At 33.5% G+C, this 72089-nt stretch overlaps 2 protein-coding genes across 2 annotated transcripts; both read right to left on the minus strand.

Annotated features, from left to right (window-relative positions):
• Positions 1–26751: 26751 nt before the first annotated feature.
• On the minus strand, positions 26752–30030 carry LOC139858424 (transmembrane 9 superfamily member 11-like). Its single transcript, XM_071847274.1, has 2 exons — positions 28863–30030; positions 26752–27545 (listed from the first exon to the last, which is right to left on the minus strand). Exons 1-2 carry the CDS (start codon positions 30028–30030, stop codon positions 26752–26754), a joined length of 1962 nt encoding a protein of 653 aa, XP_071703375.1.
• A 1179-nt stretch (positions 30031–31209) lies between these two features.
• LOC139858791 (uncharacterized) lies at positions 31210–34320 on the minus strand. The gene is made up of 2 exons (XM_071847630.1): positions 34011–34320; positions 31210–31675 (listed from the first exon to the last, which is right to left on the minus strand). Exons 1-2 carry the CDS (start codon positions 34157–34159, stop codon positions 31468–31470), a joined length of 357 nt encoding a protein of 118 aa, XP_071703731.1. The 5' UTR covers positions 34160–34320; the 3' UTR covers positions 31210–31467.
• Positions 34321–72089: the final 37769 nt, after the last annotated feature.

Consider the following 72089-nt stretch of genomic DNA (forward strand, 5'->3'; position numbering starts at 1 on the left):
TTTGTACCATAATTGGGGTTTGGATAAAAGAACGACACTTGTGGAAACTAGGCTATGGGCTATTAATGGGCTTTATATTTGTTTAACTAAATGAAAGTTTGTTAATGTTAATATAAAGATTTACAATTGGGCGTCCCTATAAATTACCATATACACTCGATCGGACACGATGGGCGGGGTATTTATATGTACGAATAATCGTTCATTTAACCGGACACGGGAATGGATTAATAGCCACTAGAATAATTAAAACAGGGGTGAAATTACATTCAAGGGTAATTGGTGTAATTGTTAACAAAGTAGTAAAACCTTGGTTTACACGCAGTCGATAACCTGGTGTATTCATTAAACAAAGTATTAAAACCTTGTTACAATTCGAATCCCCAATTAGTTGGAATATTTATCTTCGGGTATAATAATAATTTGACAAGGACACTTGCAATTTATATTTATGACTGATGGACTGTTATGGACAAAAACCAGACGGACATATTGAATAATCCAGGACAAAGGACAATTAACCCATGGGCATAAAACTAAAATCAACACGTCAAACATCATGATTACGGAAGTTTAAATAAGCATAATTCTTTTATTTCATATTTAATTTCCTTTATTTTATATTTAATTGCACTTCTAATTATCGCACTTTTATTTATTTTATTTTATCGCACTTTTAATTATCGTATTTTTTAATTATCGCAATTTAATTTTATCGCATTTTTATTATTCGCAATTTCATTATCGTTATTTACTTTACGCTTTAATTTAAAGTCTTGTATTTATTTTATATTTTACATTAGGTTTTAACTGCGACTAAAGTTTTAAAATCGACAAACCGGTCATTAAACGGTAAAAACCCCCCTTTATAATAATAATATTACCTATATATATATTTGTATTTTTATAAAAGTTAACTAATATAGCGTTGAGCTTTGTTTAAAGATTTCCCTGTGGAACGAACCGGACTTACTAAAAACTACACTACTATACGATTAGGTACACTGCCTATAAGTGTTGTAGCAAGGTTTAAGTATATCCATTCTATAAATAAATAAATATCTTGTGTAAAATTGTATCGTATTTAATAGTATTTTCCTGTAAAAATTAATAGTATTTTATACCCCTCTGCTTTAACATCAATTTTACCTAAAGTGTATTCGAGACCCAAGAGGCTTTGTTAATATTCCTTACTGTGTTGGTTTATTTGGCTAAGATGGTAGAAGGAATACAGGAAGGGGGAATAATAGGAGGAGGTATTTTTGTTACTCTCATTGGAGAGTATTTGGGTGTAGATAGGGACCAAGGGGGTCCACTTTTGGAATGTAGGGAACAGGTTGAGCCTTTAGGATTGATGGTCTATCAGGGTGCTAAGGTATTGAAGAGTAGATGCAATCAGGCAATACCATATGTTGGTAATCATCCTCAGGTAGAGAGAGGTTCAGATGAGGAAATGGAGGAAGCGGATGACATTAGGAATGTCATTAGGGAGGCTATGAATGACGTCTACCAGCGTGTAGATGAGGTAGATATGACAAACGGGAAGAGATTTAGTCGGATGGAGCAGTGGCAAGCCCGGAATGATTACGAGCATTCCAGGCAACAACAGCATGATAGATGTGACTATCATCAGCGTCAGATCATGAACCAGCTGTCACCTCAGGATCACTACGTACCGACCCTACCCGCTTACTATCCTCCACATCAGTCCGAGATGAGACCACCATATACTCTTTACGACCCTAACCAGGCCTACCAGTACACCTATCACCAACCATGGAACCCGGACGACGACATGAACTGGAACCCCTATCCAGATTGATATAGTTCCTGTTGGTGATTTTTATGATTTTTATCTTTTTATTATTTCTATTTATTTATGTTTAAACACATTATATTTTGATACTTTTATTGTAATGTTTAATATTTTTATTTGTTGTACTAATATTTCATATTTGATTTGAAAGTGGGATTTTAAGTCCCATTTCAAATTACCATACATGTTTATATTTGTATTGTATGTATTTTATTTCATGTACACAATAGGATAAAACAGCGCATTTTCAAAGACTGACATTAAGTTCAGCAAAAGCTACTGATTTTGAAGACAAAATGAAAAACGAATGTGATGTAACAACAAGAAGGAATGAACAAATGATGTGCACCATTTATCATTCAACAAACAAACGCCAATATGTTTGGAAACTTTGGTAAAATTTAATCATTTTTCTACGCTAATCACCCTCAATAATTTAAAATGTTACTGATTTCTTGCAAATGAGGGCATTGCAAGATCTTAAGTGTGGGAAGGGGTTAAATTCTTTCGGATCTTTTAAATTTTTTTTTAATTTAAACACTTGGTTACCATTAAAACTACTAGTAACATAGTAGTTGTATTAGAATCTAGTGCTCTCTGATAATAAAGAACAGCCCTAGTCTTATATACTGACTACCCAATTCTAGTAAACTTTTTAAAAAATTTCAATTAAATGAACTCAAAATCATGTTTATACATATTTATGAACGATAAAACTAGGTATTAACACCGAAATTATTGTTACCTCAGAAAGGACATAAATTGAGAAACAAACCAAAATGTTAGAATTCATTTAAAATGAAATAGAGGACAATAAAAAAGAAAATAAAAGCCAAGTGTGAGAAAAATTTACCAAGTTATTTAAAAACATATATCACATATTTTTGTACAAATAATTGAAGATACTTTTGTTTTGGACAAAATTAACCGTTTTACCCGGTAAATTGTAAGATATTTGAAAGAAAGATGGATCTACACGATGAATCAATTCCATCATTAAAAGGAAGTAAAGTCTTCTGAAAAAGACACGCACTTCTTGATTTAGGTCAGGAAGTTGTCGTCCAGACTAGTTGTAGAGTCTACGAAAAACCATGAAAAGTTTTCTCGAAAATCAGCTGGAAATCTACGGACCTCAGCATCAAACAGGGTCGCCAAGTGGTCAGACTTATCCTAACCATGAGAGGATCTGTCTCGTAAAATGGGGAGAGCGCCGTGCAAATTAGCTTGATAAGAATAATGAATCAGACCCCCAGAAAGGATAATCTCCTTAAAGATCAAAAATCAGCTTTTAAGCCTGATATTACTCAATCCTTGAGATTGACTTTTAAAGATTGAGAATTACAAACTCATAGAATTCGATGATATCTAAACTCGAGCTTGAACGAGAAAATATTTTGATCAAAATTACAAACCGATTTGTTTTCTGAAAAACCCATTTTTAATGCGTTCATTACCATTGAACGTAAAATCCTAGGAATTCACCTGGAATTCATTAGGTCACCTGAACCAAATTGGGTGTCAACCGTAAGAACGGTGGTTGCATAGCATGGTCAAAGACAGGACCTTGTGCCAGACCGAAAAATTATTGGGTGAGCTTTACTATTGCTCCTACAAAGGATAGTAATTGCATCCGACACGATATAGACCATAATTAAAAGCATGTCAGGGGACATTGCCTTAATAGTTGCTTGTTCAACGCTTTCCTAATACAAGGTTAGCAAGTAGGTGACACAAAACCATAAGTTTTGAGCTAAAATTTTCAAATCTGAAACCTACCAAACTCACAAAAAAAAACATTTTGCAAACACCGGTGAAGGGTTATTCCGGAAAACTTATCTAGGGTAAAAGCTAGATTGTATTTTCAAAAGATCAAATGTTTTCATAAAGATCCAATTTCCTTAAGGATCTAAATTTTCATAGTCATGTGGGACTGTAAACCACATCGTTACTACCATTGTTCATACCGCCGTATAGAAATCACTGATGTACAAAGTGTGAAGAATAAAGAAGTGATTCTAGTATTTTTATTTCAAGACTATATTGCTTGAGGACAAGCAATGCTCAAGTGTGGGAATATTTGATAATGCTAAAAACGAACATATATTTCATAGCATTATCCCTCAAGAAAGACAAGCTTTTAGTTGCAATTGTTCTATTTACAAGTGATATTCGTTTAAATAATAAAAGGTGAAGACAAAAGACAGATTCGACGAATTGAAGATGCAAACGACCAAAAAGCTAAAAAGTACAAAGTACAATCAAAGTGGTTCAAATTATTGATGAGAAACGTCTTGAAATTACAAGAGTACAAGACGCAAAATGCAAAGTACAAGATATTAAATTGTACGCAAGGACGTTCGAAAATCCGGAACCGGGACCAGAGTCAACTCTCAACGCTCGACGCAACGGACTAAAAATTATGAGTCAACTATGCACATAAATATAATATAATATTTAAATAATTCTTAAAATTATTTATATATTATATATATATTTATAAACCGTCGGCAAGATGCAAACAAACTCTTGTGAGCTGGAAAAGCAGGCCATGCGATCGCATGGCCTGGAAGCTAAAATTCCATGCGATCGCATGGCAGCAGAAGTCAGGCCACATCTATAAATTTCGCGTGTTTTGGCTCAAATTAACATATCTTTTTCTCTATCTCTCACTCAACGTGTGTATATATATATATATATATATATATATATATATATATATATATATATATATATATTAATTTTAATTTTAAATTCTAATAATAAGGGTATGTTAGCGAATATTGTAAGGGTGTAAGTCGAAATTCTGTCCGTGTAACGCTACGCTATTTTTAATCATTGTAAGTTATGTTCAACCTTTTTAAATTAATGTCTCGTAGCTAAGTTATTATTATGCTTATTTAATGCCGAAGTAATCATGATGTTGGGCTAAATATTAAAATTGGGTAATTGGGCTTTGGACCATAATTGAGGTTTGGATAAAAGAACGACACTTGTGGAAATTAGCCTATGGGCTATTAATGGGCTTTATATTAACTAAATGATACCTCGTTAATTTAATATATTGACTTATAATTTGACGTATTTATATATAACCATATACGCTTGACTAGGTACGGTGGGCGGGATATCTATAAATACCAATAATTGTTCATTTTACCGGACATGGAACTGGATTAATAGTTAATGGACTAGTTGAAACAGGGGTGGATTACATTCAAGGGTAATTGGTGTAATTGTTAACAAAGTAATAAAACCTTGGATTACACGCAGTCGATAACCTGGCGTATTCATTAAACAAAGTATTAAGACCTTGTTACAATTCGAATCCCCAATTAGTTGGAATATTTGACTTCGGGAATAAGAATAATTTTACGAAGACTTCCGCATTTTATATTTATGACTGATGGACTATTATGGACAAATCCGTATGGACATATCGAATAATCCAGGACAAAGAACAATTAACCCATGGTAATAAACTAAAATCAACACGTCAAACATCATGATTACGGAAGTTTAAATAAGCATAATTCCTTTATTTCATATTTAATTTCACTTTTAATTATCGCACTTTTATTTACTGTCATTTTATTTAATTGCACTTTTAATTATCGTACTTTTTAATTATCGCAATTTTATTTTTGTTATTTACTTTACGCTTTAAATTAAGTCTTTTATATATTTAATATTTTACATTAGGTTTTAACTGCGACTAAAGTTTTAAAATCGACAAACCGGTCTTTAAACTGTAAAAACCTCCTTTTATAATAATAATATTACTTATATATATATTTGTATTTTTACAATTATAAGTTAAAACTAATATAGCGTTGAACTAGTTTATTAGATCCCTGTGAAACGAACCGGACTTACTAAAAACTACACTACTGTACGATTAGGTACACTGCCTATAAGTGTTGTAGCAAGGTTTTGGTATATCCACTCTATAAATAAATAAATAACTTGTGTAAAATTGTATCGTATTTAATAGTATTTTCCTTGTAAAAATATAACTATTTTGTATACACCTCTACGCACATCAACTATATTCACAATCGACACCACCTAGTATCACAAAAATAACTATCTTGCTATTCGACTTATGTTTCTGTGAATCGAAGACTTATAACAAACTCATCACCACTGTTATTCTAAACAATCATCACCAAGGTACACCATTTCCCTCTCTCTTCTAGTTGTAACCAAGAAATACTACCATCAATACCCAACACCCTATAACACCTTCACCACTAGACGATCACTCTTGTACCACCTCATGAACTAGCCACCACCACTGCTACTATGAATTTTCTGTTTCTTGGTCAGACACCATCTTTAAACCTTGACAACCATCATCATTTTTCCTTCTACTAGTCTTTTTAATACTACTAGAATCCTTGTATTTACTTCTGCTTCTAAATCGTTGTGTGGCAGGAAATCAAAACCAAAACCACAACCCATCTAATCGTGTACTGTTTTCAAAATTATTATTTTTTTTCTCGATCACCATAACCAAACTGTGACCATAAACTCCAACTAAAAATCACTACTCGAACGCCTTTTGTTTTCTACTATAAATCAACTGTTACAACAGTCTCGTTGCTTCTGTTGTAACAGCAACCGCTGCTGCAGCTTTTATTCGTTATTTATGATCGAATAAACTCACCAAACCAACCTACAACTGTTACGTTTCCATTCCTGTCTGAACTCCAGTTGTTTGCCGTTCAAAAACCACCTTTTCTTCTTTTTCTTTTCGTTCCTGACAACAACAAACAACCATTACAAACCCATAATTTTCAATCACTCTTCTGCTACTACTACTTATTGTTTATAGCTTTCAGATACAACTGCAACTGCATCGATTTATATGTATGTTTCTGTCTCAATCGTTGGCCAAACAAATCCACTTGCAAGTTCGGTTTGTTCAATTTAATACAATGAAACCTATTTTTACATAGATAATAATAATAATGGTGGATTGAACCACTTTGGTGTGACCTTTTTCTTTAAGACAGACAGTTATCTATGATGGGGTATCCCACTTGCCAACATTCGCTAGTGGGAGAAAGTATTAATACATATAATAAGTCATGGGAATAACTAAAGAAAAAGGCTAAAGTAACGGGCTCCATATACACGATTCTTATATCCCTATATTTTTTTTATATAACGGTGAAGGAGCAAAGAAGACGATAAAAAAAATGGTGATTTAGATTTATGATGATAATTAGATTTAAGTGATGATACTTGAAGAATGATGATGACGATTAAATAAAATCATGATGGTGATAATTCAAAATAGAAATTGAAACATGATTAACGTTGCTGCACACTTCCTGTGTGATATAGCAATCGTATGAAAAAAAAAAAAAAACCAAATGATAATGGTTGATAATGTTTCAAGGCTATTAGTTTTTAAGGAGAAGTCAACAGATACTAGTTAAAAAGAATTTAATAAGCTAGCTTAACCAGGAAAAATAGAATAGTTCATTGGTTTGGATGTGGGTTGCTAGACAAGAGGTCAAGGGTTCGAAACCAGGAGTTTGCAAATGTTTACTTTTTATTTCCAATAAAAGCTGTCTTAGTGTGGGTCTGTTGGGCCGAGAGGTTATAAGTTACCATTGGGCCGAGAGTTTATAAGTTTCCATTTGGGGCCGTAATCTATTGAATTAAAAGGAATTAGATACCAGTTATTTCAGAAAAGAGGTGACAGAGGAATGGTTAAAGGTGTTATCGGGTTAGCGGGAGGTCGCGGGTTCGAGTCCTGTCTGGAGCATTTCTTTTTACACCAAACTTTTAAGGGTATACTCTTTTAATTTTTATTTATTTATTATTATTATTATTATTATTATTATTATTATTATTATTATTATTATTATTATTATTATTATTATTATTATTATTATTATTATTATTATTGTTATTGATTATTAATGTTATTATTAGTATTATTATTAAGTATTAGTGTTATTATTGGTATTATTATTATTATCAAGTATTATGAATGTCAGTTATTATTAGAAATATCAATTAGTATTATAATTATTATAATTATGATTTATCACTTATTATTATTTTTTATGATTATGTAAGTCTATCTATTGTTAATATTATTATTGTTAATATTATCATTAGTATTATTATAAGTATTACTAAAAACATAATTTTTACCATTTTAGTATTATTATCAATAGTATGATTATAATTATTATTATTATTATTATCATTTTATAAATATTAGAACTATTATTATTGACAAAAGTATTATTATTAATAGTATCACTTTCATTAAAATGATTATCATTAACGAGTATTATTATTATTAAAAATTAATATAATCATTACTAAAAAGTATTATTACTTTGATTATGTATTTTTTTTATATAAAAACTACTATTAATACTAACAATATTATTATTATTAAAATTATTATTTTTATCATTATACTTATTCTAGTATTATTATAACTATATTATGTAAACAAAAGATTTCTTAGATACAAAGATATATAATATAAAACTTAACTATATTAAATTTATTGTTTATTTAAATATATAAAAATATATAATTTATTAATATAAAAATTGCATCATTAATAATAATATATAAATTTGTTCGATTACGATTATATGTATTAATATACATATGAATGATATAGGTTCGTGAATCCGAGGCCAACCCTACACTTGTTTAATGTCATCATATGTATTTTTACTACAAAATACAGTATGGTGAGTTTCATTTGCTCCCCTTTTAAATGCTTTTGCAATATATATTTTTGGGACTGAGAATACATGCGCTATTTTTATAACTGTTTTACAAAATAAATACAAGTAATTGAAACTACATTATATGGTTGAATGGATCGAAGCCGAATATGCCCCTTTTAGCTTGGTAGCCTAAGAATTAGGGAACAGACCCCCTAATTGACGCGAATCCTAAAGATAGATCTATTGGGCCCAACAAGCCCCATTCTGGAATTTGGAATGCTTTAGTACTTCGAAATTATCATGTCCGATGGGTGTCCCGGAATGATGGGGATATTCTATATGCATCTTGTTAATGTCGGTTACCAGGTGTTCAATCCATATGAATGATTTTTGTCTCTATGCACGGGACGTATGTTTATGAGAAATGGAAATATGAAATCTTGTGGTATATTAAAATGATGAAAATGATTATTTATGATAAACTAATGAACTCACCAACCTTTTGGTTGACACTTGAAAGCATGTTTATTCTCAGGTATGAAAAAAATCTTTCGCTGTGCATTTGCTCATTTTAAAGATATTACTTGGAGTCATTCATGGCATATTTCAAAAGACGTTGCATTCAAGTCATCGAGTTCATCAAGATTATTATTAAGTCAATTATAGTTGAAAGTATTATTAAATGGTATGCATGCCATCAACTTTCGATGAAAAGAAAGTTTGTCTTTTAGAAACTAATGCAATGTTTGTAAAATGTATCATATAGAGGTCAAATACCTGGCGATGTAATCATATGTTATTGTATTCGTCCTTATGGATTTGGACGGGTCGTCTCAAGCATTCCATTAGCCAACCATTTCAAGTTAAGCATGAGTTCTTATCCCTTATCTAAGGAAGAGATCGGGGAGATGTCTTTAGTACCATATTCTTCAGCAGTTGGAAGTTTGATGTATGCGATGGTGTGTACAAGGCCCGATATTGCTCATGCAGTGGGAACGGTGAGTCGTTTTCTCTCCAACCCCGGGAAAGAGCAGTAGAATGCAGTAAAATAGATTCTCAGATATCTTAAAGGTACAATGAATCTATGTCTTTGTTACGGGGGAGCTGATCCAATCTTGAAAGGCTATATAGATGCGGATATGGCCGGAGATCCTGATAGTAGGAAATCTACTTCAGGATTCATTTACACTTTTACAGGAGGAGCAGTTTCATGGCAGTCAAGACTGCAAAAGTGTGTAGCATTATCCACAACTGAAGCAAAGTATATTGCTGCCGCAGAAGCTGGAAAAGAAATGTTGTGGTTAAAGCGTTATCTTCAAGAATTTGGAATCAAGCAAAAGGAGTACAAGGTATATTGTGACAGTCAGAGTGCTCTAGATTTGAGCAAGAACTCCATGTACCATTCCCATACAAAACATATTGATATTCGCTATCATTGGATACGCGAGGTAATTGATCGACAACTGTTGAGACTAGTGAAGATCTATACAAAGGAGAATCCTGCGTAGGGGTGGTCAGTATTTAGTTTGAAACCGTGGAACCCGAAAACCAAACCGAAATCAAACCGGAAAAAAACCAAACCGAATTTGATAAACGGTTTTCGGATCGCGTCAAACCGAAACCGAATTTGAATTCGGTTGTCGGTTCGGTTTTCGGTTTTGAAAATTCTGAATTCGGTTTAACCGAAAACCGATTTCAAAACCGAATTCAAAATTTTTATATATTTAATTTGTATATTTATGTTTTAGTGTCATTGTAATTTGGGATTCAATCAATAAAATATATTCTTACCCAAATGAAGATTTGGTAGCTCACATTATAATTATGTTACTTAAATTATTATGTTCTTCTTCTTAATAACAGAAGCAGTAATGTCATAATTAAGCTATAAATATTAATAAATCATCGAATTCTTGATAATTTAATAATACGTCATTGTTTTAGGATATAAATAACTAAGACATCAGTAACGCCACAATTAAAACTACCAACGTTCTCAGTTTTTTCATAATATTCGGTTTTAACCGAAAACCGAACCGAATCCGAATTTGAATTTGGTTTTCGGTTTGGTTCGGTTTTAACTTTGAATTCGGTTTTCGGTTCGGTTTTCGGTTTTGCCTAAAAAATTTCAAAACCGAACCGAACAAACCGAAAACTGAACCGATGAACACCCCTAATCCTGCGGATATGTTAATGAAGGTGGTGACTCGAGAAAAGCTAGTATTATGCAGAGACATAGCCGGGATGTTTTCTCGAATACGGCTGGAGGGGGAGAATTGATGAGTTTCCAGCCGTCATCTAGATGCCTCTGTTCCAGCTGCCATCTAGATGTTCAATGTTGCCAGCTTTGAACAACTCATACGGAAGTAGAAAAGTTGAATACGATGACGGCCGCCCACCTTCTCCGTTCACACGACCCCTTCCTCGTTCACACCATTCCACCGCCACCAAAGTTTTAGGGTAAATAGAGGTTCAAACTTCAATTGTAAATCATCCCAAAATCACTCAGAGAAGTGTAATCACAACCTAGATAGTGCGTGTGAGTTTGAGAGTTTTTTTTAGTTTTGTAATACTCGTGTAATGTAGTGACCCGAACTTTTCATGATTATATATTATATGAGATTAATATTTACATGAATAAATGTTTCCAACATGTTAAGCAATCAAACTTGTTAAGAATTGATTATTTGAAATGAGTTTCATGTAGATAATTGACCACCGAAGTTGACCGACGATTCACAGACGTTAAAACTTGTAAAAATGACATGACGATATATATATATATATATATATATATATATATATATATATATATATATATATATATATATATATATATATATATATATATATATATATATATATTTAACATGATATTATGATAAGTAAGTATCTTACAAAGTATATTAACAAAGGGTTATATGCATAAAATGAAACTACTGAATTAAAGAAACTCAAAACGATATATATTACGATTATCGTTATAACAACGTTTTAATTAAAATAAATACATATGAATTGTATTAAGATATGAATACATTATGTTTAACATGATAAAATGATAATTAATTATATCATTAAGTGTATTAATAATGAACTACACAAGTAAGATGAGACTACTGACTTAAGGATTTCGAAACAATATATATATGTAACGATTATCGTTGTAATAGTATTTTAACATATATATATGATATTAAGATATATTCATACATTATGTTATCATGATAACATAACAATCTAACATCTCATTTAAGTATAATAACAATGGATAAATTACATTTAATAAGATCGTTAACTTATAGGTTACAAAACAACACTTACATGTAACGACTAACGATGACTTAACGACTCAATTAAAATGTATATACTTGTAATGTATTACAATGTATTGTTACACTTTTGAAAGACTTCATGACACATATCAAAGTACTTCTACTTAACAAAAATGCTTACAATTACATTCTCATTCATTTTCATCAACAATTCCACTCGTATGCACCCGTATTCGTACTCGTACAATACACAGCTCCTAGATGTACATACTATTGGTATATACACTTCAATTATCAGCTCTTAGCAGCCCTTAATGAGTCATAAAATATGTGGGAACCATTCTTTGTAATCTAGTATGAATTATTTAGCAAGATTATAAAAATATTAGTAATCATTCATGACTTATTTATAATAAAACAAACTTACACATCCTTTATATCTAATCCATATATCACGACCTAAAACACATACAAACACCTTCATTCTTCAATTTTCTTCATCTAATTGATCTCTCTCAAGTTCTATCTTCAAGTTCTAAGTGTTCTTCATAAATTCTATAAGTTCTAGTTTCATAAAATCAAGAATACTTTCAAGTTTACAAGATTACTTCCAAGCTTTCTAATCCAATCCAAGTAATCATCCAAGATCAAGAAATCTTTGTTATTTATAGTAGGTTATCTTTCTTATTTAAGGTAATATTCATATTCAAACTTTGATTCAATTTCTATAACTATAAACTATCTTAATTCAAGTAAAAATCTTACTTGAACTTGTTTTCGTGTCATGATTCTACTTCAAGAACTTTCAAGCCATCCAAGATCCTTTGAAGCTTGATCATTTCTTGTCACTTCTAGTAGGTTTATCTACTAAACTTGAGGTAGTAATGATGTTCATAACATCATTCAATTCATATATATATAACTATCTTATTCGAAGATTTAAACTTGTAATCACTAGAACATAGTTTAGTTAATTCTAAACTTGTTCGCAAACAAAGTTAATCCTTCTAAATTGACTTTTCAAATCAACTAAACACATGTTCTATATCTATATGATATGCTAACTTAATAATTTAAAACCTGGAAACACGAAGAACACCATAAAACTGGACATACGCCGTCATAGTGAAACCGGGGGCTGTTTTGGGTTAGATAATTAAAAACTATGATAAACTTTGAATTAAAAGTTTTTCTTGTGGGAAAATGATTTTTCTTATGAACATGAAACTATATCCAAAAATCATGGTTAAACTCAAAGTGAAAGTATGTTTTTCAAAATGGTCATCAAGACGTCGTTTTTCGACTGAAATGACTACCTCTTACAAAATTGACTTGTAACCTGTATTTTCGACTATAAACTTATAATTTTTCTATTTAGTTTCATAAATTTTAGTTCATTGTAAAACCATAGCAACTTGAATCACTCAAAACGGATTTAAAACGAAGAAGTGATGGGTAAAACAAGATTGGATAATTTTGCTTGTTATAGCTACGTGAAATTTGTAACAAATCTATACAAATCATAACTTAACTAACTTATATTGTATTATACATGTATTATAACATATATTATGTAATCTTGGGATACCATAGACACGTATACAATGTTTTGACATATCATATCGATCCATCTATATATATTATTTGGGAACAACCATAGACACTCTATATGCAGTAATGATCGAGTTAGCTATACAGGGTTGAGGTTGATTCCAAAGTAATATATATACTTTGAGTTGTGATCGAGTCTGAGACTTGTATGCACTGGGTCGTGGATTGATTCGAGATAATATATATTAATTTATTTCCGTACTACTAACTGTGGACAATTATTGTGGACTACAAACGTTGGACTATCAACTTAACAAACTTAAATCATTAAAACATAATAAAATATGAAATAATTATATTTCGATCATACTTTGATATATATATACATATTTGTTATAGGTTCGTGAATCGACCAGTGGCCAAGTGTTATTTTCCGACGAAGTGATAATCTGTGAAAGTGAGTTATAGTCCCATTTTTACTATCTAATATTTTGGGATGAGAATACATGCAGTTTTGTAAATGTTTTACAAAATAGACACAAGTACTTGAAATTACATTCTATGTTGGATTATGAATACCGAATATCACCCTTTTAGCTCGGTAACCTAAGAATTAGGGAACAGCCACCCTAATTGACGCGAATCCTAAAGGTAGATCTACGGGCACTAACTCCCCCCATACTGGAAAATGGTATGCTTTAGTACCTCGAGTTATTAATACAGATGAATTTCTATTTTGGGGATATTCTATATGCATTTTGTTAATGTCGGTTACCAGATGTTCAACATATGAATGGTTTTTATGCAGTTCGCATGTTATTGAAAAATGGAAATGGAAATCTTGTGGTCTATTATTACGATTTGATAAATATATAGGTTAAACCTATAACTCACCAACATTTTTGTTGACTTTTAAGCATGTTTATTCTCAGGTGATTATTAAGAGCTTCCGCTGTTACATACTAAATTAAGGACAAGAATTGGAGTCAGCATGCTTGTAAAATATTGTTTAAAAACTGCATTCAGAGATTTAAATTGATGTGTGATATTGTTGTAAACCAATATGTAATATTCGTGTGTAAAACGTTATCTTTTAGATTATCATTACTTGATAATCTACGTTATGGTTTTTGAACCTTTATTGATAAAATAAAGGTTATGGTTTGTTTTAAATAAAATGAATGCAGTCTTTGAAAAACGTCTCATATAGAGGTCAAACCTCGCAACGAAATCAATTAATATGAAACGTTTATAATCGATATGAACGGGACATTTCAGTTGGTATCCGAGCGTTGGTCTTAGAGAACCAGAAAATTGCATTAGTGTATCTAACCGAGTTTGTCAGGATGCATTAGTGAGTCTGCACTTCGACCGTGTTTACTTGAAAAACGATTGCTTAACACTTTTGTTGGAAACTACATATTTTTACATGTAAATATTATGTGATATATTAATCTCTTAACGTGTTTGATATTGTGTGATAGATGTCTACCTCTAGTACAAATCCCATCGACTCACCTAATAATAATGAAGAGAAGAATGTATTTTGGGAAGATTCACAAATTTCTGAAGAGGAACCGGAAGAAGAGGAACGAAGAAGAGGAACCCGAAGAGGAGGAACCGGAAGAAGAAGAGGTTTCGGAGGAAGAAATATTAATAACTACAGAAAAATGGTTAAATAAAAGAAAATCCTCAACTAATGGACCAAAGTTAAAAATGGTCAATGGTGATTCCACCGAGGAAGAAAAATATTGGGAAAATTACCAATTTTTCGATGAATCGGATCCCGACAAGGATTCCGATGATGTTATAGAAATTACCCCAGCTCAATTTAATAAGGCAAAAGAAAATAATAAAGGAAAATCTATCAAAATAGAAAAACTCGAGTCCAAAACAGATGAACTCTATGTTAACATGAAATATCCCGATGGGATATATCGTAAACACCCGTATTTTTAAACTTTCACTATAATCCGGGAACATCTAAGCCACCAGGTTTTTCTAGACCATTTGTGAAAAGGACGGCTCGTATTAGAGGAGCACCATCTATCCCTAGAAAATTAGCAAAACGAAATGAGTCTGAAGAAGAAGAAACAAGTGAGTCGGAATGAAGAGTAATAACCTTGATGTGTAATATATGTATTGAAGTGTGCTTGTACTTTTATGTTATATGTAAAAATTGCTTGTATTGTGTGTTAATTATCTTTTATGAATCTAATCCCCGTCTATTTTACAGTATAAAAACACACAATGGACGTTAAGGATAGACAACCAAATATTTTAGAAGACTTACCAGGGGATATGATTGATGAAATCTGGTCTAAAGTCGGTCAGAATTCATCGGCACAATTATTTATGGCGAAATTAGTTTGTAGGACATTTGAAAGATGTTCCAGGTATGCCTTGGTTTATAAAAGGCTTTCCTTTAATAAATGGTGTATATCACATTGGGGATAACCTAAGTTACGACGTGTTTTCTTTAAGGCATTAAATACGGGAAACCCTACTGCAACTTTTCGCTATGGGTTGAGAGCCTATTTTGACTCCACATATCCCAACATAGGACTTCATTCTTTAGAAAGAGCTTCAAATATGCAACATAAAGAAGCATGTTATGTTTACGGGTTAGTGATGTTCGCTTCTCACCAAATTGAGAAAAAGAACATCGGGTTGCAACTTCTAAATAAAACATTCCCACAAGTGACGGATTCAGTAGTTGAAGTGAGAAATAAGGTTTTTAGATTGTTACGGGGCTGTTGGACATTACGTAACCCTCGTCCTTTTGATGACGTTACAACATGCTACCTAGCCAACGGCCATAACAGTTATTTTCCACAAGACCAAGGATGGGAAATAGTGTTAGTAAAACCCGAATGCATGACTTGCTTCTGTACCTATGAATTACGTATCTTTATTGCCTTCGCGAAACGACTTGCGTTAAACTAGAATTGTCTTCGCAATTGCCTTGTATCAAAGTTATTGTGTGCTATATTTCATGCTATATGTAAAATAGCGGTATTGTACGTTTGTAAATTATTGTATAAAAGTTTGAACGTGAAATTTATTGTAATCAGTTTTTCATATAGAATTGTAGTAGTTGAATTATATATTAGCTACTAAGTATGAACTTAACGGGTAGGTACTACCCGAATTAAAACGTATAAAACTCTAATATGAAGAAAAAGCTTTTATAAATAAGTTCATATTATGCTACGAAATACTATTGACTACTCTTAATATTCTATATGATTAACTCAATTCTTTTATCTATTTTTGAAGGAAATGGCACCGGCGACTCGTCAGAACTTAAACATGAGCGAGGAAGACTTCCGTGCTTTTCTTGCTGCTAACATAGCCGCAGTGCAGGCCGCAATGCAAAATAACAACAATAACTCCGGATCTAGCAGTGGAATTAATTCCACAAGGAATCGTGTAGGATGCTCCTACAAAGAATTCACTGCCTATAAACCTCTAGAATTCGATGGAACCGAAGGACCAATCGGATTGAAGCGGTGGACCGAGAAGGTCGAATCGGTGTTTTCCATAAGTAAGTGCACTGAAGAAGACAAAGTAAAGTACGCTACGCATACCTTCACAGGTACTGCGTTAACATGGTGGAACACTTATCTCGAGCAGGTGGGACAAGATGCTGCTTATGCACTACCGTGGTCAGCGTTCAAGCACTTGATGAACGAGCAGTATTGTCCCAGAAATGAGGTCAATAAGCTCAAAGTAGAGCATAGAGGATTACGAACGCAAGGTTTCGACATCACCACGTACGAACGACGAATCACAGAATTGTGCCTATTGTGTCCTAGAGCGTTCGAAGATGAAGAAGAGAAGATCGACGCATTTGTAAAAGGGTTACCAGAAAGAATTCAAGAAGATGTGAGTTCGCACGAACCCGTCTCCATACAAAAGGCAAGTCGAATGGCTCACAAACTCATAAATCAGATTGAAGGAAGGATTAAAGAACATGCGGCCGAAGATACCAACACGAAACAAGTCAAGAGAAAGTGGGAAGAAACCAGTGACAAGGGTCACCAATACAACAACGACAACAATCACAATCACAATCGCAACAACTATCCCAACAACCGTAACATCAACCACAACAACAAAAATTGCAACCCCAACAACAACTATAACAACCGATTCAACAACAACAACAACCACAACAACAAACATCCCAACAATAATAACAAAAGGCAGAAGCCATGCCAGAGGTGTGAAGGATACCATCCGACTGAGTTCTGCCAGACAATGTGTACTAAGTGTAAAAGAAGTGGTCATGGCGCGACGAAGTGTGAAGTCTACGGACCGGTGATTAACAAAAATAATGCAACAAATAATGTCGGGACAAATAATGCCGCCTTTATTTGTTATGGATGTGGGAAACCGGGCCACGTCAAGAGTAAATGCCCAAACCAAGGGAATCCAAATGGGCAAAGTCGTGGAAGAGTCTTCAACATTAATGCGGCAGAAGCGCAGGAAGACCTGGAGCTTGTTACGGGTACGTTTCTTATTGATGAAAAACCTGCTTATGTTTTATTTGATTCGGGTGCAGATAGAAGCTATATGAGTAGAGATTTTTGTGCTAAATTAAGTTGTCCCCTGATGCCTTTGGATAATAAATTTTTACTCGAATTAGCAAACGGTAAATTAATTACAGCAGATAATATATGTCGGAATCGAGAAATTAAACTGGTTAGCGAAACGTTTAAGATTGATTTGATACCAGTAGAGTTAGGGAGTTTTGATGTGATAATTGGCATGGACTGTTTGAAAGAGGTGAAAGCAGAGATCGTTTGTTACAAAAATGCGATTCGTATTGTACGTGAAAAAGGAAAACCTTTAATGGTGTACGGAGAAAAGAGCAACGCGAAGTTAAATCTTGTTAGTTGTTTGAAGGCGCAAAAACTAATAAGAAAATGTTTCTATGTCATTCTAGCACATATCGAGGAAGTCAAACCCGAAGAAAAGAACATCAGTGATGTTCCCGTCGCAAAAGAATTTCCCAATGTATTTCTGAAAGAATTACCGGGACTACCTCCACACCAATCCATTGAATTTCAAATAGATCTTGTACCAGGAGCTGCACCAATAGCTCGTGCTCCTTACAGACTCACACCCAGCGAAATGAAGGAACTCCAGAGTCAATTACAAGAACTTTTAGAGCATGGTTTCATACGACCAAACACATCACCATGGGGAGCTCCTGTTTTGTTTGTCAAAAAGAAGGATGGTACATTCAGGTTGTGTATTGACTACCGAGAGTTGAAAAAACTTACTATCAAGAACCGTTACCCACTACCGAGAATCAACGACTTATTTGATCAACTACAAGGCTCGTCGGTTTATTCGAAGATCGATTTACGTTCCGGGTATCATCAAATGCGGGTGAAGAGGATGATATTCCAAAGACTGCTTTTAGGACACGTTACGGTCATTATGAGTTTATGGTTATGCCGTTTAGTTTGACTAACGCACCAGCTGTGTTCATGGACCTCATGAACCGAGTGTGTCGGCCATATCTTGACAAGTTTGTCATTGTTTTCATCGATGACATCCTTATCTACTCGAAGAATGAGCAAGAGCACGAAGAACATTTAAGAAAAGTGCTAGAATTGTTGCGGAATGAGAAACTGTACGCTAAATTTTCAAAGTGTGCATTTTGGTTGAAAGAAGTTCAATAATGAGCAAAGAAGGTATTCAAGTTGATCCGGCAAAGATTCAAACCATTGAGAAATGGGAAACCCCGAAAACTCCGACGCAGATACGCCAATTTTTAGGATTGGCTGGTTACTATAGAAGGTTCATCCAAGATTTTTTCAAAATAGCAAAACCCTTGACTGCATTAACGCATAAAGGGAAGAAATTTGAATGGAAGGATGATCAGGAGAAAGCGTTTCAATTGTTGAAGAAAAAGTTAACTACGGCACCTATATTGTCATTGCCCGAAGGAAATGATGATTTTGTGATTTATTGTGACGCTTCAAAGCAAGGTCTCGGTTGTGTATTAATGCAATGAACGAAAGTAATTGCCTATACGTCCAGACAATTGAAGATTCACGAGCAAAATTATACGACTCACGATTTGGAATTGGGCGCTGTTGTTTTTGCATTAAAAACTTGGAGGCACTACTTATATGGGTTCAAAAGTATCATATATACCGACCAAAAAAGTCTCCAACAAATATATGATCAGAAACAACTGAACATGAGGCAGCGTAGGTGGATTGAATTGTTGAATGATTACGACTTTGAAATTCGTTACCACCCGGGGAAAGCAAATATGGTGGCCGACGCCTTGAGCAGAAAGGACAGGGAACCTATACAAGTAAAAGCTATGAATATAATTATTCATACTAACCTTACTACTCAAATAAAGGAAGCACAACAGGGAGTTTTGAAAGAGTGAAATTTGAAGAATGAAATACCCAAAGGATCGGAGAAACATCTTAATATTCGGGAAGACGGAACCCGGTATAGAGATGAAAGAATTTGGGTACCAAAGTTTAGAGATATGAGAGAAATGGTACTTAGAGAAGCACATAAAACCAGATACTTAATACATCCCAGAGCGGGAAAGATGTACAAGGATCTCAAGAAGCATTTTTGGTGGCCGGGTATGAAAGCCGATATTGCTAGGTACGTAGGAGAATGTTTGACGTGTGCTAAGGTAAAAGCTGAACATCTAAAACCATTAGGTCTACTTCAATAACCTTAAATCCCGAAATGGAAATGGGAAAACATTACCATGGATTTCATTACTAAATTTCCAAGGACTGCAAATGGTTATAATACTATTTGGGTAATAGTCGATCGTCTCACCAAATCAGCTCACTTTCTGCCAATGAGAGAAGATGATAAAATGAAGAAGTTGGCACGACTATACTTGAAAGAAGTAGTCTCCAGACATGGAGTACCAGTCTCTATTATCTATGATAGGGATGACAGATTTGTTTCAAGATTTTGGCAGACGTTACAACAAGCATTGGGAACTCGTATAGACATGAGTACTGCCTATCACCCACAAACTGATAGGCAGAGTAAAAGGACGATACAAACGCTTGAAGACATGCTACGAGCATGTGTTATTGATTTTGGAAACAGTTGGGAGCGACATCTACCGTTAGCAGAGTTTTCCTACAACAACAGTTACCACTCGAGTATTGAGATGGCACCGTTTGAGGCACTTTATGGTAGAAAATGCAGGTCTCCAATTTTTTGGAGTGAAGTTGGGGATAAACAAATTACGGGTCCAGAGATAATCCAAGAAACTACCAAGAAAATCATTCAAATTCAACAACGATTGAAAGCCGCCTAAAGTCGACAAAAGAGTTACGCGGACCTTCAAAGAAAAGATATAGAATTTGAAATTGGAGAGATGGTCATGCTTAAGGTTTCACCTTGGAAAGGCGTTGTTCGATTTGGTAAACGGGGGAAACTAAATCCAAGGTACATTGGGCCATTCAAGATTATTGATCGTGTCGGACCAGTAGCTTACCGACTTGAATTACCTCAACAATTCGTCGGCGTACATGATACTTTTCACGTATCGAATCTGAAGAAATGCTTAGCCAAAGAAGATCTCACTATTCCTTTAGACAAAATTCAAATCAATGAAAAATTTCAATTCATTGAAGAACCTGTCGAGATATTGGATCGCGAGGTTAAAGGACTTGAGCAAAACAAAATACCAATCGTTAAGGTTCGATGAAATGCTCGTAGAGGACCCGAGTTCACCTGGGAACGTGAAGATCAGATGAAGAAGAAATACACGCACTTATTTCTAGAAGATGCGTCAACACCTCTAACTGCTTAAAATTTCGGGACGGAATTTATTTAACGGGTAGGTGCTGTAGTGACCCGATTTTTTCCATGATTATATATTATATGAGATTAATATTTACATGAATAAATGTTTCCAACATGTTAAGCAATCAAACTTGTTAAGAATTGATTATTTGAAATGAGTTTCATGTAGACAATTGACCACCCAAGTTGACCGACGATTCACGAACGTTAAAACTTGTAAAAACGACATGAAGATATATATATGAATATATATATATATGAATATATATATATATATATATATATATATATATATATATATATATATATATATATATATATATATATAACATGATATTATGATAAGTAAGTATCTTACAAAGTATATTAACAATGTGTTATATGCATAAAATGAAACTACTGAATTAAAGAAACTCAAAACGATATATATTACGATTATCGTTATAACAACGTTTTAATTAAAATAAATACATATGAATTGTATTAAGATATGAATACATTATGTTTAACATGATAAAATGATAATTAATTATATCATTAAGTGTATTAACAATGAACTACACAAGTAAGATGAGACTACTGACTTAAGGATTTCGAAACAATATATATATGTAACGATTATCGTTGTAATAGTATATATATATATATATATATATATATATATATATATTAAGATATATTCATACATTATGTTATCATGATAACATAACAATTTAACATCTCATTTAAGTATAATAACAATGGATAAATTACATTTAATAAGATCGTTAACTTATAGGTTACAAAACACCACTTACATGTAACGACTAACGATGACTTAACGACTCAGTTAAAATGTATATACTTGTAATGTATTAAGATGTATTGTTACACTTTTGAAAGACTTCATGACACATATCAAAGTACTTCTACTTAACAAAAATGCTTACAATTACATTCTCATTCATTTTCATCAACAATTCTACTCGTATGCACCCGTATTCGTACTCGTACAATACAAAGCTCCTAGATGTACATACTATTGGTATATACACTTCAATGATCAGCTCTTAGCAGCCCTTAATGAGTCATAAAATATGTGGGAACCATTCTTTGTAATCTAGTATGAATTATTTAGCAAAATTACAAAAATATTAGTAATCATTCATGACTTATTTATAATAAAACAAACTTACACATCCTTTATATCTAATCCATATATCACGACCTAAAACACATACAAAAACCTTCATTCTTCAATTTTCTTCATCTAATTGATCTCTCTCAAGTTCTATCTTCAAGTTCTAAGTGTTCTTCATAAATTCTATAAGTTCTAGTTTCATAAAATCAAGAATACTTCCAAGTTTACAAGATTACTTCCAAGCTTTCTAATCCAATCCAAGTAATCATCCAATATCAAGAAACCTTTGTTATTTATAGTAGGTTATCTTTCTTATTCAAGGTAATATTCATATTCAAACTTTGATTCGATTTCTATAAATATAAACTATCTTAATTCGAGTAAAAATCTTACTTGAACTTGTTTTCGTGTCATGATTCTACTTCAAGAACTTTCAAGCCATCCAAGATACTTTGAAGCTAGATCATTTCTTATCACTTCCAGTAGGTTTACCTACTAAACTTGAGGTAGTAATGATGTTCATAACATCATTCGATTCATATATATATATATATATATATATATATATATATATATATATATATATATATATATATATATATATATATATATATATATATATATATATATATATATATATAACTATCTTATTCGAAGATTTAAACTTGTAATCACTAGAACATAGTTTAGTTAATTCTAAACTTGTTCGCAAACAAAGTTAATCCTTCTAACTTGACTTTTAAAATCAACTAAACACATGTTCTATATCTATATGATATGCTAACTTAATGATTTAAAACCTGGAAACACGAAGAACACCATAAAACCGGACATACGCCGTTGTAGTGAAACCGGGGGCTGTTTTGGGTTAGATAATTAAAAACTATGATAAACATTGAATTAAAAGTTGTTCTTCTGGGAAAATGATTTTTCTTATGAACATGAAACTATATCCAAAAATCATGGTTAAACTCAAAGTGGAAGTATGTTTATCAAGACGTCGTTTTTCGACTGAAATGACTACCTCTTACAAAATTGACTTGTAACCTGTATTTTCGACTATAAACTTATACTTTTTATGTTTAGTTTCATAAATTTCAGTTCATTATGAAACCATAGCAACTTGAATCACTCAAAACGGATTTAAAACGAAGAAGTTATGGGTAAAACAAGATTGGATAATTTTGCTTGTTATAGCTACGTGAAATTTGTAACAAATCTATACAAATCATAACTTAACTAACTTATATTGTATTATACATGTATTCTAACATATATTATACAATCTTGGGATACCATAGACACGTATACAATGTTTTGACATATCATATCGACCCATCTATATATATTATTTGGGAACAACCATAGACACTCTATATGCAGTAATGATAGAGTTAGCTATACAGGGTTGACGTTGATTCCAAAATAATATATATACTTTGAGTTGTGATCGAGTCTGAGACTTGTATGCACTGGGTCGTGGATTGATTCGAGATAATATATATTGATTTATTTCCGTACTACTAATTGTGGACAATTATTGTGGACTACAAACGTTGGACTATCAACTTAACAAACTTAAATCGTTAAAACATAATAAAATATGGTATAACTATATTTCGATCATACTTTGATATATATATATATATATATTTTTTATAGGTTCGTGAATCGACCAGTGGCCAAGTGTTATTTTTCCGACGAAGTGATAATCTGTGAAAGTGAGTTATAATCCCATTTTTACTATCTAATATTTTGGGATGAGAATACATGCAGTTTTGTAAATGTTTTACAAAATAGACACAAGTACTTGAAATTACATTCTATGTTGAATTATGAATACCGAATATCACCCTTTTAGCTTGGTAACCTAAGAATTAGGGAACAGACACCCTAATTGACGCGAATCCTAAAGGTAGATTTACGGGCACTAACTCCCCCCATACTGGAAAATGGTATGTTTTAGTACTTCGAGTTAATACAGATGGATTTCTGTTTTGGGGATATTCTATATGCATTTTGTTAATGTCGGTTACCAGGTGTTCAACATATAAATGGTTTTTATGCAGTTCGCATGTTATTGAAAAATGAAAATGGAAATCTTGTGGTCTATTATTACGATTTGATAAATATATAGGTTAAACCTATAACTCACCAACATTTTTGTTGACTTTTAAGCATGTTTATTCTCAGGTGATTATTAAGAGCTTCCGCTGTTGCATGCTAAATTAAGGACAAGAATTGGAGTCAGCATGCTTGTAATATATTGTTTAAAAACTGCATTCGGAGATTTAAATTGATGTGTAATATTGTTGTAAACCAATATGTAATATTCGTGTGTAAAACGTTATCTTTTAGATTATCATTACTTGATAATCTACGTTATGGTTTTTGAACCTTTATTGATAAAATAAAGGTTATGGTTTGTTTTAAATAAAACGAATGCAGTCTTTAAAAAATGTCTCATATAGAGGTCAAACCTCGCAACGAAAACAATTAATATGAAACGTTTATAATCGATATGAACAAGACATTTCATGTAATCTATTATTGTGAGTAATAGAGTTATTTTCTCTCAAATTTATATCTCCCAACGTCCAGGTGATCCTCTCTTCCCAACAATGCTTGTCTCGTTACTCGGTGTTTTCTTCTATGTCGTTACCTTCATGTATCTCGTTAAAGGACAACATGCGTCGACGTCACATGCAGTGTTTCTTCAACACGTTGCCTTTGCCTACAAGACTCGCCTTCTTGGTGAGTTCTTAGCCTTATCATGGATCCATTCATTCTCTTATATGTTTTGTCCACGAAGAGGTCTTCTTTGTGAGGTCTCAGGTGCAGTTGGTTTTCTTTTAGGGCAGGCTCTAATTGGAGGGTTGTTTCGAATGTTGGGGGTTGGCTGGTTATTTGTTTTTGGTGTCAGGTGTTTGCCTTATTTTTGAGTGTATGCATTCGGAGAGACGGGTGATGCTATATTTCATACTCAATGTTATGGAGTTGGCATTTAGTTTACCGAATTGTAACAAAGGTTTCACCGTCAACTGTCCTTAGGAAATTAAATTTTTGGTGAATTTTTAAGCTCGACGTAGGTATATTCGCGGGTATCTAAATGGTTCAACAGGATATGTTTGGATATTTGTTTGGGGTATCTTTCAATGTTGTTAGGATTTGTGTCAACTCGAGTATGATCGAATGTTGTTTGGTATATTTGTATGTAGTTTAATTATTTAACACTTTTTTATTTCAATAAATATAATAAAATAAAAATTAATTATGTTAACAAAAAAGAAAATATAAATCAAAAAGGGATTTATCATTCTATATCACCCGAGACTTTCCTCACTATTTCCCTCACCATTAAGTGTTAACTGCCTTAGAGCACCAGGAGTCGTGTCTTTTTTCGGTGTTAGGCAATTTTAACGGTGGGGACGGTGGGATCCCCGACACCGCGTCAACGTTAAATCGTCGTTAAAGGCCGGCGTTGGGGATCAATGTTAGGCTTGTAACAGTGTGGTGTTTAAAAATATATCCGTTATTCAACGGATATATTCATTAAATATTATTATTATTATTATTTTTAATATTTTCTTCTTCTTTATATACATCTACATTTTATACATAAACACAACAATATTTCTTCAAACAAATACTTCCCTTCTCCAAATTAACTCATCTCTTTCATAAAATGTTTTCAACATCATCGTCTAATGAAGAGATAGGGAAGTGCATGAGGGCCTACGATCGGATTTGGTTGAACATGTATGGGCTAATCGTGAGACGTCGGGGACGGATTAAGTATTGTGTTTTTTTATCAAGTAATGTATTTTTTCTATCTAATTAATATATTTTTTATTAATGAAATTTAGTATTGCATTTGTTTTTATATTTTTAATATATAATTAAACTAAATAATTAATAAAAAAAATTAGATTTAACACTGAAATTTAAAACCTCAGTGTTAAATTTAACACTGAGTCCAGTGTCACGACTCCTAGTGCTCTTAATGGAAGATTTAGTACAATAATTAGTCGACTCATACAGTCATACCCCTCTCATATTAACGGTAGATAACTAGATGATTAATTCATTACTTCATTTCTTATAGGTCCATCTCCATTTTAAACATGTTATTCCATAGTTATGTTCATTCGTGTCCCTTTGATTAGTTTGTTCATTATCATCTTAACTTCCAATTCTACTACTTATCATCTTAACGTGATCAGTATAAGTTTATGTTATGCCTCAAAACACACGATGTACTTAAATTCGTAGTTAATACAAGTATTAATAACACAACGAAGGGGAAAAAATAGAAATTCATATTTTAATCAGATTTGTTATCCAAAAAATGCAACTTTAAATCACAAAGATAATCATTCGTTGAAAAGAACATCGAAGTCATTATTAAATTGCAACGAATAATGATCATCTTGCTAAAACATACAAAAAATCCCTTATTTAATCAATCTTAACGGACGAAAAAAGGCGAATAACAAACAAAAGAGACGTCAAGAACCCAACTGCACCGGTAGCAAGCAACATAGCCGTAACCATGAACAACGAATAACCCAAGTAAAGCATCGCAGACACGGGCCCACTCAAAGTCTTGAGATCGAAAACCATATAATTAATCGAATACAAAAACACATAAACAGAAACCGAACCAGATGCAAAGAACGCTTTCCACCACCATCTCCAATCCTCAACGCATAAATGCATATACGTCAATACCAACGACACCTCAGCACAAACAGTCACCAACAAGATCAATACAATAAACAAAAACCCGAAAACATAGTAAACTCGCCCGAGCCAAATACTCGACATAATGAAAAAAAGTTCAATAAAAAGTGTCCCAAAAGGAAGAGTTCCTGCTCCAAGTACTAAAATCCAAGAAGGGAACTTTTGAGGTGGGACCTCTCTAGGGATTTGGTTGGTACGAACGGGGTACTCGAGAAAACGAGCTTTTGTTGCTACGAATCCACCGATTAATGTTAATGGGACCGATATGCAAAACCACATTAAGATGAGAACTAAAAACGTCGTGAATGGAATAGCGCCGGTGCTACCACTTCCCCACAAGAGTGAGTTTAGTATTGTTAAGATTAAAAACGATATACCGGGGAAAAAACAAGCGACACGCCATGAAACTGAAAACCATCCTCGAGTATCACCCGCGCCTAGTGTTCTCCATAGCCATACCGCAACGTAACCAGCAATGACTCCAAGAAATACATAGAACATAAGCATTCCTACACATTTAAAAGCAACCACCATTAGTTTTTATATGAACATATATATATATATATATATATATATATATATATATATATATATATATATATATATATATATATATATATATATATATATATATATATATATATATATAGTGGTAGGATCAAGAGGGAAGTAACCATTCGGGGGGAAGCGGGGGGAAGCAAAAACTTTTTTTTTTTCGTTTTTTGAAAAAACTTTGTTCACGAACATTATAGATGAGATGAAAATATGAACATTTAGTAGAGACACTTTGTGATAAATGTTTTTATTTTGGCGGGAAAACGCTCGAAGAAGTAATATATAACAATTATCGTGTTTTTCGGGCGTATTTTGAGGTTTTAGCTATTGGGGTTTAGATATTAGGGTTTAGATATTAGGGTTTAGAAATTTAGGGTTTAAGGTTTAGATTTAGGGTTTAGATTTAGGATTTAGATTGAGTTTTTAACACGAACGGTTTAGAGTTTAGGGTTTAGGGTTTGGTGTTTTGGGTTTATGGAATAAACCCAAAACCCTAAACCCTAAACCCTAAACTCTAAATCGGGCTAAATTTTACTTCACAAAACATGAAGAAAAAAAACCTTCATATTCTTCACGAACAATATTATCTTGAATGTTATTTTTGTCGATCGTTTTCCCGCCTAAATAATAACATTCATCACGAAGTGACTCTTCTAAATGTTCATATTTTCGTGTGATATTGATGTCGGAAAAAAAAAAATTTCAAAAAAAACGAAAACAAAAAAATTTGCTTCCCCCCGATTGGTTACTTACCCATTGATCCTGCCCCTATATATATATATATATATATATATATATATATATATATATATATATATATATATATATATATATATATATATATATATATATATATATATATATAAGATGATAAAAGAAAGAAAAAATTTCGCGAACTTTGTTTAAAATTGCACAGTAGGGACTCTAGTTTATAATTGACTTGAATGACGCCGAAGTCTGCATATGTTACCTGGTTGGTCCTCGACTCTAACAGATGTTAGTATCTCCTGTTAAGTTGTATCACGTGAGTTGCAGGTAAGGGTTTTTTTTGTCACTTTCCCGTTAACTTGAATCACATTAGTATCTGCAACTCACGTGATTCAACTTATTTAATGAACATATACTAACGTCCGTCAGATTCAGAGACCAGCCGGGTAACATATGTAAACTTCAGGGTCATCTAAATCAAAAAATAAACTTTAGTCCCTAACGTGCAATTTGAACAAAGTTCAGGGACCAACCGCGTAATCTTGTCTAAATTAAAATTAAACCTGTAAGGAGGGTGCCACGAGCAGCCGGAGACATGAAACCAAGAGCAGCAAAAAAGATAGTTGAAACCGCCATTGCAAGAATCCGGCAACCATCGGCCACCATAACACACAACAACTCACTATTTTCAGGTGGCCGAAAAACGTCAGCCACCACAAGCTTCCACCCTGATAACTCTTCATTCATTTGAGCTTGAGCTTCTTTGTCCAACTCCTCATAACGAGCTAAATCTCGCCTAATCGTTCTCAAGAATATCACAAGAACAATTCCAGCAAGAAATGTTACAACCATTAATGAATTCAAGATCGAAAACCAATGAACTTTTGCACCTTCCATTTTCAAATACGCGTCCCATCTTGACGGCCACTTTATATCACTCGTAACAAATGAAACCTCGTACGTAAAACTCACAGGTTGTCCCTCTTTCAATGCCATTCCAACCGAAAGCGGATCACATTTGATGGTTTTTGGATACTTATCGTACGACGTAATGTTCTTAAGTAAACCATTATCAATATTAACGCTACAAGGAACAACCTCAAATCCAACCACCATGTAACCATTACTATTAACGGTTTCGTTACTAGGTGTGATTAGCTCGGCCCCATCAACCGTCCCCACCACACCAACTACATTATTGTGTTCATACTTGTGAACCAAAACTGTAAACTTTAAATGATTAAAGAGATAATAAACATCTTGAACTTTTATACCAAGAGGGTAACCAGTCCATCTAACATAATATCCACCTTTTTGCATATACCTAATTGCAGGTAGATTATCAAGATTCAGATTAACCTGGTACATTTCATCGATTCTTTTTGTTAAAGTATTGTATTCGTCATGAGATAAAGGATTGGATTTACATAAAAAGATCTCGGTTTGATTCTTGTACATTTTGAATCGATATGGAGAGTTTTCGATTCGATCTCCCATTAAAAGCTCACCAAGATTTTCAGTACTATCTTTGATGCCTTCAGGAGGCTTACAAAATGGTAAAGTATAATATCCATATGGAATTTCGGTTTCGATGGAGGTTAACGAGTTTACTTTTACGGATAATCGATCACCTACATCGTATTTATGTGGGAAACTACCAGGAAGATAATACCCATGAACAATTTCCAGAATCACACAATAAATTAGAAGAATTTTTTTGAAAGAAGCCATGAAAGATCAATGTTGATAATCAATATACCTTACGATTGCGATCGTTGATCGAAGTAGGATTTAGATGACAGTTAGAGATCAATGGAAAGATACTGTAGATTAAGGTGAAAGAATGGAGTTTGGAGGAAGAAAGTGAGATCTTTGAAGCCTGTAAATATGGAAGAAAATGCAAATGAAAGGTGATGTAAAAAGGGATGTATGGGAACAGATGTATTTTATTTTTTATTTAATTATTTGTTTGCATTTATAATTATAATGTAAGTTATAACTAATTTCTTTTTTTGCCACCAAAAATTAAGATTCACAATACAGCATGGGATCTATTAGACAATTTACTAAGCAACACTTAACAAAAGAAAACTTACAATTATCTGTAGATTTATTTGTTATAATTAATTCTCTATAGATTTGTCTGTAGATTAGGGTCGGGTTATCAGGTTCATTTGGGCCGGGTTGAATCGGATTGAAGGCTTAAATTGTAAACCATAACCCGACCTTATAAGCCAGGATTCCGCCTTTCCGGATTTGGGTCCAATCCATCAGAATTATGTACTTACACACTATAATGAATTACAAGTTTTTAGCACCATAATGCATTAGTTTTCAAGGGATTAAACATATAATGTAATGTAGTAAGCACCCAACAGTACTTTAAACATAGTCTGACCAAGCATCTTGGTACTAAATTATTGATCATGTTTCCACAACACCAAATAAACTGTATGACGATATAATCAGATGCACCGGGCATTTGTAAAGCATTCAACAATATCAAACACTCCAACTCAAAACCTCATGCGATCCTAATCAACCGCACCCTAATAGGACATCTCGGTTTCGGATTAGGTCAAATTGACCCGACCTTTTAACAGCCCTAATCCAGAGTATATACCCCATATTATGTTTTCACTTTTCATTTATTTCCAACTTTGGCATAGAATAGAATTACTAAAATTTTAGCAAAATAAATAAATCATATTCTAATTTTAATTCTAGACAGGTGCAATGAATACATTAGTATTTTAAGTTGAGAGATTAGGTATGTTACTTACAGCAAGGATAAGATTAAGCTGGTTTGACCCATTTAACTTGAATGTAACTTCTTCCAGTACTATTCGGCGTGTTCAGCAAAAAGATATAATCCGAATTTAACTCATTGATAAGTAAATTGACCAAACTTTTCACTTCTATTTATAAAATATATAAATTCATATAACTACACGTGCCTGGAAACCAACACAAGCTTGCATTCAGAACCATTACTCACCAAATTCAGCAGCACAATCTGATTTCTAGATCATCTTTGTATCAGCTACAACTGACTACACAACGAAATAAATAAGGAGAGGGGAATAGATGATAGGTTACAGAAATGGTCAAAATTTGTTGCAATTATATGGCTATGATTATATGAGTACAAGACATTTCGACTTTCTTCTACATTGATAAAGGAAGAAGCATCCTTCGCTTCTTTTTGTGGGCCATTTTTACATGTTTGGTTACCTTCATACATAATAGTAGCAACAATGTGATTGTTGCTAATACTAAAGCAAGCTTCAACTGTCTGTAATATAACGAAATGGCTAAGAATATTACAAATGCTAGAATGACTAGTTCCCAAATTACAAAAAGCACCACATCTACCCTGCATCAAAAAGAAAAAAGAAAAAGAAAAAAAAAAAACATTAGAAGCCACGGATTGTTACAACAAATATAAAGATAAAATTATCAATAAAAATAATTGTCACACACCTTTACAATGATGAAGAAGTTATAACGTTTTTAAAGATGATGAAGGGGTTATAAGGTTTTTAAGATGACGAAGGGGTTATAAGGTTTTTAAAGATGATAAATCACATCTGTTACAATACTAATTGGATTTAAAGAGCATAACCCAATAAGTTCACATTAGGCTGGTAGCTGATAATAGAAGGTAGTAATTTTTACCCATTTAACTATATATGACTTGATTTGGTTCTTGCTTAATTTTAATAGGTCTAATGAGTGAAGAAAGTATAGCTAAAAGGGAAATGATATACCTCCTTAATCGTTCTATTTATCTAAAAAAAAAAAAACTATTCTATAATTGAAATAATAAAACTTCTGTAATCATATTTCGCTCCTACATTTTCATTTCTTATGTCCAAAATGGGAGCCTCTTTTTCAATTGATAAACCATCCAACAAATTGACTGGTACAGCCATATCTGACATTAAATTCTTATACGTAAGCACAACACGAAGGGTTAGGTGTGCCATGTGACATTGATACTTTTAGCGTAATTTTCTATACAACTTACTACTATTCTCGTCTGATCATTTATTCCTGTGTGCCAGCCTACTATACAATATTCACACAAACTAATCTTCCCTACTAGTCATGTTTAGCTCCATATATATATCTTCCATTAAGATACACAAAAAGAACTCACAAACTTAAGATAATAATGATGATACACGATTTTTCTTAATTGTCCATTCACATAATCATCCACCTTATTCTCTATGTCTATAAAGGATTCCTCTACATCTTCTAATCATTCTCCAACTACGTCTAACATTATGTCTTTTCAGAAGATTTCACTATCAACATCAAGCTCCCAATTTCCAATAAACATAAAATAATCCGCTATTCAACTATTACAATTTAAACAACCCACTATTTCACTCTTGAACAAAACATGAAAATTGATCTTCAAATCGTAAGAACAGGTAACAATTTGATCTCCGAAATGTTGATTCTAATAGGTTCCTGCTACTTTTTATACTCTTTTGCAATCGATTTCTGCTAACAAAACATAACATATTTCACGAAATTTGAAGAACAAATAAACCGTCATTTTTTACCTTAAAACTTGAAATCGAGATTTATGTTGCATAAGATCAATCTGATGATACAGAAATGTTCAGTGATGAAAACCTAAACTTTGTGAGTTATTTTGAGGATCAAACAACAACTGAAACGAAAATTATGACTTTGAGCAAAAACTTTGACCAACGAATTCGATGAATGTTAATGAAATCTGATAATTGGCGTAGCTTAAACGAGTAATTGTGAACACAAATATGCTATCAATTTCAGTCCTAAAGCTCTAGATCGTTCCAACAACCAAATTCGTTTGACCTAGTTTGACCAATCAAAAACAGGTACTGTAACGATTGAAAACTGGATTTAAATGCGAACTGAAGCTGTAGATCGGTGAGATGAAGCTCTTTAGCTCTGATAACACTTGATAAGTCTTGTTTCCAGCTTCAATTCGTGATTAGGTTGTTTGATCCAAATGTACAGTTAGGTTAGTTAGTTACTTAGTTTGAAGGTGATGAATACAATAAAAACAGAATCTGAATGTATCACAATAATATGTATTGAATCCATATATCGTATTGTACAACTCGTGGCCAATGGATTAATCACAATGATTCAATCCAAATAACTAATTCAATGACACACACAGCCTAAAACGTCTTCTCATTATTGTTCATAATCTATAATTGCTAGAAATATTATTCCCAGCAACATGATTCTCGATTCGAACAAAAATCTAATTCAATGACACGTACAGCCTAACGTCTTCTCATTATTATTGTTCATAATAATAAAAAGTGCACACGGCACATCCTAACTATACTTTGAACATACACAAACACTTATGTATCAATGGGTCAAGAAATAAATAGCAAGTGAGGCTGACTAGTTAATATGTCCGATCGATTACATAAAACGATACGTTTCATAGTCCTCCTCCGAACATTCACCAATTCTATAGTCTGTAACCTAATTTCCTCTAAATAATAACTCAAAAATATCACCAAAGTATCCAAAACCTACAACTCATTTCATTAACTGTAATTATCAAATGAATGTCGATCAGCTAGTAACAGTACGACTAATTTCAAATTTATTAATTAACTCAGGAACAAACTAGATATTTAATTTCACTACTAAGAGTATAAATTAAGAAACCCTAAATAAACACATACCTGGAATTGTATAAATTAGGAGTTGGAGAAAATAATGAAACGGAGGCCCAATCATGCTTGTTTTGAACTTGATACTCTCTGAGCTGTTCCACCAGATTCGATCGAGTAATTTTTTTATCTGGATGTATAGAATTCGAGCGCGATAACATCCTAAAATTAATTACTAATCCTATTATTTTTATTTTTATTTTTCAATTATAAATAAATATAAATGAAGCACAACGAAGAATTAGAGTTGAAGCAGTATGTATATACTAGACGCCGGAGAGAATCCGGCAGATGTAATCGGCGATACGGAAAATAGTCAACGTGATTCTTCTATTTTTTTAATCCGTACGGCGAAGAATATTAATAATTATATATCCGGTCCTTGTATTTTGTTAAATACTAAAAAGTCAATTTCTTTGTGAGCATATTTTTTTTTAAAGAAAAATGGTCTTGGAATCACAATGGTCACTCACCATATCATTTTTCACGCACACACGTATTTTAGGGCAAAAAATTGAACCGCATAACAAGGACTTGATCCATTAATCCATACGGACATGTAGATTGGGTCGATTTCCTACATACGAGACGATAAAACCTCCCTCACGAACTTTTTTTTTTTACGGACTAGTGATTGAACCCTGACCTCCAACCATGCCCAATATTCAAGGAATTGGAGTTGAACCATTGAGTCACGAAGATGATTCTTGTGAGCATCTTTTAACTTGTGATGAGACTTCATATACTGAAATATTTGCTAACGTGCATCTACACATGATAATTCTCCACATATCTAATCTAATCTAACTTAACTGGACGATGGATGTACGTGTAGTAGTGTTCGACCAAATGCATATAATCATTGTTTAACCTAAGAAAATTAGTTTCAATTGAATAAATGAAAATACCTCTTACGGTTCAAAGAAACAACTCATGCCCAGTAGAGAAAACATAAATTTTTTCACCCGGGGCGAAAAAAAAATTAAAAACGTAGCAACTTCTTTGGCTAACATATGAAGATTTTTGGGCAAAATATGAAGGTTTTTAGGAAAAATTTGGCGGTTTTTGGGCAAAATTTTGGGGTTTTGGGCACAATTTGAAGGTTATGGGCCAAAATATGAAGGTTTTGGGGCAAAAAAATTTTCACTGGGGGCAAAATCGAAAAACCCAAAATTTTTACACTGAATATTGCAAATCCACTGGGAGCGAGTGCCCCTCCTTGCCCCCACCTGTTTTCCGCCACTGCTCATGCCGCATACGAAAAAAGTTCTTTAAACAAGTTCGTAGGATACTTTGGTTAAAAAGCAAAATAGTCATCCTACAACTGTTGTGTGACCCCATCTCGATCGCTTCATCGACTATATGATTGTCTCGAACCTTGAGTAGAAGTTTGCCCAGTCTCTTTATCCTCTATTTTCGATATCTACTTGTAAACATGCTTTTTTTAAAAGGTTCATCGCCCGAAGAATTATCAAATATTAAATTAATTGAATTCATTAGTTTTGAATAGTAGTATGTAACTGTAGTTAATTATACAAGAATTATATGTGAAAAATAAGATTTGTATATCTATTAATAGCATGTCATGAGTCATTGACGGTATCAAAAGCCAAACTCACCCATTCATATCCGGACTACGTATCATGAGGAAACCCTAGAATAACTGTTCGGAAGACACAATCTACAGAAAACCTTCAATGAAAAACCCGAAATTACCTGACCATAAGACACAATCCTGGATAGTATTCATTTTTGGATCGGTGAAATAATATTTTTAATATAATTGTTATTCAAAGTCGTTAAGGATTTTTCCTCGATTTTTTTTATTTTAATTAATTAACGATAAAAAGTCTTCATCTTGAATACACGTTACGTTCTAATGTGGCTTACTACCACTCAACGAGGTGATTCCAAATACTGTAACCAGTACTCGTTATTGGTGTACTACCACTCAACCCCCTTCTATTACTCTTGTGAGATTACTTCCAGATGAACAAAAATTATTAACTTCCATTAAAAAGGATCAAATTACATACCGATGTTACCCTGAGCACATGCTCTCTCTTATGTCTATGAGTGCTGAATGAGATATATCCCGTGGTCTCCCAGTCATACTTTTGAATAATAAAGGTATGTTTAATTCAATAAAAAAGATGTTTTCAAATGCTTTATATGTTTTGCTGATGTTTCGTGTTTTGCGTAGAAATTAGCCCGCTTTTCGCTATGCGTCATGAGAACTTTGACGATTTATTGTTTCTTATTGAGATTGTCGCGGATGAGGAAGAGGAAAATGCTTATAAACATGAAACTGTGGGTGATTCAAGTTTAACCCGATCAGGTGCCCTCAAGCGTCGTGCTGTTGGTAACATTTCTTTTGACCGTACATCAAATCACAACGTGTTTTAATTTTATACAATGCCTAGCCATGGGGGTTACGATAATCCCGCTTAGTTTAAGTATCCCTTGTTGAATTTTGATTCTGCCTGCTTAGGCTCGAAAAAATTTATTCGTAATAAACGTTAATTTGATTCAGCTATGGCTTCTTTTAAAGAAGAATCATATAAAAAACTTGCTCTTGCGCCCTCTGTCCAGAAAAATAAGGTTGATGAAGCTAGTTCCTTTCAAATTAACCTTCCTCACTTGGATACTTCTGGTTTATCTTCTTTTCTCAAAGGTTCGCCAAATAGCTATGCAGAGTTTAATTCATACTTGGAAGTGATGGTCTCACCTTCCCTATTTGAGTATTTTCAAAGTTTGTCTGAGACTAATTGTGATGCTCCGTACAAAATTAACGTGTACGGATCATCAACAACAGGTCCATTACAAGGTTACAACACTATATGCTGTTTTAAAATAAGTTTGCATTCATGAAAAGATAACGTTTTACAGAAGATAGCGTGCTTCTACGAATAGAAAGCATTAATATAAGTACGTGACACGAAGGTCATTACAAAGCCACTGTTCAAATATAGCATAAGTTATGAATGCAAAGTAAAAGTTTCGTAATTGAGACATCTCTAAGCAATGCAGCGGAAGTCTAACACCGAGAGTCTAATACAGCGGAAGCAACATACGTCTAAGCACCTGAGAAATAACATGCTTAAAAAGTCAACACGAATGTTGGTGAGCTATAGTTTGATTGTAACTATAATGTAACGTAGGCCACGAGATTTCGTATTCAAAACAGTATGAAAAGTATATGCTTAACCGTGGGCACTTGGTAACTAACTTAACGTATATATCACCCCCTAAAAGTACACTTGGCGAGTGCGTAAGTTTACGAAGTATTAAACACCCGTTAAATGCTAGCGCGACTAGCCCGAGTGGGGATGTCAAACCCTATAGATCCATATCTAAGATTCGCGTTCACCGGTTCCAAAACCAATGACTAAACGTTACCGAGCTAAGGGGAAATTTTATGCCGTTATATCACCCACACATATATAAAGTTTAAGTACTCGTGCATAGTAAGTAAAACATAAAAAACGCATGTATTCTCAGTCCCAAAAATAGTTAGGTAAAAAGGGAGCTATAACTCACAGTGAATGTGCGGTAAAAGTCGATACGAGATAAGTAAGCAAGTAAGTCGGTCCGAAAGGTCCTCAACCTAAGTGAAAAGTTACTAAGTCAGTAAATCGTCCCAAAGGGTTTAAAAGTACATAATTTAAGTCTTAAGTGTCATCATCATCAACATCATACGTAACAAGTAAAGTAAGTTTTCAATCAAGAATAGAGGTCAAAACAAAGGCTGATTTCATTCAGCTGCTACGACCTCTTTACAAACTGAAATGACGTGAGACCAGTGGACAAGGCTCCGTATGTGAGTGCTCTAACTGCTGACCAATTTTCAGAACCTAACTCGTCTTCGTTTGACAGTGGCGACGGTTTAAGTACGAGTAGGTCAAAAATTTCAGCACAACGTTACGAGGGCATAGTGACTTTCGGAAGGCTACAAATCCTAAACCGTAAATCGGATTAAGACGAGTCTTAAACGAAAAGTCATCTACTCGAACCGAACTATCTGGAAATAAACTTTTCCAGAAGCCCAGGAGCCTGATCAGACCCTGAAAAACAGAAAGCAAGTGCTCCGGTGGGTTTCTCGGTGTTTGATACTCATCACGGTTCTCATCCTTGATGCGTATAAGCCTCAAGTGTACAACTCTTGATGTTTTAGCATCACTTTAACCAAGGTTTAACCATAAACACACAAAGTTAGGACTAAGAAATAAAATACAACTCTTGTGAGAGTTTGAGCAAGGTGATGAACCAAAGTTACATCAATTTCTTAGTTCCAACACAAATACAAGTCCTATTAAGCTATAAACTTTAAATCAAACTAAATAAGCAAGACCTTAGGCTATAGAACTTAGATCTTAGCTAAGTATTAAAGACCTTAGACTAGAAAGTCTAGATCTCATGTTCTTGGTGAAACCCTAAGTCATAATACTTAGACTTTCACTTTTACACAACCATAAGTTACAAAACTTAGATCTTGTAAAGTAAAGTGAACACAAGTTAATGAATTCTTGTTTTGACAAGCTAGATGACCATAAGTTACTTAACTTAGATCAACTTTAAATGAGTGAAAGTTATAAGCTAAGAAGCTTAAACTTGCTTGTTCTTGAACCTTCAAAGTTAGACTTTGGTTACAAGATTTATGAGATCAAAGTTAACAAGTAAATCTTTGACCAAGGAGCTTATATAAATCGATTTCCATAAACATAAATGATAAATTTAAAGTTAAAGATAAACAAGTTCAAGTTTGGATCCTTTATATAAAGAGATATCAAGTTACAAGCTTGAATCTTCATGAAATGAACTTTAAAGTTCCAATACTTGAACATAAAGAGGATATTAAAGTAATTGATCCTTAGATTATTACAAGTTTCATGCAGAACCAAAAGCTACAAAGCTTTGATCCTTGTTCTTGCTTATTTATCATACAAGTAATTAAAGAATGCAAGATAACATAAGGATTTAAGTTACAAGAACCAAAAATCCAAGAATAATAAAAGATGATGATGATTTCGATTTTAGAATAAAAAAAAGAGAAAGGAATTAGAGTTTAAACCTTCAAGTTCTTCAAGAAAAGTTAGAGAGAAACTTGAGAGAAAAAGAGTGTGTTTTTGTGAAATGAAATGAGAGAATGAAGTGAAGTTTAAAAAAAAAATGGAATGGTGGTAATGGTTGGTGTAGGCCGACGGTTTGGGGAGCAAAAAGGGGGGGACCATTTGCTTGGCATCGGTGGTAGTATATGATGGTGTGGGTACATGTTGGGTGGCATGGGGTGTAAGGTTAAAATGTGTAAGTATTAGTACCAAGCATGCTTAATTCTTGTCTTATTTACTAATGGGTTTTGTCTTATGTTTCATGGGCTAACTTTTCCACTAATTAGTCCATTAAGTGAGCCCATTAAGTTAAGTAGGTTGGGCCTTTAATAAGCAAGGTCCATTAAGGTGTTAAGTCCATTAAAACTAACTAGTAAGCATTAGTAAACACTAAGCATAATTAAGGAACCATAAAGCCAAGTAATTGTCATAAATATATAACAATTATGTTTACGTAGTCATAATATTCCAATTATGCAAAAGTTTAACGTGCACTAAGTACATAGCTCGTTTTAAACAATAAGTGGCACTAACGTTCGTAAATGCATTCAAGGATTATGTTAAGTAACTAAGTACTTAAAAATACGTTGTAAGGCATTAACGAAAGTAATTAACATAATTAATGATCCCGGCAATTAATCTAGCTAAGTACGCACATAAATGCAGTTTCGTGAAAGTAATAAATATGATTAAAAGTCGAAAAAGTCGGGTCGTTACATTACCCACCTGTTAAAGAAAATTTTGTCCCGAAATTTAAGCTGAGGTAGATGGCGGAGTCGGGAAAAGGTGAGGATATTTCTGCATCATTTGATCCTCTCGCTCCCAAGTAAACTCAGGTCCTCGTTTTGCATTCCATCGGACTCGGACGATCGGAATCTTGTTGCGTTTCTAGGTCTTGACCTCACGGTCCATAATTTCAACGGGTTCTTCCACAAAGTGGAGTTTGTCATCAATCGTAAGCTCATCGAGAGGGATGACAAGTTCTGGTTCAGCAAGACATTTCTTCAGGTTCGACACGTAAAAAGTAGGATGAACGGAGATCAATTGTGTCGAAAGATCCAAACGGTAAGCAACGGGTCCAATACGCTCCAAGATTTCAAAAGGACCAATATATCGTGGGTTTAACTTCCCACGCTTTCCGAAACGGATTACACATTTCCAAGGTGCAACTTTCAATATTACGTGGTCACCCACTTGGAATTCAAAATCTTTAAGTTTAAGGTCGGCATAGCTCTTTTGACGATCGCGGGCCGTCTTGAGCCTCGCTTGAATTTGAACAATCTTCTAGGTTATTTCATGGATTAGCTCGGGTCCGGTGATTTGCTTCTCACCCACTTCGGCCCAACAAATAGGAGAACGACATTTGCGGCCATACAACGCTTCGAAAGGTGCGGCATTAATACTAGAATGATAACTATTATTGTAAGAAAATTCAGCTAGCGGTAAATGCTTCTCCCAAGCTTTTCCAAAATCAATAACACAAGCACGCAACATGTCCTCTAAAGTTTGAATCGTGCGTTCGCTTTGTCCGTCGGTCTGCGGGTGATATGTGGTACTCATGTCGAGACGTGTTCCCAAAGCTTCTTGTAAGGAATGCCAAAATCTAGAGGTGAAACGGGCATCTCGGTCTGAAATAATCGATAAGGGTACACCGTGTCGAGATACAATTTCCTTTATGTATAGTTGAGCGAGTTTTTCCATCGTATCAGTCTCTTTCATGGCTAGGAAGTGAGCAGATTTGGTAAGACAGTCAATGATAACCCAGATGGTATCGTATCCGCCCACCGTCTTTGGTAGTTTCATGATGAAGTCCACCGTTATCCTTTCCCACTTCCATTGCGGGATTTCTGGTTGCTGAAGTAACCCAGATGGCCTTTGATGTTCGGCCTTAACCTTTGAACAAGTCAAACACTTCTCAACATAAGTAGCAACGTCCTTCTTAAGATTAGTGATAATGCTAAAAATGAACATATATTTCATAGCATTATCCCTCAAGAAAGACAAGCTTTTAGTTGCAATTGTTCTATTTACAAGTGATATTCGTTTAAATAATAAAAGGTGAAGACAAAAGACAGATTCGACGAATTGAAGACGCAAACGACCAAAAAGCTTAAAAGTACAAAGTACAATCAAAGTGGTTCAAATTATTGGTGAGAAACGTCTCAAAATTACAAGAGTACAAGCCACAAAACGCAAAATAAAAGATATTAAATTGTACAAAAGGACGTTCGAAAATCCGGAACCGGGACCAGAGTCAACTCTCAACGCTCGACGCAACGGACTAAAAATTACAAGTCAACTATGCACATGAATATAATATAATATATAAATAATTCTTAAAATTATATATATATATTATATTATATAATAAAACGTATAATATGTATATATATGTTTGTATTTTATTTTATGTACAAAACAGGGTAAAACAGCGCATTTTCAAAGACTGACATTAAAGTTCAGCAAAAGTTACTAATTTTGACGACAAGACGCAAAATATCAAATGTAATATAAAATAATATGTTTGCAAACTCGGTATTTTTAATCACTTTTCTACACTAATCACCCTCATGAATTTATAATTATAGTCTGATTTCATGCAAATGAGGGCATTGCATGATCTCAAGTGTGGGGAAGGGTTATAAATTCTCTCGGGTTTACACTTAGTTTAATTGCCAAATTTTGTGAATATTTGAAAATTTTTCAACTAAATGAATTCAAAATTATGTTTATACATATTTATGAACGATAAAACTAGGTGTTAATGCCGAAATTATTGTTACCTCAGAGAGAACATAAATGAAGAAACAACCCAAAACGCTTGAATTCATTTAAAATGGAATAGAAGAGAATAAAAAGGCAAAGAAAAGAATAAATAAAAGCTAAGTGTAGGAAGAATTTACCAATTTTTTTAAAACACATATCACATATTTGGTACAGATTATTGCAGGTACTTTTGCTTTGGACTAAACTAATCAGTTTTACCCGATTTATTGTAATACCTTTGAAAAGAATAGATGGATCTACATGATGAATCAATTCCATCATTAAAAGGAAGTAAAGTCTTCCGAAAAAGACACGCGCTTCTTGATTTAGGTCAAGAAGTTGTCATCCAGACCAGTTGTAGAGTCTACGAAAAACCATGAATAGTTTTCTCGAAAATCAACTGGAAATCCACGAACCTCAGCATCAAACAGGGTCGCCAATTGGTCAGACTTATCCTAACCATGAGAGGATCTGTCTCGTAAAATGGGGAGGGCGCCATGCAAATTAGCTTGATAAGACTAATGAATCAGATCCCCAGAAAGGATAATCTCCTTAAAGATCAAAAATCAGCTTTTAAGACTGATATTACTCAATCCTTGAGATTGACTTTTAAAGATTGAGAATTCAAACTCATGGAATTCAATTATATCTAAACTCGAGCTTGAACGAGAAAATATTTTAATCAAAAATAAAACCGATTTGTTTTCTGAAAACCTATTTTCAATGCGTTCATTACCGTTGAACGTAAAATCCTAGGAATTCACCTGGAATTCATCAGGTCACCTGAACTAAATCGGATGTCAACCATAAAAACGGTGGTTGCATAGCATGGTCGAAGACAGGACCTTGTGCCAGACCGAAAAATTATAGGGTGATCTTTACTATTGCTCCTACAAAGGATAGTAATTGCATCCGACACGTTATAGACCATAATTAAAAGTATGTCATGGGACACTGCCTTAACAGTTGCTTGTTCAACGCTTTCCTTTACAACCGGACGGTATTTTACCGAAAGGTAATATACGGAGCAAGTGTACTGGACGTGTTGCTTTCCCAATACAAGGTTAGTAAGTGGGTGACACAAAACCGCAATTTTTGAGCTAAAATTTTCAAATCTGAAACCCACCAAACCCACAAAAACATTTTGCGAACACCGGTGAAGGGTTATTCCGGAAAACTTATCTAGGGTAAAAGCTAGAATGAATTTTCAAAAGATCAAATGTTTTCATAAAGATCCAATTTCCTTAAGGATCTAAATTTTTATAGTCATGTGGGACTGTAAACCACATCATTACTATCATTGTTTATACCGCCGTATAGAATTCACTGATGTACAAAGTGTGAAGAATAAAGAAGTGATTCTAGTATTTTTATTTCAAGACTATATTGCTTGAGGACAAGCAACGCTCAAGTGTGAAAATATTTGATTATGCTAAAAACGAACATATATTTCATAGCATTATCCCTCAAGAAAGACAAGCTTTTAGTTGCAATTGTTCTATTTACAAGTGATATTCTTTTAAATAATAAAAGGTGAAGACAAAAGACAGATTCAACGAATTGAAGACGCAAATGACCAAAAAGCTCAAAAGTACAAAGTACAATCAAAGTGGTTCGAATTATTGGTGAGAAACGTCTCAAAATTACAAGAGTACAAGCCGCAAAACGCAAAATACAAGATATTAAATTGTACAAAAGGACGTTCGAAAATCCAAAACCGGGACCAGAGTCAACTCTCAATGCTCGACGCAACGGACTAAAAATTACAAGTCAACTATGCACATGAATATAATATAATATATAAATAATTCTTAAAATTATATATATATATATATTATATTATATAATAAAACGTCGGCAAATAAGAAAACAAAAATATGTGAGCTGTCCCAGGCGGCCATGCGATCGCATGGCCAGAAGGCAAAAAATCCATGTGATCGCATGGGCATCAGAATCTGGCCACATCTATAAATTGCAACGTTTTTCAGCGAATTATACACATCTTTTTCTTTCTTCATTCTCTCAACGTGTATATATATATATATATATATATATATATATATATATATATATTATAATTTTAATTTTAATTTTAATAATAATAAGGGTATGTTAGCGAATGTTGTAAGGGTGTAAGTCGAAATTCTGTCCGTGTAACGCTACGCTATTATTAATCATTGTAAGTTATGTTCAACCTTTTTAAATTAATGTCTCGTAGCTAAGTTATTATTATGCTTATTTAAGCCGAAGTAATCGTGATGTTGGACTAAAATATTAAAATTGGGTAATTGGGCTTTGTACCATAATTGGGGTTTGGACAAAAGAACGACACTTGTGGAAATTAGACTATGGGCTATTAATGGACTTTATATTTGTTTAATTAAATGATAGTTTGTTAATTTAATATAAAGATTTACAATTGGACGTACCTATAAATAACCATATACACTCGATCGGACACGATGGGCGGGATATTTATAAGTACTAATAATCGTTCATTTAACCGGACACGGGAATGGATTAATAGTCAATGGACTTATTAAAACAGGGGTGAATTATATACAAGGACACTTGGTGTAGTTATAGTTTAAGTCCCCAATTAGTTGGAATATTTGACTTCGGATATAAGGATAATTTGACGAGGACACTCGCACTTTATATTTATGACTGATGGACTGTTATGGACAAAAACCAGATGGACATATTGAATAATCCAGGACAAAGGACAATTAACCCATGGTAATAAACTAAAATCAACACGTCAAACATCATGATTACAGAAGTTTAAATAAGCATAATTCCTTTATTTCATATTTAATTGCACTTTTAATTATCGCACTTTAATTTATTGACATTTTATTTATCGTACTTTTTAATTATCGCAATTTTATTTATCGTCATTTTATTTATCGTACTTTTATTTATCGCAATTTCATTATCGTTATTTACTTTACGCTTTAATTTAAGTTATATTTATTTTTAATATTTTACATTAGGTTTTAACTGCGACTAAAGTTTTAAAATCGACAAACCGGTCATTAAACGGTAAAAACCCCTTTTATAATAATAATAATACCTATATTTATATTTATATTTATACAAATATAGTTTTAAAAATATAGCGTTAAACTTGGCTAGCTCCCATGTGGAACGAACAGGACTTACTAAAAACTACACTACTGTACGATTAGGTACACTGCCTATAAGTGTTGTAGCAAGGTTTAGGTATATCCACTCTATAAATAAATAAATAACTTGTGTAAAATTGTATCGTATTTAATAGTATTTCGTAGCAAAAAATACTACTATTTTGTATACACCTCTACGCACATCAATTAGGCCACCAATACTGTTCTTTGAGATTGTGGTACATCTTACCGGCTCCTGGATGAATCGAATATCTTGACTTGTGGGCTTTGTCTAGAATAAGGCTTCGTAAATCCCCATAACTAGGTACCCAAATCCTTCCTGCGAAATATCAGAGTCCAGTCTCCTTAAATTCGAATCGAGAGACGAGAATGTTCAAGTGCTCATGAGAAATATTCTCCTCCTTGAGAGCCTCATCTTGAGCTACGCGGATCTGGCTATTGAGATTCGTGTGAATGGTGATGTTCAAGGCTCGGACACGAAGAGATACCATTCTCTCCTTTCGGCTCAAGGCATCTGCTACTACATTTGCCTTGCCAGGATGATAACTTAGTTCACAATCGTAATCGTTCAATGTTTCGATCCACCGTCGCTGTCTCATGTTCAGTTGTTTTTGATCGAATATGTGTTGTAGGCTTTTGTGGTCGGTGAAGATAGTACTTTTAGTTCCATAGAGGTAGTGTCTCCACAATTTTAGTGCAAAGACAACAGCACCAAGTTCGAGATCGTGCGTTGTGTAATTTCGCTCGTGAATCTTCAGTTGACGAGAGGCATAAGCAATAACCTTTGTTCGTTGCATCAATACACAACCAAAACCATGTTTTGAGGCGTCGCAATACACAACGAAGTCGTCACTGCCTTCGGGAAGTGATAAGATAGGTGCGGATGTTAACTTCTGCTTCAGGGTTTGGAATGCCGACTCTTGCTCGACCGCCCAAACGAATTTCTTTCCTTTGTGAGTCAATGCGGTTAATGGACGTGCAATCAGAGAGAAACCTTCAATGTTAACTTCTGCTTCGGGTCGTTACACTAATTCTCGTAAATCTCGTGCTCAAGGGATAATATTCAACATTGCCTCGGAACTTGGTAGTCTTAAACATTTAGAATATTCAGACCAAATTCATCGTGGGAAATCTAAGAGGATAAGACGGGATAAAGGTAAAATTTCTCATCTTAGAAAAATTTGAAAAGACTGCTCAATTTAAACTTTATGTTGTTATTGCTGCTAAACGCTTGCGGAAGCTTGTGTTGCTGAGCTTGAATCAAAAGAGAAATGGTATTTGCATAAATCTGATACTTTGACAGAGTCTAACGAAGTTTTAGAAGAAAAACTAGATACTAGCAACAACGATACCAGACACCTTGCTGCAGGCATTCCTAATATTATTACCAAAGTGTTTAATTTTGATACTTTGACAAAACCTTTCTCAAACTTCATCACTATTGTGTGTAACACTAAGGGGATAAAATTTCCTCGAATCTTAAAAGCTAAAGTGCCAAATTTTCCAGATCCTCTGCCCGAGACTATTACTGCTAAAATTGATCCAGACTCTGTGAATAAAGTGAAAACTGTAGACAGTCAAGTAGAGAATCAATTTAGGTGGCTAGCTTTATATTATTATTTAGTACTTTGTATATTTATGCCAAAGCTTTACATGTTTGATTAAAATCAATTTAGGTGGCTAGCCTTCGTTTTTATAATTTTACGTCATGACGGTCGTAGATATAATCTAATGCTTCGATGCTCAGCGGAGTCTACGTCATCCGCTGCTGATTCAACCTTTTGTTTACGATTGAACTTTTGCCATTGAAAAAAAAATTTCTCTTCTGCGGGCAGGGATGACACGCAGCTTTATGTCACCTGAACTTAAAAAATCCTTGGTCGAATATATATGAACATTTTTGCATAAGAATAACTGCTTTATTTCTTACTTCTTAAAGAAATTTTTACATTAATGACCGCATCTCATATTCAAGATAGTTGATCAGGCTATCTGAATATAAAGTACTACGCATAAAATTTCTTTAAATTCATTGCATTCCATGTTCTTTGCATTTCTTCACCGGAGGGTACTGCGAGAGTATATAAACCATTCTTATGTGCCTTTATAATCTTGTAAGGTCCTTCCCAACGTGGTCCTAATTTTTCTTATTTTGTTTGTCGACTTTCTTCATTGTCCGCTAGTACCAGATCGCCTTCTTCGAATTGTACATGCTTCACTCTTTTATTATAATACTTTGCCATACGATGTTTATTATCTGCTTGACGGATTACAGCCATAATACGTCTTTCTTCCAATAAGTTTAAATTTCCACGTAAAACATATGAGTTATTTTCAACATTAAATGCTAATATTCTGTGTATGGGCACAATAATTTCTGCTGGTATTACTGCTTCAGTTCCATACATTAGACTGAATGGTGTTTCACCCGTGCTCCATTTTGGGGTTGTGCGGTGAGCTCATAAAACATAAGGTACTTCATCAACCCATTTTTTTACTCAAACCCGGTGTAGCCATTATCCCATCTACAATTTCTTTGTTTATTACTTCAACTTGGCCGTTTGCTTGTGGGTGGACTACGGAAGTGAATGTTTGTTTTACGTTTAGCTCTTCACACCAACTTTTAATTGGATTCTCAGCAAATTGCTTTCCATTGTCACTTACAATCTCATTTGGCAAACCGTATCGACACACTATATCATTCCAAACATATTTCTTCATAATCTCTCCTGTTATGTGTGTTAACACTATTTCCTCCACCTATTTGGTGAAAAAATCAATTTCTACCACCAAGAACCTTGCATTTCCTGTACATCTTGAGAATGATCTCACTATATCAATGGCCCATTTACAGAATGGCCACACAGAGGAATCTGAAATAAGATCATACTTCGGTAAACGCTGAACTATTCTATGCCTTTGACATGCATCACATGTTTGTGGCCGTTACCAATGGCACGAGTTCTTCCCTCATGGTAATAAAGCTTGTTTGTGGCCTTGATTATAAGTTTATAAGTTACTCCAAGGAGTGATGTTCAACTTGACATTGTTCTTTCATCTTTTCAAGCTCAAAACAATTTTGGTGTTGTCATATATTGCACTTTGGGCTCCTATTATTCTTGTATGTTATATTCATCTAAATACTTCTATCTTACAAACTAAATAATTTCAATTCTAGCATTTATAAGCTAAAGGGTCATTTTGGGTTATCTTTCATCTTAGATGGTTAAATGGGTAAATGTACCACACTAGACCTGAAAAAAGGTCAAATGGATTTTACATGTCTAAATGTGTATAGTTTTTGACATGAATTATAAGTATACAATTTATCTAGTCATATTTAGCATATTAATTATTAATTATGGAATACTTCTTAATCAGAAGTAAAACACAAAATGTGCTTAGGTTAAACTTGAATTGGTCTGTTTTGGCCTACTCTAAACCACTCATTTTGGCTCGAAGCTGTTTTGACTCATTACTCAGACTCCCCGACCCGCCAGTATTTCCTTTTCCACAACAAGCGTGTATTAAGTATGCAAGTTGAATTTTTTTCCTTTATTTTCCCTCAGGTGTATTTCATGGTTACTCAAATTTGGCATTCCATTTTTTCACAATATTTTCTTTTTTTATAGTACGTTTCGGCGTCTTACATAGTTGGATTTTGTTATTTTTATATCTTTTAGTTCCTTTCTAAAGTAATTCTCTTTTTCAGATACGAACTCTGCCACTTGCTTTCAACAATAACTTAGTTCTAGCTGAGAGAAGCGAAGAGTCTAGAAAAGTACTAAAGGATAAGGTTTACTTACGATTTTGTCAATAGTAAATAAACATTACAAGATTTTGTCTTATATTCATGTAGTTATGTATTTGGGTATCTTTTTTGGTTACATCTAAGGAAGAGGATGCATCAAGGTTTGCTCAGCCGAGGAATAGAATAATTAGTACAAGTTTTAGGGATGAGGATTTGATAAATAATCGTTATGATGGAGATGATTTAATGCATATATCTTTGAAAACTTCTTTTATTCGTATATGATGATTTATGCACATGTTTTGTGATCGTTATTAGGGAAATGGACTTATTACTCATGCCAAATTGGGCAGTTCGTGATTTGGATCTCATTCAGTTGCCTCCTTTTTTACTCTATAGCAAGGTTTCTTCTATTGTGATTATTTTATTCATGACTCTTTATGAACATATTGGAGGTGGTAAAATGGGCGGACGCAATTTTGGCAAGTTGGGTTATGGGTCCAACATATAATTTTTGACATTGGACTAGATGTGCCGGTTCACTCAAAACACATTTTTGTAGGAATTTTATTTATTTTTAATTGATGCCCTTATTAATTTTAAATCATTTCTTGAATAAATTGTTTAATGAGTTTCAATTCATGAATTTACAATTGCGAGAATTTTAACTCATTTGACCTGTATCCACTTAAACTAATATCATTATTTTATCCGTTAGAGATAAAACTTAACATACATTGAACAATTTATAAATAAATTGGCTAATGAATTTGTCAGCTGTTACTTTACAATCTTGTGAGCACGTTTGGATCCGCGAAGGAAATACAAAAGCCCAGTCAACCACCAACTCTTCCTATAGCTTTGGATATGGCAAAAGATAGTAGTGGAAGGGATTCTGAACTGCTTAAGAGGCTCGTATATGACGGTTATATGGTTCATGCGGTTCGCGAATGTTATGCCACATGCAAAAACATAATGAGTTTTTGGTTTTAAGGAATCGCGATAAGGCATAAGTTAATCTCATCAGAATCATTTCCCCGGTTGATATTATATTACTATCTAGTTATTAAATGTGGTTTGACTTTTTTTTCTCAGTGTCCTGACCTAGATATTTGTAATTGTTGACGATCACATAGAGAAGGGATATGTATCAAGCAAGTTTGATATGAGTGAACTGTCCAGCATCACTATTCAGTTTGTCAAGCTTCTTGAGTGATAAGTATGCTACTTTCTTTCAAAGAAATGGGAACAACAGTAATTCTGCCCATACACAGGGATGACAAAAATGCTCCAACCCACAACTTTTGGGTCGGGTTTGTTGATTATCGAGTATGTGGCAGTTTATGGGGTATAAATGGAGATTATTATTGAGTATGGGAAATCAAGGTAAAATAAAAAATGTACTCCGTATTACATATGTGAGTCTATTTTAAGAAGGAAATGAAAGGAAAAGAATGTAAACAGTTGGAAGATGAAAGAAAAACAAAAGGAAATGAAATGAAATAGAAATTTACAATGTTTTGTTTAATATAGTTTAGTTCTTAACGTGAGGTAACCTACGTAAATAATATTGGTTATCACTAGAGGTCCCATGAGTGCGTGTATCCGTTGGTTTTAAGTTAACACTAATAAATAATTATTATAATACCCGATTTTTCGGGTATTGTGTGTTTTACTAAAGGGTTCTTACTCCATACCTTGATGAGGATGTTCTTTTCCCGGTGAGGATCTTGGAAAGGCCAAACGAAGACGGGGTTTCGATCCTCTTTTATTTTCAAAAAAATTTCCCAGGCCATTTTGTTTTAGTTTGTTTTCTCAGTTGTTTCCGATATTATTTGTTATATCTCGGTGCTACGATACTGAGTTGTTAATATCTGATACACAGATGAATGGGACAACTTCCTTCAAAGGGTAAATTGCAAAAATGAAGACGAGGCTAAAGGTCTTCCGGATATGGAAGACTAGCTTCGCCACTAGACATCATATATAGGTCAAACACTAACTAAAGCTAGTAAGTAATTAAGCTGTTGATGAGATCATTGCATTAACTTATTTATTTTGCTAAAAGGTGAACTTCTATTTTTAATATTTTATTATTTTTTGTATAATTCTGTACTAAAAATGTGAAATAGTTTGAGCTATGATGTATTATCGACAAGCTTTGGAACTTCGGGCTTTTTTTGACATGGAGAAAGATGAAGGTATGTATAAGAAGTGCGTGTTCTTCTATTTCTTTATTCTATATTATATGAATATGTATAAATGCATACTTCTTTTTTGGAGAGTTGATGAAAGTTGACAAGGCTTTGCATCTAATACAAAAGAATATTTAAGCGATGAAAGATCGTTACTGACACAATGTCAGGCAGTGGTCGATATGAAGTTCTCATATGTGGTATACTGGTATCTTGCCAACAATATGGTAAACAAAAACATTCTCCTAATGCTCGTGCTCATGACATGTAATTTTTTTTAAAGTTATTTATTTATTTTTTCAATGTATTATTTAAACTAAGGTAGATATAAAGTATGTGTTAATAATGTATATATTAGTACGTTTTCTGAACATCCTTTATATTCATGAGGAGGTATCCATCTCTTTATTTTGCGTATATTAATGAGGTTGAAGAACCCAGTGCTGAAGAGTTAAACATAGTGGTTAACCGACTAGAGCAAGTGGATAAGTAAGTGAAACGACCCGACCCAATCCATAGGGACGAATACAATAACATATGATTACATCGCGAGGCATTTGACCTCTATATGATACGTTTTATAAACATTGCATTCTTTTGAAAAGATATACCATAAATGAATATTTAAAATTCAATGTTTTCGACATCTGATGATTTCTACATATAGACAATCACCGTAAATAACAGTTTACAAGAATACTTCCGTTGACAATGCAGTCAAAATAAATACACGGTGATGATTTTGTGAATGCAATGCTTCCTCGAATAAAACATGTATGACTCCATGCACATGGTTTCTCTAACATATATTCAAATAGCGGAAGACTTCTAGGAACCTGAGAATAAACATGCTTTAAACGTCAACATAAAGTTGGTGAGATATAGGTTTAATGCTAGCAGCGTTATAAATATAGACCACAAGATTTCATATACATAAACGTTTTAATAAAAATATTCTAAGTTGTTGAGCACTTGATAACCATACTTAACATTTAATCAACGTCGCATATTTCCTTTATTATGAAATCTTACTACACCGTACCAAGTGTAGTCACCGAAACGAAGTACTGTACAACCGTTGAATACTGGTCGTCCAGTCCGGTTGGGGTTGTCAGGCCCGATAGATCTATCAACAGGATTCGCGTTCACAATACCTCATGTAAATAGTAGTTACCAAGTTACAGGGAAGTATGCCAGTGGTACAACTCAACGTAGAATATATATTTTTAATCACTTGTGTCCATAACATAAATCATAAAATGCATGTATTCTCATCCCGAAATATTTAGAGTTTAAAAGTGGGACTATATACTCACTTTTGCCTTGAAGGTATTTAACTCGACTTGGTCTCCGATAGATATCACGAACCTAACCATATATATATAATATATCAACATATTTTCTTTTCAAGTAATCGTTACATATATATATATATATATATATATATATATATATATATATATATATATATATACTTATAATACTTTTAATATTTTCTTAGTCCGTAGTTAGCAGTCCGATGTTAGTGGTCCACAATTAGTTGCTCAATAAAATAAATAAAGACCCCATCGTATTCGTATTGATCAGAATTAATCTCGACCCATGGTACCTTGTTGTCAAATGACGTGTTGCGTACATAAAGTACCGTGTTGTCAAATGACGTGTTGCGTACAATCATGAGGTCTTATGATTAATCTTCTCGTGTTGTTTACGGGTGGTCCTGAAATATATAAAATCAAATCATAAGTAATTATATATAAAATATCATATTAATTAGAAAAGATATGATTAATTTACTTTATCTCCAAATATTTTCGTAGCTAAACTAGCTTCGGATACCCAATCTTGTTTTAGTCGTAGTTTCTTCATTACAACTCCGTTTTTGTTGGTTCAACTTGCCACTTCCTTGGATCGAGTCAAATTTTAAGAATATGAACTGAAAATACCTTAGTTTGTATTCGAAATCACAAGTTATAGGTCAAACTTTGGTAAAACTTATGAAAGTGATCATTTTCCATCATAAAAACAACATTTAATGATCATTTTTCTAAAAATACTTACACTTTGAGTTAAACCATGAAATTTTTATGTGTTAACATATTCATAAGAAATATCATTTTTCCAGAACATGAACTTCCAATTCAAAGTTCAAGATGGTTTTTAATTATCCAATCCAAAACAGCCCCCGGTTGCACTTCGACGACGTAGATTCAGTTTTTAAGGTGTTCTTTGTAAAACCAAGTTATATCTTATTAAGTTAGCATATCATTATGATATATTACAGGTCTTGAAGTGTTTTAAAAGTTAAGTTAGAAGGATCTATTTAGTTTGCAAACAAGTTTGAAATCATTCAAACTATGTTCTTGTTGTTAAAAGTTTACAACATAAAATAAGATAGCTATATAGTTATGAATCGAACAAGATTATGAACAAGGTTACTACCTCAAGTTACTTGGACAAAGTTACTGTAAGAGATAAGAAAAAATCTTGGAATCAAAGAGTGGTGGAGTTAGATCAAAAGGTTGGAAGTATACTTCTTCAAATGGGTGGTTATTTTGATATGTTCTTGAAAGAGTTTTCTTATGGTGTTTAAGGCTTGTAATTGAAGCTAAATGATGGGGAAAATGCTTGGAGATGATCAAGTATGAAGTTAGGAGTATTTTGAGAGAGAAATGAGGGTGTAGGTATGAGAAAATGGAGTGAAGAAATGGTGTTCATTCATAAAAACCTTTTTAGTTTATAAAGAAAGAAAAGGATTCCTAATTTTGTTTTCTTACTAATAATTCATGCTACTTGACAAATCCTAGTTACCTCATATCTAGGGCAGTAATAATATTGATTAGGATGTTGATTTGATGTTGATATTGCTCTAAACATACATATTATTCGACGCAATATCACTTATATTTCATAGGTTTTTACCATCTACAAAGACATTCAATGCGCATTTCACGAGAAAAACGACAAAAGTAGACAAGAGCTTGCTATTTGAAGATTCGACGATAAAATGATGAGTTTAAATCAAATATATATCGAAAAAAAAACATTTATCCGAATTCAAGAACAAAGAAGACTGAAGAAAAAGGTTACACAAGTCGTCCAAAATGGTATATATCAATAAGGGATCAACAAAGAATAAACAAAAAGGAAAAAATGAAGAAAACTGTCAATTGGTCTTACACGAATCGTGTAACACTACACGAAACGTATAGCCTTTTGGTCATACGCGAATCGTGTATCCATACACGAAACGCGTAATGTCAGGCCAGATTACTGTTCCAGTTTCCAGAAGGGGGCGGCTACTTTTATGTTTTTAAAACAATTCTTTTGTCTAAGTGCTACAGCAAGTGGAGCTTTTTGACTCAACTACTACTTGAAGTTCAATGATAAATACGGAGTACTATCAACACAAAAGAAAGGAGAATACAACACAAGTTTACACATATCAATTACTATACATAATTACTACTGTCATTTTATTACTCTGTAAAATTAGTTTCAAATATTTAGGGGGTATTGTTCGTGATTAAGGGTGTTATTGTACGCGTGAAAGGGGTGTTATTATTGTAATTTTCCTACCGTTTGAAGTTAATGAAAGTGAAGATATTTTAGTAAGTTTATTCTGTTAAAATTAGCGTTGTTATTATGTTTGCATATCTATATTTTTATGTTTATCCTAGTGTAATGAATAGCTAAATTTCCCTAGTGTTTGCTTAAATGTAGAGCCCCTAGTGAAATGGATTGTTACCATCTGTAAAAGTTAAAAATGTAACTTTAGTATTTTTAATATTGAGCCTAGTTAAAAGAACCATTTTTATGTAATTAGGTATTTAACCCTTGCCACTTAATTTATTAAATTTAAATAACGAAAGTTGTTTTTATTTACATAAATTAAGCTTCAACATTAAAAATGATCTAGACGAATTTATGGATAAGTTATTAACACCAATTTAGAAATAAACTTCGGTGGTTTGGGTAATATCAATAATTATATGATAGTGAAATTGTAAAAAGAGAAACCGTTACGATTTGGGTATTGGCGAAAGTCAAAACTAGGCTAGGTCTCAATTTAAATACTTGGGGAATAGTAGCTTTCTAAATAAAATCCGATGAAAATTAGATTTGATTTAGTTAGTCGTAATCTTATATTTTTTTCGAAAGAAAAATGTAAAGTAATAAACATTTTAATAGGGCTTAAATTCAAAACAATCCATGGACCTAGAGGTGACACATTTAAGTAAACACTCCCTTTTATCCCATTACTATTTCTTGTAAGCATCTTATTATCATTATTTACAAATTATTATTTTAAAATATAAAAAAACAATACATAAAAACATTTAAATCTGTAACAGACTGTTTGTCACAGTTTATATATCATACGCGAATCGTGTATGTTATACGCGAAACGCGTATGCCTGTAATTCAAACTGTACGACCAGATTCACACAATTCGTGTAGGTTTTAAATTATACGCGAAACGCGTATAAATACGCGAAACGCGTATAAATACGCGAAACGCGTATGTACAAGACACGGCTACAGTACCAGTAGGGTTAAAATTAGGGTTTTAATTATTTAATTAGTTTAAAATTAGGGTTTTAGTTATTTTACTATTATATTTAGGTTATTACTTATATTAGTTCTTATAAAATACTTTAATACATGTTAAATCCTAATAATTAGTGTTAATTATAATACTTTATAATTAGAAATTAGTTTACAATTAGTTAATCATTTTAATTCCTTTTAATTTGTATTAATCTTTTTAAACATGTCATTTAGTTAATTTAAATAAGTTTATATTATAATTGCTCAAAACAAAATTCTAAACATATAGTTTTATTAAAAGTTACTATTTTACTAATTTCTATTTAGTAATATAATTGTCGCAGCATGATCAGTATATTTTCATTTAGTTCCTTTTTAAGTTAATTATTGTAATCTTGTAATTTTATTTAGTAAATTAGTTTAATTTATTTTCTTTTACTGTTATATTATAAATTCCTAATCCAAAACCCCCTTTAATTAAGTTTGACATCAAAGACTATTAAAAACCATTAAACACTCCATCTCCCTGTGGAACGAATCGGATTTACCGACAAACTAAACTACACGGATAGGACTAGTTGCCTATATATGTGTGAAATCAACCTGAATTCAATAAAATACCACATATACAATAAATCAATTCGTGTAACAAAACAACTCAAATCCGTTCATAAATAAAGGTTACGATTCGCAACATCAACTTTTTGGCGCCGCTGCCGGGGAGTTGACAGTTAAATAAATAGATAATTTTTCTGATTCGTAGTAGTAGTTGGATTTGTACGTGGACCGGGTTGTTGGATCCCCAATTTTATTGGTCAATAGAAGGATCCTGCCCCTCTGCTGCATCTTTTGGCTATTCGAAACGTGGGCAAAATCAGAAGGATAATCTGTTTGTTTAAAGGTTTTTATCATTGTTTTTATGTTATTCGATCCTCTCGAGGAAATTCATTTCCAAGAAAGTTCAAAGTTTTTGAATAAATCCTTTAATTCTTTGTACAATTTCCCAAATTGTATGATCCGTTCAATCCTAAACTCGTTAAACTTAATCCGGAACCTCAAAGAATTAATAAAAGGACAAAAACAACAAAAAGAAATAGGAAGTACTAGTAATTTTAAAACACCGAAAAACACTAAAAAAGAGAAACAAATAGGTAACCCTAGATAAACCTTTAGTGAAGTGATCTCATAATAGAAATTAATGTATGAACTTACGTTCCTCCAACGCTGAATTAACTCCTTCACATCCTGAACCCGAAAGGAAATTCCACGAACGCTTAAGAGCTCAAGAAGTAGAATCTCTTGCTAAAAATTTAGAGTCACTTTTCTTAGAATCCGACTCTGAACCAATAATTCAACCAATCATAGAGCCGATTATTAAAGAAGAAGAAGAAATGGCTGATACAAATCAAACGATGGAAGCATTAATGAAGGCCACAAGAAAAGGTCAAGGCCACGCAATCATCCAACCCACGATGAGTGATGGCTTTGAAATAAAAGGTCAATTTTTACACATGGTAACTAATACATGTCAATTCGGTGGAGCCCCAAATGAGGATGCTAACGAGCATCTTCGTAAGTTTGTAAGCATTTGCAAGCTTTTCAAAATCAAAGATGTCACCGATGAAGTTGCATGTTTAAAAATCTTTCCATGGTCCTTAAAAGATGATGCAAGAGATTGGCTAGACTCATTACCAGAAGGTTATATTGAAAACTGGAATGATATGATGGATAAATTTTTGTCAGAATTCTTTCCTGCTTCAAAAGCAGCAAAATTACAAAGTGACATAAATCACTTTAAACAAAAGCCTAATGAAACTCTTTATGAAGCTTGGACCCGATTAAATAAAATGCTTCGAATATGTCCTCAACACGGGTTGAATACATTCCAAAAGGTCCAAATATTCTATAAAGGAGTCAATGTGACAACTAGAAAAGATATAGATGTTGCAGCCGGAGGTTCGATCATGAAGAAAACACCTGAAGACGCTCACACAATCATTGCTGATTTAGCTTCCCATTCCCATAATTGGCATCAAGAAATAGAATTCTCTAGATCATCAAATGTTGCTAGTATTGAAAGCAATGATGAAATTGCTTCTTTAAAAGTTCAAATAGCAAATCAAGCAAGGCAAATCGAGAAAGTAACCAAGGAAATGCATGCTATCAGAGTAGGATGTGAACTATGCCAAGGTCCCCATCTTACTAGAGATTGTGATCAAAGTACAATGGAAGAACAAGCAAATTTCTTAGGTTACTTACGAAAAGGTGAAATGAACTTCAGTGATTTTCCAGCTATAGAAGCAAACAACCGAAAATATCCTCCTATAAACAGCTATCAAATAGGAGGACCTTCAGGATCAAATAATAATAACTATCAAAATAATAATAACTATCAAGGAGGAAATCCAGGTTACCAAAATAACTGAAATTTCCCAAATCAAAATCAAAGAAATCCGCCACCAGGTTATAATAACCGAAATCAACCTCAACGAAATTATCAAAATAATTTCCAACACAATCAACCACAACCACTAGCATTCAATCAACCACAACCATTAGCAATTATGCAACCTCAACCTGAGAGGAAATCTGGTTTAGAAGATCTCTTAAGAGATTTTATGGTTAAGCACGAGCAAAATGCAGAGCTCCAAACTCAGCAAATCCGAAATCAACAAGCCACAATACAAAACTTAGAAAGGGATGTTGGAAGGATATCACAGTTACTATCAGAGAGACCACCAGGTACTCTCCCCTCAAATACTCAAGTGAATCCCAACAACCCCCAAACAAGGAACGAGCATGTAAATGCTATAACTACTAGAAGTGGTTTAACTACTAAACCGGAGACTCTTAAGTCCCCGGAAGTTTCTTTATCTCCTTCTGTTTTACAAATACCGGTTGATGAAAATGAGCAAGTTGATAAAGAACAAGAGAAAGATGATCCACCTGAGGTCATACCAAAGAAAAGTGAAGAACCACCAGTAAAGGTGCATAAGGAACCTATTCCTTACCCGAAAGCATTAAAGAAAGACAGACTCGCAAGGCGGTATGAGAAATTTGCGGACATGATTAAGCAAATTAGCATTAACATGCCACTCGCGGAGGTTCTTAGGGATATGCCCAATTACGGGAAGTTTTTAAAGGATCTCATATCCTCGAAGGGTAAATACCACGACGTTTCTGCCACATTCCTCCATGAGGAATGTTCGGCCATCTTAAAGAAACAAAATGTACCTCCAAAATTAGGAGACCCTGGTAGTTTTATCATACCATGTATGATGGGTGATTCGGTAGTGTACGATGCACTAGCCGACCTAGGTGCAAGTGTTAACTTAATGCCTTACTCGTTATATTTAAAACTTGACTTAGGAGACTTAAAACCAACCCGGATGGGTATTCGATTAGCAAACCAATCATTTGATACTCCCATAGGTATAGCCGAGGATATACTTGTAAAAGTTGGCTCACTTATCTTTCCCGTCGACTTTGTTATTCTAGAAATGCAAGAGGACACAAAAGTTCCTATCATTTTAGGACGTCCTTTCCTAAACACTGCAGATGCTATCATTAATGTCCAAAAAGAACAATTGAGTCTAGGTGTGGGAAACGAGAGAATAATCTGTCACATTGACAAAGCCATGAAAAGACCCACTTCTACCGATGACTCTTGTTTTCAAATTGATGTTATAGATCTTTGTGTCGAGAATGAATTGAAGGAGCTACTTGAAATTGATATCCCGGGGTTAGCCCCGGTAAGTGAGAATGAATACTTCAATATTGATAAAGATTTTGATGAGTTGATGAAGGTGGTCACGGATGACGAGACCATAATAGAAGAAATTCCCATGGAAGAGGAATCATTTGAGGAAATCAAAAATGAAGATAGATTTCGTATAAAAAATTCCTTAGAAGAACCACCCGTACTAGAGCTTAAAGAGCTACCCAAACACTTGGAGTATGCTTATCTCGAAGGTACATCTAAATTACCAGTAATTATTGCTTCACATCTTTCAGATAATGAGAAGGATAAGCTAATTTCTGTATTAAAAACCCATAAAAAGGCTATAGCCTGGAAAACAACCGACATTCCGAGAATAAACCCGTCTTATTGTACACATAAAATTCTCCTTGAGAATGACTACAAACCCGTAGTACAAAGACAACGCAGGCTAAATCCCAACATGAAAGAGGTTGTTAAAAAGGAGGTCGTCAAGCTTCTTGACGCCGGGGTAATCTACCTCATCTCCGATAGTCCATGGGTTAGTCCAGTACAAGTAGTACCCAAAAATGGGGGTACAACCGTTATATTAAATGAAAAGGACGAACTCGTCCCAACTAGAACAGTTACCGGCTGGAGAGTCTGTATTGATTACAGACGTCTAAATGATGCCACTAGAAAGGATCATTTCCCGTTACCTTTTATTGATCAAATGCTTGAACGATTAGCGGGAAAAGAATATTATTGCTTTTTAGACGGTTTCTCCGGTTACTTCCAAATTCCAATTGATCCCAACGACCAAGAAAAGACCACATTCACTTGTCCTTTCGGTACCTTTGCCTATCGCCGCATGCCGTTTGGTTTATGCAATGCACCCGGAACCTTTCAAAGGTGCATGATGGCAATCTTTGATGATATGGTAGAGGATTGTATGGAAGTCTTCATGGATGACTTTTCCGTGTTTGGAGACTCCTTTGAATCATGTCTTTTCAATCTAGAACGTATGCTTATCCGATGTGAGAAAGCAAACTTGGTCCTAAATTGGGAAAAATGCCACTTCATGGTGAAAGAGGGCATTGTACTTGGTCACAAAATATCTCGTGCGGGAATAGAGGTAGATAAAGCTAAAATTGAAGTTATCTCTAAGCTACCTAAACCATCAAATGTTAAAGCAATTAGAAGCTTTCTTGGTCACGCAGGATTCTATAGGCGATTTATCAAAAAATTTTCTAAAATCGCCCGCCCATTGACCAAGCTTCTTGAAAAGGATGCTCCATTTGACTTTGACACTAATTGCGAGAATGCATTCTCGATTCTTAAGTCAAAACTCACACAAGCTCCCATTATGGTATCTCCAGATTGGAGTATACCATTTGAGCTAATGTGTGACGCAAGCGACTATGCTTTAGGTGCTGTTTTAGGACAACGTCCCGATAATCATTTTCTTCCGATTTATTATGCAAGTAAAACTCTAACGGGAGCCCAAATTAATTATACCACCACGGAAAAAGAACTCCTAGCGGTTGTTTATGCATTTGATAAATTTCGGTCATATTTGGTGTTGTCCAAAACCATTGTTTACACGGACCATTCGGCACTTAGGTATTTATTCTCGAAACTAGATGCAAAACATCGTCTCATACGTTGGGTTCTTTTACTTCAAGAATTTGACATTGAGATACGTGATAAGAAAGGAGCCGAGAATCTAGCTGCCGATCATTTATCCCGACTTGAAAACCCCGAATTAGATAAACTTGATGATACAATCATCAAAGATACATTTCCTGACGAATCTCTAATGAGGGTTGAAAAAGAATCTGAAATCTCATGGTTTGCCCATTTTGCAAACTATCTTGCTTCAGGCATTCTACAAAAAGGACTTACTTATCAGCAAAAGAAGAAATTCTTTGCGGATTTAAAGTCTTATTTCTGGGAATACCCAGACCTATTTCGTGTTGGTGCGGATCAAATAATTCGCCGTTGTGTATACGGACAAGAAGCTCAACAAATTCTTGAGCATTGCCATCAAGGGCCAACCGGCGGTCATTTCAGACCAAACCACACTGCAAGAAAAATTCTTGAATCGGGCTTTTATTGGCCCACGATCTTTAAAGATGCCCATGATTTCGTTCGGACTTGTAACGCATGCCAACGAACGGGTAACATCACGAAAAAGGATGAGATGCCTCAAACCGGCATCCAAGTTTGTGAAATCTTTGACATTTGGGGAATCGATTTCATGGGACCCTTTCCAAGTTCACATAAGTGCAAGTACATACTAGTAGCCGTTGACTATGTATCCAAGTGGGCTGAAGCAAAAGCTTTGCCTACAAATGATGCTAGGGTGGTGGTAAACTTCTTGAAAAATCTCTTCTCACGCTTTGGAATCCCAAAAGCACTCATATCCGACCGAGGAACACATTTTACCAACAACCTTCTTGAAAAGGTGTTGAAGAAGTATGGCGTAACTCATCGTTTCTCTACTCCGTACCACCCGCAAACAAGTGGTCAAGTGGAGAACACGAATCGTGCCTTAAAACGCATACTTGAGAAGACGGTTAATAACAACCCTAAAATCTGGCAACGCAAGTTAGATGACGCGTTGTGGGCTTTTAGGACTGCGTATAAAACACCAATAGGTACCACACCATTTAGACTTGTATATGGTAAAGCGTGTCATCTACCTGTTGAAGTTGAACACAAGGCATACTGGGCTATGAGAGAATGTAATACTGACCTTGTACAAGCCGGAGAAAATAGGTTATCACAACTTAACGAACTAGATGAATTAAGATTACAAGCCTACGAAAATTCTAAAACATATAAAGAAAAAACTAAAGTATGGCACGATGCACGATTAAAAAAGAAAGAATTTGAACAAGGGGATAAAGTATTGATATTCCAATCACGTTTCAAGTTTTCACCTGGTAAACTTAGATCCCGATGGAATGGGCCATATATAATAAAACAGGTTTTTCCATCTGGATATGCAGAGTTGTATGGTAAAGACGGTGGAACTTTCAAAGTGAACGGACACAGACTCAAGTTATACTTTGAAGAAATCAATACTACAGAAAGAGACGAAACCACCTTCTACCCTAAGGACAAATAAATTCAGGGTAACTCTAAGGTTTTAAACTCCATTCTCGATTTTTATTCTTATCTTTAAGAGTGGGGTTAGATTGGTCTTTCCCTAGCAGACCCTAAAGAACTAGTCTTCTCCCTCCATTCTACCTTTTTAATTTCTTTTTGTTTTTATTGTGTAATTTCAAGATGCGCAGTCAGTATATCTACAACCATTTCATTTTAAAGTACGATAAGATTTTACCGAGGGATGTGGTGTTAGATATTAAGAAAAGATGCGATAAGGCGAGGAAAGAAGAAAGACAGAAACTAAATGAGACAAACTATGCAAGAGGAAAATCTAAATCAGCTAAAAGGCGTAGAGCACGTCATTTGGGTAAATGTGTGAAATGTGGAAAACCGACTCACTCCGGAGATTGCCCAAAGAACCAAACGGACTCTAATTACGAGTACGTAACCTTATGCCGAGAAGGGCCTTTAAAATGTGCAGAAGAAAACCTCTTAAACCAGCGAGGTTACGCCTACGAAGCAATGGGGAGCGAAATAATGCGACTCCACTACGAAGCGAGCCAACGAGGCTTCACTCTTTAAATCTTTTTCTCGCCAATTGTGTGTTTGTGCATTTTTGTGTGTAATGTTTTGGTGTGTTTGGTTTGTTTTTGTTTGTTGTATGTTCTATTAAAACGGTCTACCATTTAAAAGTGATGAACCTTGAGTTCAATATGTTTTCATTAAAAACGATAAATGTTAAGTGTTACAACTGAATTATCGTTTTCCAAATTGCACGAAATTTCTTGTTGGATTCATAAGATATCTGTTAAATAGTAAACCACGAAAACAAAATAAAAAATTTTTAAAAAAAAAAAAAAATCCTTTCTATTAAATTGAAGGTGAAACGCCTTGAGTTTAACTTGTTTCTTTGAAAATGAAAATGTTTAGGTGTCACAACTGAATTTTCATTATTCAAATTGCACAAAAATTTATTGTTAAATTCTAAAAATCTACAGTAGATTGCAAAATATACCTTTTTATCAATAACCGTAAAAATATATAACTTGTAAATCTTTGTCGTGGATAATGATAGGTTTGACGACCGAATTTATCTCTACCTAATCGATAGGAAACAAAGTTTTAAGTTTGAAAATTAGTTGATCTAGGGGTATACAAAAAAAAAATAGAGTGTATTTTAATTTGTGTAATTTTTATTTTTCATGTACTTGTTTTAAAATTAAAAATGTTAATAATTTTAACACAAAAATAGAGTGTTTTTATTTTATTTTAAATTTGTTTTCGAAAAACATTAAAAACTTTAACTTTTAATGGATTGAATTTTATAAATTGAAATTATTGAAACATGTATTGAAATTAAAAATTTATAAACAGATTAAGATCAGGTCTAACAACCGAATTTCCGTTACAAATATAAATTTATAAAAGATATTTTTAAATTCAATTGATTTTAAGTTATATAAAAAAAAAATACAGACAAAGCATACGCGAATCGTGTAGACCTACACGAAACGCGTGGAATACAAAGCTTACGCGAATCGCGTAGACCTACGCGAAACGCGTAAGGTCAAAAATAGCTGAACATAACAGACGAGCAGCAGTCTGTTCTTTACACACTCTTTTCATTATTTAGGCTGCTGTAAACGAGAGGAAACCCCAAAAACCCGAAAATCACACCCAAAAACTTAAATTAACACTTCCAATCTTCTCCAAATCTTCAATCTTTCAACATGCCTAGATTGGTAAGGGTCCTAAACCCATTTTGCTTAGTGTTCTTCAAGTTTTTCATTATTTTTCTTTATAGCTTTAATCCGATTTATATGCATGTTTTTGTTGAATTTTGCTTGATTAATGCTATATCTATGTTGTTAGTAGGATAATAAACCCGATTAGCATAAAAAAATGATGTTTAATTGGTTATTGAAAATTAGGGTTTATACAAAATTGGGGAAAATTAGGAAATTGATACTGAGGTGTGTTATTTTGGTTGTAATTAGTTGTTTTTGAGTGTTTTGTTAGTAGTTAGAACTTTTGAACATAATTTTGATTGTTTGACTTTGTGATTTTTAATTTTAGCCTAAATTTGTTAATTTTTTTGCAAGTTCATTTTAATGAATCAAGTATGAACTTTAATGCTATTAAGGATTGTTTAGAAGTTGAAATACACGCAATGTGATTGAGTTGAATTAGATACACTTAGATAAATTGCGTGTTTTCACTTGTGAATTAAACTTTGCATATGAAACTTGATTTTTGATTTATGATTTTTGGTTTGTTTCTGCTTTGTTTTGAATTATAGAACTAAATCTTCCAAAGTTGTTGAAATAAATTGATTCATGTGGTGATGAAACAAGTTTGTAAGTTGAATTTAGACTCTTTGCTAACATTAACACATCCTATTGGGATGATTTCCTTGTTTTTAAAATGTTATGCAGGGACCATTTAGAATGAGGGCATTTAACCAACAACAAGCACAAGATCAAGTTACCCCCGAAATGGAACAACAACTCTTGAACCTACACCCGATCCTGCAATTTCCTAACGAATTACATCAAAGGGTGCAAAAAGTTAAGGATTTACTCATTCTGGTAAATCGAACCATCTCTCCAGTTTACGTTGTTGATTGGGATCCCCTAGGAGACCCAGTCAATTTAGATACACCGATAAGGGAAATTTTAACCCAAAGTTTCACGAATGAATTTGGGGAAATTAGGTATTATAATGACTTTGAGAGATTGTTTAGGTTAAATTCTCCTGTATATAGAGAATGGTGTTTAGAATTTTATTCTACCGTTAGGATGAATATACACCCGGAAAATATCGAAGATACTAGTTTCCTACAATTTAGATTGGGTGGTGTAGATAGAGTAATGTCCCTAGGCGACATGACTATGGCTTTAGGGATTTACGACGGTAATGAGATGAATGCTCCAGGTTTTTGGGAATATATTTTTACAGGAGCTAGGTATACAGGAGATTATGATTCTTTGAGTGTCTGGCGCTCTTTTTCCCAAAAGAATACTTATGTAGCAGGCCAAGAATCATACCTTAAGATCACTGATGTTCGCTATCGAATAATTCATAAATTTATAGCGAACACAATTAACCAAAGGGCATTCCTTAATACAGATAAGATTAATTATGTTGACCTTTGGTATTTGGATGCAATTAGAGATAGGGATACATTTATTAGTATACCCTATGGAGTGGCCTACTTTTTAGCCCATTTTGGTAAGGGTGCTCGAGGATCCAGTGACATGTCGGGGGGTCACTATGTCACGTGTTTGGCAGCCTGGTTCGGTCTCAACCCGAACGAATTTGACCCTCCAATCCAACCAATAGATCAACCGATTCGTAATTTGGGATATGAGGTGTATAGGACAGCTAAGGCTATACGTGTAAGGGGTGGGGTACGTAGTTTAAGGCAACAGGAAGTTGCTGCTCATGCACCTATGGAGGAGGATGATGAACCCGCGAGGGAAGCTAGGAGGAGACGCAGAGAGACAGATCAGGCTAGCTCGTCTCATACAGGTACTTCTGATTTCGATATGCTCCAAAACTCGTTTAACGCATTGAGTTTAGATGTACGTAATTCATATCAAAACTGGGGAGCGAGATCAGAAGATCAGTACACTGCTTTATCTCGGCAATTAGGGGATATTAGGCATACCCAACTAGATCAGTATAATTTTCTGTCTAACATCCGATACGATCAGAGGGGTCAGGGAGCACAATTAGAGTGGGCGCATCATCAGGCATATTTATACGCGTCTAACCCGCAGAATTACGCACCCTCAGCCTATCCATCATACCCCCAATGGCAGACACCCAATGACCCTCTACCTCCACCCTATGACCATAACGCCGCCATAGCCGCGAGTCAGGATGCATATAGGCGTTTCTACGAGGAACAACGCCTAAACGAGCAACGGCAGCGACAACAACAGGAGGAGGGCGAACGAGGAGGACCATTTTGGAGCCCATTTGACTAGTTCTATTGTTTTAATCATTTTTATTTTTATGGTGTGTAATAACATAATTGAATGGTGTGTATTGATACTTTTTATACTTCTTATGTTTTATTATATATTAGTAAGAAATTAGTGTGGGGTAATATTGTTTTGTATGATTGAAGTACAACCCCATGTTTGTATGTTTTTAACATGGTTTTGACAGGTACAGAAGAAAATGCAATTACACGAAATGAAACATCGAATTACATTGTGATACAAACGTTGGATAAAATCATAGGTAAAACAATTTGAAAATCCAAATGGGTTAACAAAGGAAGTTCCAAATACTTCACACTATTTGTCCTCTCAAATTTATACATTATTATCTGATTTTTATGTAATGAGGGCATTACATAATCTTAAGTGTGGGGTGGGAATATATAAATTCTCGAGAACTTATAATTTGGTGATTTTTATCAAGATTTATAAAAATTTTAAACAAATATATCAAATGAATTTTTAAGGTAACTACGAGCGATTAAAGCATAGGTGTTAAAAACCGAAATTATCGTCTCAATACATTAAAAACGCATAAGTTTATTTGTTTAAAACCTATAAAAGGAAACCAAGTATAACAAGAATTTATAAAACCTTATGTTGAGAACCATATATCACATGTTTCTATGAAGTTATTGCAGATATCATTACTTTGGAACGTATAAACCTGAATATTCCACTATTACGAGTAATAGAGGATGAATCAAGTCCATCTCGTAAGGAAGTAAAGTCTTCCAAATTGACACACTTGCTAACTTATGTTAGAAGATGTAGTCCAGAACAGCTGTAGGTTGACGAAAAATCTTGAAAAGTCATCCCTAAAATCGGCTGGAAATCCACCTAACCTCAGCATCAAACAGGGTTTTTGGTGGTCAGACTTATCCTAACCATGAGAAGGATATGTTTCGTACAATGGGGGGGCACAATGCAAATTTTCTTTTAAGACTAATGAATCTAATCCCCAGATGGATGATCTCCGTAAAGATCAACTGCATCTATGTTTGACCGCGGTCAACATACATATGCCATAACAAATTGAGGTATGCAAACTCATGGTTCACCGATGATATTTGGACACGATATAATTTTGTTCTAAAACTTATGCTATTTTATGAATTATATTTGTGTAAAACCATTTTTTTGGACATTCGGCTTCAAGTTCCATGATACTACAATCATGGGGGCGAATAGCTTGCTAATCGCCGACTGAGACTTCGGTTTTCAGTTACCATCAACCGGAATTTGAGGTTAAAACCGGAAAACGTGTCTAGTGTAAAAACTAGCATGACATTTTATAAAATCATAAAACGTTTCCACAAGGTCCAATTTTCCCTAAGGATCCAAATTTTTAAACCCTAATCACGAGTTTCATGTTTGTTTCTGTTGTCAGAATTTCGTTTCGTGTGCGTGTGATCCAATAAATACTGTGTTGTGTAATATATTTCATATAGCGTGTGTTTCATTTCGTGTAGTGTGTGTTGTGTGATCTTAATGTTCAATAAGGAAAAATATATAATGTTCTAATTCTGTTCAAAGATGTAATTGCTTGAGGACAAGCAACATTCTAGTGTGGGGTATTTTGATATTGCTCTAAACATACATATTATTCGACGCAATATCACTTATATTTCATAGGTTTTTACCATCTACAAAGACATTCAATGCGCATTTCACGAGAAAAACGACAAAAGTAGACAAGAGCTTGCTATTTGAAGATTCGACGATAAAACGATGAGTTTAAATCAAATATATATCGAAAAAAAAACGTTTATCCGAATTCAAGAACAAAGAAGACTGAAGAAAAAGGTTACACAAGTCGTCCAAAATGGTATATATCAATAAGGGATCAACAAAGAATAAACAAAAAGGAAAAAATGAAGAAAACTGTCAATTGGTCTTACACGAATCGTGTAACACTACACGAAACGTGTAGCCTTTTGGTCATACGCGAATCGTGTATCCATACACGAAACACGTAATGTTAGGCCAGATTACTGTTCCAGTTTCCAGAAGGGGGCGGCTACTTTTATGTTTTTAAAACAATTCTTTTGTCTAAGTGCTACAGCAAGTGGAGCTTTTTGACTCAACTACTACTTGAAGTTCAATGATAAATACGGAGTACTATCAACACAAAAGAAAGGAGAATACAACACAAGTTTACACATATCAATTACTATACATAATTACTACTGTCATTTTATTACTCTGTAAAATTAGTTTCAAATATTTAGGGGGTATTGTTCGTGATTAAGGGTGTTATTGTACGCGTGAAAGGGGTGTTATTATTGTAATTTTCCTACCGTTTGAAGTTAATGAAAGTGAAGATATTTTAGTAAGTTTATTCTGTTAAAATTAGCGTTGTTATTATGTTTGCATATCTATATTTTTATGTTTATCCTAGTGTAATGAATAGCTAAATTTCCCTAGTGTTTGCTTAAATGTAGAGCCCCTAGTGAAATGGATTGTTACCATCTGTAAAAGTTAAAAATGTAACTTTAGTATTTTTAATATTGAGCCTAGTTAAAAGAACCATTTTTATGTAATTAGGTATTTAACCCTTGCCACTTAATTTATTAAATTTAAATAACGAAAGTTGTTTTTATTTACATAAATTAAGCTTCAACATTAAAAATGATCTAGACGAATTTATGGATAAGTTATTAACACCAATTTAGAAATAAACTTCGTTGGTTTGGGTAATATCAATAATTATATGATAGTAAAATTGTAAAAAGGGAAACCGTTACGATTTGGGTATTGGCGAAAGTCAAAACTAGGCTAGGTCTCAATTTAAATACTTGGGGAATAGTAGCTTTCTAAATAAAATCCGATGAAAATTAGATTTGATTTAGTTAGTCGTAATCTTATATTTTTTTCGAAAGAAAAATGTAAAGTAATAAACATTTTAATAGGGCTTAAATTCAAAACAATCCATGGACCTAGAGGTGACACATTTAAGTAAACACTCCCTTTTATCCCATTACTATTTCTTGTAAACATCTTATTATCATTATTTACGAATTATTATTTTAAAATATAAAAAAACAATACATAAAAACATTTAAATCTGTAACAGACTGTTTGTCACAGTTTATATATCATACGCGAATCGTGTATGTTATACGCGAAACGCGTATGCCCGTAATTCAAACTGTACGACCAGATTCACACAATTCGCGTAGGTTTTAAATTATACGCGATACGCGTATAAATACGCGAAACGCGTATGTACAAGACACGGCTACAGTACCAGTAGGGTTAAAATTAGGGTTTTAATTATTTAATTAGTTTAAAATTAGGGTTTTAGTTATTTTACTATTATATTTAGGTTATTACTTATATTAGTTCTTATAAAATACTTTAATACATGTTAAATCCTAATAATTAGTGTTAATTATAATACTTTATAATTAGAAATTAGTTTACAATTAGTTAATCATTTTAATTCCTTTTAATTTGTATTAATCTTTTTAAACATGTCATTTAGTTAATTTAAATAAGTTTATATTATAATTGCTCAAAACAAAATTCTAAACATATAGTTTTATTAAAAGTTACTATTTTACTAATTGCTATTTAGTAATATAATTGTCGCAGCATGATCAGTATATTTTCATTTAGTTCCTTTTTAAGTTAATTATTGTAATCTTGTAATTTTATTTAGTAAATTAGTTTAATTTATTTTCTTTTACTGTTATATTATAAATTCCTAATCCAAAACCCCCCTTAATTAAGTTTGACATCAAAGACTATTAAAAACCATTAAACACTCCATCTCCCTGTGGAACGAATCGAATTTACCGACAAACTAAACTACACGGATAGGACTAGTTGCCTATATATGTGTGAAATCAACCTGAATTCAATAAAATACCGCATATACAATAAATCAATTCGTGTAACAAAACAACTCAAATCCGTTCATAAATAAAGGTTACGATTCGCAACATCAGATGTGTATATACTAATAGTAAATACATATAGAAGCTGGGTATGATACGGGTACATATACCCTAGATATACGTATAGAAATCTTGAAGAAACGGAATGAGAATTCAAATATAGCTATCTTTTGTGAACATACTTATATTGTTTTATGTATTTAAGTCCTTAAAAAGTGATTAAATACATTATATATACGATACATGTATAAGCATTATAGGTTATAAGTATATATATCAAAGAATGTTACGTATAGTTATCGTTTTGAAAACTTAAGTTAATAGTTTCAAAATATAGTTATAACTCATTGTCATTAGTACACAATGAGATGTTAAACCATCCTTAGATCATGTTAAATATATATAAATACATATATATACACAAACGTATAATTATCGTATGTTATATAGTTCGTGATATCATCGGTCAAATTGGACTGTCAAACGTTGTGTAAAACTCTTTTCAAAAACACAAGTCTCAACAATTTGGATTGCTTATCATGTTGGTAAGGTTTAATTTATGTAAATATTAATCTCATAAGTATAAAATGATTGGAAAAATCTGGGTCGTTACAGTACCTACCCGTTAAATAAATTTCGTCCCGAAATTTGAATGGGATGGTCATGGCTGACAATAAGAATGTTTTCATGACGTATACAAGTTGGAAATTAGAGTTTTATTATCATCAAGTAATATTGATAAAGCAATTTGATTTTTGTGAAGAGTACGAGTGAGGCTATCACCAAAGGGTGAAATGAGTAGGTATAGATTCGTCATATCTTTTGGCGTAGATAGGATTGATTTCCAAGTTCAAGAGATCTGGAGTAAAATCTTCATAATGAGATTTGATTCTTCGATAATCAAGGAAATTAGAATCCGCTTTAAATGCGATCATCTATTTTGATTGCTATGTCGGATCTTTTACTATAAATCCACATCCCTTCATTTTCTTACAACTCATACCTTCTATTCTTCCTCCCTCAATTCATACTTTAAAATATTTATCAGTATGCTTCATCCAGTACTGATCCTGGATATACTCTTAACTTTTATCTCTGTCATTCTTCTTTTTCATCTACCTCCGGAGGATTTTATTTATTTCTACTATTACCTTGGGGTTATAGTATTGTTAATTCTCCCGTGCCTTTATGTTGCAATACGTATTGATATACACGGTTTGTAATTTATTTGTTGTTGTCGAGCTTTATATTTTCTTTTATATTCAACAGTTCCATACTTCTGTTTCCTCTTCCCGACTTCGAGTCAAGCGAATAATGGTCCGGAATTCGTAGGTATGGATTTTGAAATAAACATAGTTAATGTTCTAAGAAGGAAATAGTAATTGAACGATCTTGATTTGGTAAGTTACCAGAATGTCCGAAAAGATAGAATTATCAAGGAGATATGTTCTTAATATGTTTGGAGATTGGGTAGAATGTAAGAGTTGTGTAACATGGCACATGATGACGTTATGATCTGTGAATCATTATGTTCCATTTAGAAACTCAGCATGAATTACTGTAATATAATCACGTTGATCAAGTGTCATTATAGTATACTAATTCATGCTTCAGTTTCCAACACTACTTCAAAACATTCATATTTTAAACTCGAATTTTTCAGAATTTAGAAACTAACACAGTTTCTTTTATGTTGTAACGCTAATATTGTGAAGAGATAAATGATTTTTGATGAGGATAGTTAGGAATATATCTTCAGGAATATCGGAGATATTTATAATGAAAAATACGATGATATCTTAGAATATCTAAGATCAGGGAATGACGCGGAAAATCTGTCTGTGAAGG

Source organism: Rutidosis leptorrhynchoides, chromosome 7 (assembly GCF_046630445.1).
Source record: "Rutidosis leptorrhynchoides isolate AG116_Rl617_1_P2 chromosome 7, CSIRO_AGI_Rlap_v1, whole genome shotgun sequence".
Taxonomy (NCBI): Eukaryota; Viridiplantae; Streptophyta; class Magnoliopsida; order Asterales; family Asteraceae; genus Rutidosis; species Rutidosis leptorrhynchoides.

Coding starts and splice junctions, on each gene's coding strand:
- LOC139858424 (XM_071847274.1), bottom strand. CDS start 30,030: ATGGCTTCTTTCAAAAAAATTCTTCTAATTTATTGTGTGATTCTGGAA. Junction 27,546..28,862: donor TCGTGGCACCCTCCTTACAG/GTTTAATTTTAA, acceptor TTAAATGTGTAG/GAATGCTTATGTTCTATGTA.
- LOC139858791 (XM_071847630.1), bottom strand. CDS start 34,159: ATGTTATCGCGCTCGAATTCTATACATCCAGATAAAAAAATTACTCGA. Junction 31,676..34,010: donor CCTAATTTATACAATTCCAG/GTATGTGTTTAT, acceptor TTTTTGATGCAG/GGTAGATGTGGTGCTTTTTG.